The 72089-nt window shown below is 46.9% G+C and overlaps 1 protein-coding gene across 1 annotated transcript; it reads left to right on the forward strand.

Annotated features, from left to right (window-relative positions):
* The first annotated feature begins 5863 nt into the window (after positions 1-5863).
* Positions 5864-45430, forward strand: MREG (melanoregulin). Its single transcript, XM_054044414.1, has 5 exons — positions 5864-6213; positions 16686-16842; positions 40005-40095; positions 43113-43276; positions 43641-45430. Exons 1-5 carry the CDS (start codon positions 6125-6127, stop codon positions 43773-43775), a joined length of 636 nt encoding a protein of 211 aa, XP_053900389.1. The 5' UTR covers positions 5864-6124; the 3' UTR covers positions 43776-45430.
* Positions 45431-72089: the final 26659 nt, after the last annotated feature.

Consider the following 72089-nt stretch of genomic DNA (forward strand, 5'->3'; position numbering starts at 1 on the left):
CCATGTGTTTTAAAGAATCACCTGGCTTCATTTATACATCTTCTGGGGTCTGCCCTGGTAGTCCTCCACACAGAGCCAAGGTCATCTAATCACCATGTCTAGCTGAACTGAAGGGCCTGTTTTCCATTCTCACCTTCTGCAGGGCCTGTCTGCTGCCTGTGAGACAATATCACCCCTCCTTCTAGACTCTCTCTTTCCTAAGACTTCCAAGACGGTGTATTCTTCTCAGGGCCGGCTCTAGGCACCAGCGCTCCAAGCATGTGCTTGGGGCGGCACTTTCCAAGAGGCGGCACTCTGCCCCCCCCCCCCTTTTTTTTTGCTTGGGACGGCAAAAAGCCGGAACCCGGCCCTGGCCAGAGCCCTGCCGCTGAGGAGCCAGAACATCATCCCCTGGAGCCGAGCCCGGGCTGAGGTGGCGAGAGGGGCTCCCGGAGTGTGTGAGGAGCCGGGGAGGGAGGGAAGTGGGGCCCAGGATGCAGGGAGGGAGGAGGGGTCCTACTGCCACCACCGCTGCTGCTCTGAGTCTCCCCAGGGCGGCGCGGCATTTCCCCGCCCGAGTGGGCTGGGTAGGGCACCGCCGGGCTGGGCAGGGGGCGCGGATCCTGGCTCGCGCACTGATGGGGCAAGTGGCTGGGCAGCCCGAGCTGCCAGGGAGCTGCCCCCGGACCCAGCCCGCTACGCACCTCCCCCACCTCAGCCCTGAGCTCTTGTCCCAGGCCCCCACAGTGCCAGGGGCGGGGAGAGGCAGAGCCCGGCTCTGAGCGGGGCATACTGCCCCGCCAGGGAACCCCCGCAGCTCAGGCACCTGGGAGTCAGTGTCCGTCCTCTCGGCTTTGCCTGCATGGGGCTGGGGAAGCAGCTGTCAGTGCCTGAAGCTCGCAGCCTCTTCACTTGTACCTCCCTCCTTCGCTCCTTTGCTGCACCCCTTCCCCTTGTACTCTCCCTTCACCTGCACCTCCCCCTACACCTCTTCTTCCGCAACCCTCCTGATACCCCCTCTTCTCCTCCACGAGTACATCACACCCCGCTTTGATCCCCACTGAAAGTGTAAACGGGGCTTGCTGTGGTGAACGAGGCGGTCACGTTTTTGGGGGGGAGCCCAGGGCTGGGGTGGCAGGGGGTGCGGGTGGGGGAGGGTACTGGTGCGGGGGGGGGGAGAGCCCAGGGCTGGGGTGGGGGGCAGACACAAATTTTTTTGCTTGGGGCAGCAAAAAACCTAGAGCCGGCCCTGATTCTTCTGATTCACCTCCTCCTTCTTCCACTATTTCTCCATTGCCTCCTTTGGGGACTCTTCCTCCACTGCTCTCCCACTCCCTGCAGGAATCCCTAAGGCTTCTGTTCCTGAGCCGGTCCGCTGCACCTTTTACACTTCATACCTCATCTGCTCCCACTGCTTTAACTATGACTTCTCTGTGGACAGTTCACAAGTCTGCATCTCCATCGTTACACAGTTCAGTTGTATGTCTCTGATAATCTCCCTGACATCTCACTCTGGATGTAACACCACCAACTCAACTGAGCATCGAACCTAAGCCTTCCCCCTGCTCCCTGGCATGTAAGCTAGCAACCTTGCTGTAGCATGGTCCAATGGATAGGGCCCCAGACTGAGAGTCAGAAGACTTGGACTCTGCCATTGACTTGGTGTGTGATCTTGGGAAAGCTTCTGAACATCTGTTTCCCCATCTGTAAAACGAGGCTAGAGGTACACAGCTCTCTTTGTAAATCAGGCTGAGATTCGTGAATCATATAACTGAGCATTAATACGTGTGCATCAAATTCCAGCGAGCTGTTACATCTGAATTTCTTTAGATGCACGAAAGCAATGTTTAGCAGCGGTGTTTTCTGTTGATTCCTTCCTTTCATCTCTTTCTTTTGGTGGAAACTGACAGAATTTTTTATGATTCTCTAACAGATAGAAATGTCTATGATTCTATAATTTGATTATCTTGTCATTACTATGAGTCATGAATTGGCACTGAAGAGTTAAAAAAACCCACACAAACACTTTGCAACGATCTGGACAATGACATGTAGAGATATGACTTGACATGTAAAATAACTATAATCAGCATGATTTATTGATTATACCCCTGTATATGACAGGAACTAAGTTTGTTGTTCATTAAAATACTGACTCAAACTGATCAACCAAATATATCCAGGGGAAAAATAATCCAAAGCACATATACTCATTTGGTGAGGGATGCATAGAAAGCAACTCCTGATGATAACAGGCAGTATATTAGACATGAGTTTGCAGGGTGATATGGGTAGAAAAAAGGCCAGTGGAAATTTGAGCCCAAATGGAGGAAATCAAACCTGTAGTGACTGATCATGGGAAATATAGTTTTTCAGTGCTAGAGCAGCAGAGAGGAGGGGCGGTCCAATGTTTAGGGCACTAACTTAGGACTCAAGATACCTGGAGTCAACTCCCTGCTCTGCCACAGACTTCTTGGGTAACCTTGGGCAAGTCACTTAGCCTTCTCTGTACCTCGGTTCCCCACCTGTACAATGGGGATAATAGCGCTGCTTTACCTTACAGGGTTGTTGTTAACATATTTATCCTCATGACTGGGAGGTGCTCAGATACTACAGTAATAAGGTCATATATGTAGTATAGATAGTTCAAATCCAGCACAGGGAGTGACCAATGTAGGATGGCTTTTGGGTGGCCTGTGTCAAATGACTTGGTGTACTCAGTGCAGCTCTCTGTGCTCAGGTGTCTGTACCACAAAATCCAATATATGGCCTGTGTCATGCAGATCAGACTAGATGGTAATAATGGTCCCTTCTGCCCTTAAAATCTATGAATAAATATTGCACTAATCGGCAGCCTTAATGGCACTCACCATTGAGGCTGAGAACAGGATGGATATGGATGTGGAGCTACTATCCTACCCCTAGAGGTTGTCCTACCAGGTCCAGTTTGGAGCACATTGGAGGAGCACTGGGGGAAATCTTGCATTGCCACAACCTATGTTGCACCTCTTCTGAATGGACAGCTTCAGTTTCCTGGATTGTAAACCTTTCTCCAGCATTAAATTTACCATACTACATTTTAAGTGGTGGTTATGAACTAACAAATCCTAGAATAATAATAATAATCATAATAAATAAATTAGTGGCAAATCCTCTTTTTCCTCCCCTTTTCATTGTGCTCACGTAGTGTCTGAAAAATATATTAGATATGATATCTGCTCGCATAAGCAAAACTTAAATAGTATCAGGCAGATATAGTACTAAAGCTAAATGAGTGTTCATGCTGCATACAGCCAACTGCACTTAGTTCAATTGCTTTTGGGTTTTTTAGGTCTGACATTTGAGGATATGCTCTGAAATACAATCAATCTGCTCCACAACGAGCTTTGTCAATTAAATTAAGAGCCAAAGATCAACTTAATTCATTTTTTTTACAAGCCTTCTCTCTTCCATGCTGACTCGTGAAGAGCATATCCGTGGTAAGAAAGGAAGAAAATAAGAGTAAGTGACCGATCATTTAGAGCCTAACCCAAAGCCCACTGAAGACAATGAAAAGCCCTCCATTGCTTTCAATGGGCTTAAGATCAGGCCTTTAGTGCTTAGACTCAGCAGTCAAAGGTCCACAGGCATGGTTGCAAAGGAAGAAACCAGAATCAAGGAGTGGCACCGTTCTGCAGCTGCTCTCCCCTCTCCTCTCCAAAAGCCAAAGCAGAGGAGGATGCCGGCTGGACGCTGTGCTCAGACAAGCCTGGGGCGAGAGCCTCATAATTAGGTCCACAGCAAAACAATTGTCTTTCAGTTTGATGCCATGCATTCAGCACAGCAGCACTTCCGTAACTTGGGTGGCACGTCTCCTGCATTATCCAGACATGGGTTGCTCTGTCGGGTTGACGCTCCTCCCTTCCAGTTTAAGAGTGAAATCCTGGCCTCACTGAACTCAACGACAAAGCTCCAATTAACTTAAATGGGGCCAGGGCTTCTCTGTAAATATTTTCACACATCAGTGTAATTCCTCCACGCACACAGGTCCAGTTTTATAACAATGAATGGCACACAACACAGCTCACCTCAGAAAGGAAGAGAGAAAATAAGGTAACTGTTAATCATTAGTTAACTCATTAGCTATTGAGCTGTCCATGCTCACCTCCAATTGGCCAATGATACCAGCTCCATTGATGACGACTTGTTCAACTGTCAAACAAGTACGCTCGCCACACTGCCCAACACGAGGCACTCCCTGGAAACAGCCACTACACCACCTCATTATCCTCCTGCCAACCCCTCCTCACAACTCTCCTTTGCTGTGATGCTTGACAACAGTTAGCTGTGTGGGTGCGCTGAGACCACCGCCTATCAGACTAACATCGTTGCTGTGTTTTCTTGTACTCCTGTTTGTCTTCCTCTATCCAATTATTGTCTCGTCTTACGTCTCCAGCTGCTGTATAGTTCTGACTCCCAGCTCAGGCAGACATACACGCACTAGCTCTGCTTGACCCAGCGCGCTAAAGATAGCAGTATGACCAGCTCGGCATGGGCAGATGCTTGGGCTAACCACCCAAGTACATACGTAGGATGTTGGATGGAATTGTACTCAGGCGGCCAGCCCGAGACACCACCCATGCCACGGTGGTCACACTGCTGTTTCTAGCCTGCTACCTTGATCAGAGCTAGCTCATGAATGTCTGCATGAGCTGGGAATTATACCCTTAGATTGTAATCTCCTTAGCGCAGGGACCATCTTTTTGCTGTGTTCGTACAGTGCTTAGCACGATGGGGTCTTGATCCATGACTAGGGTGTCTAGGAGCTATGGTAACACACATATAAATAATAATGCTGCTGCTATGAATTAATACTGAAATGATAATAGTAAATAGTACAGAGCATTTTAGCAGAAAGGCTGAGAGAGCAAAGTGATTTTCACAAACATGAATTAAGGATCATAAGCCCATTTCCCTGTAAGGTAATCCAGTATTATCCCATTTTACTCAAGCAAATAAATTAAGGGCCCTTATCTTATTCTTATCTACATTGAACTCTTACTCACATGAGTAACACAATTCACTTCAGTGGGATTACTCAAGTGAGCAAGACCCAGATCCTCCATGGGAGTTGGGCAGCTAAACTCCTTTCAGGATCCAGGCCAAAGTGCTCCCCAAATGTGAACGAGGGTTGTGTAAACCAGACCCTTAACTTATGAGGAATCCAACCCGAGCCTCCTGAGTTTAAATCTTCCTCGGCACTCCCTCTCTCCTTGCATACCTAGATATTGTCATGCTCAGCGACCCTATACATACAGCGCTGGGGTGCTCCAACATGCTGCCCGGCACCCTGTCTGTTAACAGGGAACAGAGATGCAGAGGTTTGATTCTTTTCATTATAAACCTTTTCTGCCGCTTCTTGTCTTCTCACCTGCTGTTTGTCCATTCTGTACCGGCCTCCATGGGGCTCCTCGGGTGCTTAAATCTAGGGGTATCCTTAAGTGCTGTCCTGCATAGGGGCGGCGGGCTCCTCGGGTGCTTAAATCTAGGGGTATCCTTAAGTGCTGTCCTGCATAGGGGCGGCCTCACCTTCCCAGCCCGCTGATGCTGCCAACACTGGGGAGGGGGTGTCGCTGCTCACATGTGCCAGGCTAAGCGGCGCGGACTGATTTCCCCTGGCTCCTAGCTGGTTTTCTCTCCTCCCGCTGGACTCGTTTATCGCTCGGCGAGACGGCGGCCACTGATTGCACCGAGCTGGTTATGGCCTCGCTCTCTGGCTGGCTCCGGGGCTGACACCCCAGCGTGCGCTGGCTGGGCTGGGACATAAAGGGGCAGGCGGGCAGGCGCTGGGGAAGGGGGGCTGGGGGTTCCCGCTCTCGTGATGCGCAGGTGATGCAAGGAGCCGGCTGGGTTTTCCCACCCCGCGTCCCCGCCCTGCGGGCGAGCGGCTGGAGCTCCCCGGGGGGCGGAGGCGGCACCGGCCCATGCGCAGCGGGCCCGGGGCCGGGGAAGCCCGGGACCGGGCAGATGCGCTTGCTATGGTAGCGCGGCCAGGCGCTAGCCCAGCCTGCGCAGAGCGGCGCTGGGCCGGGAGGGCGCCCGGGGGCTGCGCGGGGCCGGAGGCCGCCTAGGGTCGCGTCCCGCGGGGCAGAGCAGCGGCGGCTCCATGGGGCTGCGGGACTGGCTGGGCGCGCTGTGCTGCTGCTGCCGCTGCCCGGGGAATGCTGCACGGGCAGAGAAGGAGCCGCTGGTCAGGTAAGGGCGCCCCCCGGGGTGAGGGGTCCCCCGGGAACCGGGCCCCAGCCCCGAGTCTTTGGGCTGCCCCCGCTGCCCGAGCTCTATGTCCAAAGCCGGCTCCGGAGTGGCGTATCCGCTCCCCCGCCTCGTCTCTCCTCTCCTCGGCTGGGGATTGCTCCCTGGCTTCCCCGGGCAGGGCACCTGCCACGGCTCAAGCCGAGGAGATCGGCGGCTGCTCCGGCGGAGCAGACTCCGCAGGAGCTCGGTAGGCAGAGGGTCGGAGGAAGGCGGGTTTGTTTAGGTTCTTGGCTGTTTACCTAAGTCAGTGGCAGTGAACAGACTTGACTGAGATCTAGGACAAAGATTTTAAAAATCTCCCCACCCGGTTTAGTCACTGGAAGCGTTGGTTCCCGAGGATTGTGGGGCTGATTTGTGTGTAAAGCGGAGGAATCACCGATTGGAAAGAGCAGGAAGTTTTTATGAGTCTTCAGAATTAAAATGTTTGGTGGCATTTAGCTCTAGTCGTCCCGGGGATGGGGTAGGGACTGGAACACCACAACATGGAAAGGTGATAATCTTAACTCCGCAAACCCTACGGTTGATGAAGTGGGTTTTAGCCCACGAAAGCTTATGCCCAAATACCTTTGTTAGTCTCTAGGGTGCCACAAGGACTCCTTGTTGTTTTTGCTGATACAGACTAATACGGCTACCGCTCTGAAACCAGTTTACAAACTGACACTGGCATCACCTTCCCTCCGTCCACTGGCACATGATATGATTTAGTATTTTTCTTGCATCAGATAATTTTAATGGTGGTGAGTGGGAATTACCAAGTTCATTTTATAACAACGACCATTGCTTAATCAAGTACTTAGAAATGTGAGTGAATGCGGATGCTTGAAGGTATGATGTCCATTTATTGTCAATTTAAGTTCTACACTATAGAGAATATGCTGCAAAATCATTCCCACTGGAAATCTGGAATAAAAGCAGGTATCTGTATGTGTCCTACTTTAAACAGGATCCCTATTAGGTAGAATTACTTAATTCTGTTAGAATTCCCAGAGGGAGTCAAGAAGTATATGAATAAGGGTGATCCAGTTGATATAATGTACTTGGATTTTCAGAAAGCTTTTGACAAGGCTCTTAAGGAAACTAAGCAGTCATGGGACAAGGGGGAAGGTCCTGTCATGGATCAATAACTGGTTAAAAGATGGGGGTGGGGGAAGGGTAGAAATAAATGGTCCATTTTCAGAATGAAGAGACGTGACAGAACTGTATTGGGACTTGTGCTGTGCAATATATTCATTAATGTTCTGGAAAAATCCATGGTGTTCCCACACCTTGAATACTGTGTCGAGTTTGATCACCCCATGTCAAAAAGGATATACTGGAAAAGGTTTAGAGAAGGGCAACACAAATGATCAAGGGTATGGAACGGCTTCTGTATGAGGAGAGTCTAAAAAGATTAAACCTGTTCAACTTAGACGAGAGACCACCAAGGGGGGTTACAATAGAGGTCTATAAAGTCACATGTGGTGTGGAACAGAAGTTTTTTACCGTTTCACAAAAATTGTACAAAATACAAAAGCAAGGGTCACTTGATGAAATTAATAGGCAGCAGGTTTAATATGAACAAGAGGAAGTAGTTTTTCACGCAAGTAATGTGTGGCACTTGTTGCTGGGGGATGTTGTGATGGTCAAAAATAGAACTGGATAAGTTCATGCAGGGTAGGTCCATCAGCAGCTATTAGCCAACATGGTCAGGGACACAACCCCATTCTCAAGGTGACCCTAAACCTCTGATTGCCAGAAGCCAGGAGTGGAAGACTGGGGTGGATCACTCCATAAGTGCCCTGTTCTGTGCATTCCCCTTGAAGCTCTGGTAAGGGCCACTGTCAAAAATGGACAAGTTGGACCCTGGTCTGACCCAGTATGGCAGCTTTTATGATCTAAATAGCCAGAGTATTAAGAGGGCACATCATGAGTTTATTGGTCTCAATAAAAGCAGTAGCGGCAACTAAAACTACTATGTAAAACTTCATATAAAAGGAGCTAGTCTCCTTCTGAAATTCCTATCCCTAGTCACTAAGGCTATTCTTCCTAAAAAAAAATTTTTTAAAAGGGACTCAGACTTTGTCTGAGGGGATTATGATCTTTCATGAATACAGTATCTTTAAAATTAAATGTCCTGAAACTGACTCAAAGCTTGGTATTTCATTTCAAATGTTCTAAATATTCATGTTATGCAATCCATTTTATTAGTGGCTTCCCCAAGCATTAGTAATACAACCTGCTCCGCTCTTGTCAACTCTACCCAAATGCTGCTTCTCTAGGAGCACCATTTGGTGTTTGAGTTTTAACACTGACATCCAGCTTTTTATCAGGTCAGGGAGCGACACCTCTTAAACAGCCCACTGTAAAGGTTTGGTCAGTGGAGTAAATCATTCTTAGCATGTGGATTAATTCAATTGATTGAACCCTTATGGTATTTGTTCATCCAACAACTGACACATGCATTCCAGCCATGTTCTATGAATCCGTTACAATTTAACTGGCAATATTGATGGACATGAGCAGTAATCAGCTCTTCTCTATGTATTTACAGTGTTTTTTTTCCATAATACGTATAGAATAGGAGAGGTGCTTGTATTACACTTAGAAGAGCTTGTGTTGCAGTTTGTATAGTGGTAACCACTAAACACAGCATCTGTCAACACTCGCCATGCAGGTATTCCCTCCCTGTTCTAAAGACCTGATCCTGTAATTCCTGCATATCGAACTCCTGTAGATTAGGCGATGAGCTGTGGTGTCTTCTACCATTGTGTGGTAAAGGCTAGCTCTCTGGAGACCGTTGTATATGCTAGGTCTTAAAATATTTTAATGCAATATATTTAAATGAATCTACATCTGTGTCTAAGGTAGATTCTATGGTGATGAACACATCAGAAATATCCATTTTATGTATTTGTGTCCATTTCTATTTAAAATCTTACACTAGGTAGGAGAGACAGAGACTTTGAACAAAAGGGGGCTCCATTCTTGCTTTCTTAAGATTTGGGTGCTAATGGCTGTACCCCTTGCCTGTAAATACTCTGGGTCCACTTTTCTAGTTCACTAGAACCTTAAGGCCTCAATCCTACACAAGATTTACTCCTGTACTTTAGGCACTGTGAGTCGTCCCACTGACTTCAGTGTGACTGATCACTATGTAGTTAAGCATGTGCAGTAAGGCCTATGATCTTGTGCACCCATTGTACCATTGATGTCCAGGGGATTGTTCACACATACCAGTCAGCATAAAGCTGGCAGAATCTGGCCTTGCATTAATATGTGAGACAAGAATTCTACAGCATTCCCTTGGTGATCTTTATTTTCACACTATCTATACTAATCTCTGTGATTTTCCCCCCTCCCCCCGCCCCAAAAAATTTAATTTAAAAATAACGACAATTTTTTTTTCAGTTTTATAAAAGCATCAGAGGTATATTGCACCTTCAATGTCTTCTTTTTTGTAAATGGTGCATGACTTAATGCTTCAGCTCTTGTCTGAAAATGGCGAAAACCATTTCTCCCTCAGTCGTCTAAATTAGGACTTTGATCCTGCAAAGCACATGCCTGACTTTGAGCGCTGTGAAGAGTCTCCTTGAAGTGCGTGCAAAGTGCAGCATTTGAATAAAATTGTTCAGGATTGGGGCGCTTGAGGTACAACTCATGGAGACTGCTGCGACTGCATCGTGTGTAAGTCTCTGCAGGATCCGGGTTATGCTGTTTCTAGGTCCATGTCACACACATGGACCCCTCTTTACCACTGGGCCGGTGAGTCAGAACCCAGGGTTCTGGGCAGGTTGGTCAGAATTGCCCCTCAGGTACTCCATCTACTCGAGTGGCAGTCACACCTCATGACTAGTGTAAACATATGCAGTTTCTGCAGGCATATTTCAGAGGCTTATATAAACTATGCTGTGAAGGGAGAGGAGGCACTTCAGTCTCCAGGGCTGTCAAAGCAGCACCCAAGTGATCTAGAGGCACTTCAGCTGCAGGAGGCCCACGCAGTCGGGCTCTCTGTGGATGAACTGTGCAAGCATGGAGAGTCGGAAATCCTTGACCCACCCTGGAGCAGGGTGGCAGCCTGGTGACTGGAGTAGCAGTTGCTTGCAGCCCCCTCTCCTTCCTACCCTCCTCCTAACATCACTTGGGCTATTAGAGCCTGATCCAAAGCCCCCTGGAGTCAAAGGAAGCTATGTGGGCAAAATCTTTGCATGGACGTCACTAACTCTGGCTCGCCAGGCCTTTGCATAGGATAACAAATTCAATAGTCTTGCCCCTGCCACACATCTGTGTCCTCCTATGCACCAGTCTACTCAGGCCTAATGCAGAGACCACCTCCCTAGAGGGGGAGAACCCCTCTATTTTTAATGAGCAAGTGCAAGACTTCACTGGCATGGACATCACAAACGAAGGTGGGGAGCAGTAAGGATTTAACTGTTCTGAGTTCTTGCTTTTAAATACGCTACCTAAATAATAACACAGATAGACGTTTAATCCTGACCTTGGTGCACACCGCTACAGGAAATTCCCATTCACTTAATGAGAGTTAAGCCCCTGCATGGAGAGAGGAATAGCCCCGTATTGTTTCATTGTCTGGCAAAGCCTTGTGAGCCTTCAGTCTGTGAGCTGATTGCATGGAACACCTTTCTTTAGTAACACATTACAGTGATGATCCTGTTAGTTAAAGCTGGGTTTTCACAGGAAATCCTATAGAAGCACTGTCTGTCTGACAGCCACCTTGTATCATGAGGCCCTCCTTGCTATTCGTGTCACCACAACCCAGTAGCCATTATTTGAAAGAGTTGCACTTTTGTTTAAACTGAGGATCTTGTAGCCATCTTTTTATTGTTTGGCGTTTCAGCTCCTGTAACTGGGTTTTAGAAGATTATTCTGGCAGTTCTAATTCCCGGACAAGTGAGTTTTGAATGAAAATCATTAAAACTTCCCCAAGCCCCAGCTTCCAACCAAATTAAAATAACCTATTACTCAACTGGTGTTAGAGAGAGAGAGAGACTTGTTTCCCAATATAGTCAGGTCTTGCTCTAGACAATAGTGAAATCTAGCATAGGAAAGCTTTCAGTCCTAGATGAATTGCTGAGCATTTAATGTAACCTTTGTAAATGGCAGACTGCGATTAAAAATTAGTTTGGTAGCCTCTTCCATCAAACACAAGAAACGCATGGTAATCTGTCTTGCTCTGAAGGTGAGCTCTCTGGAAGGAGGGCCTTCTCAGGAGGCAGCTGAACAGAGAGAATTGACGCTCTTCGTGTAGATGATAATACAGTCTCAAATATTGAAAGCTCCTTGGAGCAGTGACCTGTTTATGAAACAGTAACACTCAGCAATTGCTGGATAGAGACCAGGCCGGGCAATGTGCCAAATGCTCTCAACTCAGCTTTTGTACCTGGGAGAGTGCGGTGGTGGTGATCTAGTGCTGGCTTTTCCCCATCTCTTCCTTCTAAATGTCACGTAGGAAGATACATCACTATAGGAATAATCATTGTTGGGGTCTCTGCGAGTTATGTGGTGTCCCATGTGCTTTCGGGAGTGGAGAATGCATGAAATTTTTTTTTTTTTTTTAAGACCAGTGTCTGGGATTGTCTTAGCATTTGGAACACAAGGTTTCCGAACCCACTAGGATGGGATCAGCCCTGTAGTCTTCTACAGGAGACAAAATGAGGACTAAATGCTGTGGGCTGATAAGCGGGAACAATTCCACTGAAGGCAATATGGTTGTGGCTGCTTTATTCCAGCCGTGAATCTCTTCCTATGGGAGACTTCGTAATGATACCTTAGAAGCTGAGAACCTGTCTGGCCTGCATGAACACTTAAAACAACTCCTCCTGGCTCTAGCAGGCATTTGCCCCAGCATCCCAACAATATCCCTCCTTATACAGTCTTGTGTAGTGTGCTACATGGTGAGATGCTACTGCCCTCCACCCCAGAGGTGGCTGCATTTCAGTGACGCTGTGTGGAGCACTTCCCGGGCTGGAGAAAAGCATTGCTGCTATAAATGTCTGAATAACAAAATATTTGAGGTTCACACCCGGCTTTGTTTCGACCCGACTAACTGAACTTTAAGTGACCGTGATTTAGATCTTGTACTTGTCTGAAGATGGTCCAAAAAGATTTTTGTGGCATGGGGCAGTATGAACGTGCAGAATTTCCTGAGTTGTTAATCTTACATCAGCCCAGTGAGTAAAACTTTGCTCACACTTAAGATCAAATCAGGGTGTATCCTTGAAATGCAGCTTGAAAACATATTAAAATGTAGCAAGCATGCTGATTTTATTGATGACACCTTGGTCCTGTTGAAATTAAGAGCAAAACTCCAATTAATCTTAATGGGAGCAGGGTTGCACCTTATATGAAGTGTTTGGGATATAAAGTGGTGAAGTCCAGAAAGATTTAATTTGGAAATGGCTTTACTGAACACATGCCAGCACTAGAAATAATGGTGTTGTGCCATCCTTGCCTCTGAAGTTTCTTTCCTTGGCTTGTTCGTTAATTAGAGTTTTGCAAGAGATTAAGCAACAGGTAATGCAAGGAAAAACAGTTTCCTGGCCTAGTAGAAGCCTAAATAACCTTCCTGTGTGGATATTTATGGTAAAGTATAAAAATGATTCTTCACAAGCTAGCGCTCCTATAAGTATATTAGGGGTCTTATTCACAGGTAAAATGCCTAGAGGTTGTTAATGGCTGTACTGAATAAAAAAATTTTAAAGCACTAAATTTAAGGGAGCAAATAGTATAAATATTAAGTCCAGTCAGCTTGTCCCTCACAAGAAGTGAGAAGATTTACTCCTCTCCTTTCAGAATCCCCAACTGATTTTATTATTTCTTTAAATTTAAGGGGTAATTTGAAAATACCTACAAAAAAGATCTAGTCACCTTGATTAAGAAAACTGAATTAGTGTTACAACATCATAACGACCATCCAGTAGGATTACACAACCCTCGCTGGACAGCGCACACAAGTAAATTAACCAGTCCAATTGCCAGCCAGTAAATCAAAACAGAAAAAGTTCTTTGTATCACTGTAGCACCAAGGGACCCCACCTACATGGGGACCCCCACTGTGCTAGCCACTGAGCAATCACCTAGAAAGAGACAGTCCCTGCCCCAAAGAGCTTGCAATCTAAATAGACCAGCCAAAGGCAGTGTTGTTATCCCCATTTTACAGATCGGGAACTGAGGCACAGAGACCAAATGACTTGCCTGGGATCATAGAGCAGGTCTGTGACAGAGCCAGGAGTGCAGCCCAGTCCTAGGTGAATGCTCCAAACACAAATCCATCCTCCCCTAATACTACTGAGTACCAGTGTCCTTACTGGTCAGGTACATGCAGGCATATGCTCTGCTGCCTTATCCAGGGTTTGTGTTTATCTAGTGTCTTCAACACCTAGGCTTTGAGAGGTAACACTGTGTCCCTAGCCAGAATAAAGTACCATTGCATTCCAATGACTTTCCCTTATCGGAGGAATGAAGACTCTGTTCTGCTGACCCAGGATCTGTTGGGGGGTAGGGGGTTAGGAGAGGCATCCTCTTCCATCCTGCCCCCTCCCAAACTCTGTGGGATCCCCTTGAGGCAATCTGCATGTGGATGGACTCCTGTGGGGGAGGGGGCATTCCCCATAATGTCACCCCATCTCTGGAAAACTGGGGATTTTTGTAGCCTAAGTTAATTATGTCCCTTTCTGCATTAAGCTGAGCACTTTCCTGTTCTGCCCTTTCAAATCCTATCGGGAGACAGGTGATGAGGCCAAGGCCTCTCAGGTCTTCAGCAAACTGTGCTGCCATGTGGGATGGGGAAGGATCTAGGCCTCTCTACAGATACCCCTGCTCTCCTTAAAGGCCCTGTGATCCCTTGGGGTGTTTCCCTTCAAGAAGTGTCTGCTGGTTGAGACAATGACCCCCTTGCTTGCGCTGTGGGCAAGCAAACTTCCTGCTGATGGCAGGGTACCTTGGGAACTTTGTGAGTTTGGGCTTGTGGAATTATCAGAGTGTCTCTTGCCTGTGATAGGCTTTTCTGGGGGAAGGGTGTAATTTGGCCCTTAGCCGCTGCTATAATATGTATGGAGCATGCAGGCCATGAATAACGCATGTGAGAAGTTAATTTCTTACACTATGTGCCTAGATATATGATCTTTTATATGCACAACTGGAATTTGTTTGATTTGGGGACTGAAATTTCCTGGCATTTAACAGGCGGCGTACTCTGGCTGTTTGCTAGTGTGAAAAATATTGATGCCATTCCATCCTCCACTCCAAGCATTAGATGAAAGCAAGCAATATAAGTAAGCATGCACTGTAAAAGGTGTGACGAGAGCAGGCACAACAAGGTAAAAAAGCTCAAATGACACTATCCTCCACTTGTGCCTTTTGCATTTAAGTAGACTGCAGGAGCTACAATACCTGGAGACAACCGGAGTTAAGGATGGAAGGCCAGGCTTCTGGAATTTCCTTGTGTTTTGGCAGTGGCCTGAGGTGAAACGTGACATAAACATAGATGTTTGGATGTGTGTAAATGGTGGGTTCCACTAAATCTCCCTATAGTCCCAACCTACCATTGAATTTCTTAAGTAGCTAACTCCGAGCTCAAGTTGAGAAATTTACAGTCCCTGCCTTGATGAAGTCAGGAGCTGGGTGGGGCAGGAGATCAGAGCCCCGTCTTTGAAGATGACAGGTTGGATCCTTGGCTGTGCTGTGACACAGTCCCATGGTGAAATCGACAAAGGGTGGGGACCCACCGCCAGCCCTAAAAGGGGGAGGGGGAGCTGCTGACCGCTATGTCGGCTTGTTCTGCAAATCTGCCACGGGACTAAGAGGAGGTCTTTTGTCCCCTGAAACCCTTGTTCCTTTTCCCAGTGACAGCTGCAGGATTTACCAGCCCCTTCTGCATCACCAGTGGAAGTGGCAACAGCTGCCACGGCCAGACTCCCTCTCCTGATTGATAGTTGTGAAACCTGCCACTGGTTATTGGCCTCCTGAAATATTGGTGTCTTATCTGAAGGTGGCCTCTCTGACGTCAGCCTGTCAAAGAACAAAGGCAGGTTAAGAGGCCCCTGAAGTCTTTACATTCATGCCATGGATTGAGTGGTTACATGGGAACTGGCAGCCAACATAAAACACAAATGTGGTGGTCATACTAAGAACTATACATATAATCCCCTTAATGTCGTGGGCTTTGTAATGATCTGGGTGAGCAGAGAAATCTTAGTGACACTCATGGAAGCCATAGGCTCTGGGAGCTGGTAGAGAGCAGACTTAATTTCTGCTTCTTTTCTTTCGTTAAATATTCAATGCTCATTGCAAACGTGCTGGAGGCTTGAAATCCGCAATAGCCAACACTTCAACTCTCCTGCCCCAGGGAGCGAATGGTTCAGCTAAGAGCAATTGCTGTAGTGTCAGCATTCAGAGCATCTGACTGGGCACCAGAACAATGTTTACTTGTGATCAGTGGCTGCTGGCATTGAAGTGTCTGGACAAGGCTGTTTAGTGGAGTAGTAGTGAATGGGTTTTGGTTTGGAGGGGAAACCCCTTTTCCCATATAAGGATGAGATTCCCTTTCCAAGCCAATGTAAAAGGGAAACTGGGATGTTGGAGGGAGCAAGGAAAGATAAATTATATCTCAGGCCTTGACATTTTCCCCTATTTCTGATTCAGAAATAGAGAGAGTGGTTCTGGGAGTCACAAAACTATCTTTTCACCCCCTATGTAAGTCTGGGACTTACAGTGCTGCTTTAAGAATTTGTAAAGGGATGTTTAATCTGCTTTTTGGGTGCAGTAGGTTTGGGTAATTTCCCAAGATAAAGGGAGGCCCCCCAGTACTCCAGCAATTACTGCAGCAACAACACGCATTGGAGTGGACTGCTGGCAAACTCAGTCAGCATATAGCTGACCTGAAAGTTCCAGAGCTGTCACCGATGCACACCAGAACCGGTTGACTGGAAGAAGGCAGCTGTACCAATGCTGAATGGAATTAATGCGGTGGGGTCTTAAAATAGTGTATTTAGAAGGATAAGTCCACTTTTCATGTTGTGCCTTTCCAAAGCAAGGCATTCAGCTGGGGCCTAGCGGTTGTTGTGTAGATGATGGTGGTAGCTATCAGGTGTTTGAATGACCTGTTGTATTGTGCAAAAGGAAGTTGGTTTGAAAGGTACCACGTGAATGCTTAAGATGAAAGGGTTTCCTGTCTCGTTCAGAGTACAGCACCTTTAACAGAGCAACACCACTAGTAATGCCTAGCATGAGAGCCGCGAGTACTAGACTAAGTGCTAGTGCCAGGCTGGCGCACCTGCTTTTCTGTTTCGGGGCAAAAGTGTTATCAGCTGAGCCCTACAGACACCACTTACTGAATACACCTGACTATGGAACTTGACTGCAGTTCTCCAAACTCCGTCACTTACAACTGCATCTCAATATTTTCCCCCTTTCAGTAATAACCCTTATGCCTCATTTGGAGCCACCTTGGCGAGGGACGAGGAGAAGAACCTGTGGAGCACCCCTCACGACATATCCCACACTGAAGCCGATGATGACAGGATACTGTATAATCTGATTGTTGTCAGGAACCAGCTGGAGAAAGATTCTGAGGTAAGGCTAAAGGACTGTTGTTCACGGATACACAGAGTCATTGAATAAACCTTGCCACAATTACAACCCAGCCCCGAACTGCTGAACAGCCGAGAACAGATGTAATCACAAATCCTGGTGGTTGGTCATATTAGAGATAAACTTAACCAAATGGTAAGTCTGGTCATTCTCTGGCTACCTTTCAGGTCTGCATGGAGCATTATTGCTATGATAGCTTAGCTGAGTAGCAGAATCAAAGAAGAGGAGGTTATATATGCTGATGTTAAATATAGTTGAGGCAGAGCAGATGTTTCTCTTCCTTTAATGAAAGGAAGTGTCCAAAGGACTACATCAGAGTTGCTGATGCTTGTATATAGACTCATAGACTTTAAGGTCAGAAGGGACCATTATGATCATCTGGTCTGACCCCCTGCATGCTGCAGGCCACAAGACCCTTCCCTGGACTCTGCCGTTGAAGTCCCCAATCCTGTGTTTTAGTGACTTCAATCGGCAGAGACCCTCCTGCTAGCGATCCCTGCCCCATGCTGCGGAGGAAGGCGAAAAACCTCCAGAGGCTCAGCCAATCTACCCTGGAGGAAAATTCCTTCCCAACCCCAAATATGGCGATCAGTAATACCTCGAGCATGTAGGCAAGAGTCTCTAGCCTGACCCTTGTTGGCCATTATACTATTTACGTACCATTGCTTGGTTTTCCTCGGCTACTATGTTTTACCATTAAACCATTCCCTCCATAAATTTATCTAACTTAATCTTAAAACCAGACAGGTCCGTCGCCCCCACCGTTTCCCTCGGAAGGCCGTTCCAATATTTCACCCCTCTGACGGTCAGAAACCTTCGTCTAATTTCAAGCCTGAACTTCCCCACGGCCAGTTTATATCCATTCGTTCTCGTGTCCACATTCGTACTAAGCTGGAATAATTCCTCTCCCTCCCTTGTATTTATCCCTCTGATATATTTAAAGATAGCAATCATATCCCCCCTCAGCCTTCGCTTTGTCAGACTAAACAACCCAAACTCCTCTAGTCTCTTTTCATACAACAGGTTTTCCATTCCTCTGATCATCCTAGTCGCCCTTCTCTGCACCCGTTCCAGTTTGAGTTCATCTTTTTTAAACATGGGAGACCAGAACTGCACACAGTACTCCAAATGAGGTCTCACCAGCGCCTTATACAATGGAAGCAGGACCTCCTTATCTCTACTAGATATACCTCGCCTAATACATCCCAAGACCGCATTGGCTTTTTTCACCGCCACGTCACATTGTCGACTCATAGTCATCCTGCGGTCTACAAGGACCCCTAGGTCCTTCTCCTCTTCCGTTACTTCTAACCAATGCGTCCCCATCTTGTAACTAAAATTGTTATTAGTCATCCCCAAGTGCATCACCTTACACTTTTCACTATTAAATTTCATCCTATTTCTGATACTCCAATTCACAAGCTCATTTAAGTCTCCCTGAAGAATATCCCTATCCTCCTCCGAATTTGCAACTCCTCCCACCTTCGTATCATCCGCAAACTTTATCAGCCCACTCTTGCAATCGGTTCCGAGGTCAGTTATAAATAGATTAAATAAAATGGGTCCCAAAACCGAACCTTGAGGCACTCCACTAGTAACCTCCCTCCAACCCGACAGTTCACCCTTTAATACGACCCGCTGCATTCTCCCCAATAACCAATTCCTTATCCACCTCTGGATTTTCATATCGATCCCCATGTTTTCCAGTTTAACCAATAATTCCTCATGGGGTACAGTATCAAACGCTTTACTGAAATCCAGGTATATTAGGTCCACCGCATTTCCCTTATCTAGTAAGTCCGTTACTTTCTCAAAGAAGGAGATCAGATTCGTTTGGCACGATCTGCCCTTCGTAAAACCATGCTGTAATTTATCGCAATTGCCATTAAGCTCAAGGTCCTCAACTAGTTTCTCTTTCAGAATCTTCTCCAGCACCTTGCACACTAATATCTAGGTTGGGTTGGAGGTTGTGTGTACCATATGGTAAGTATTACTCTGGAGAAAGAGAATTCTACTTATTTTTCCCCCTGTATTAAATTTGGTAAGAGGTGAAGTAGGGAAGCCTTTCTATTCCCTGGTCAAAGAGTGGTCTCTGCGATACATTTCCTATACCAGCACGCGCACTTAAGGCTCTTTCAGACATCTATTAAATTAAACCACTACACAGACCAAGTAACTTCTCTTTCTTGTCTATGCAGACATTCAGAGAGTTCCCCGCCCCAAAGAGCTTACTGTGTGTTTCTACAGTTTCTAGTACAGTGGGATCTCCATCATGGCGGGGTTCTCTAAGATGTTACTATGGGTAGGTCTACAGTGGGGGTGGGGAAAGAGCTGTGATGCCAAATCTTAGCACGTGGGTCAACTGATTTGGGCTCGTGGGGCTCATGCTATGCGGCTAGAAATAGCAGCAGTGCAGATGTTCAGGCTCAGGCTGGAGACTCTCTCCGCTCACTGGGTCCCAAGTCCAAATGTCTAAACTGCTGTTTCTAGCATAGGCGCCAATTTCCCCTCTTTTTCCCGTGGGTGCTCGACCCTCCCTCGGCCCTGCCCCCATTCCACCCCTTCCATGAGGCCCCACCCAACTCCGCCGCCTCCCTGCTCCTATTCAACCCCTTCCCCAAATCACCGCCCCTGCCCTGCCTCTTCTCCGCCTCCTCCCCTGAGCGTGCCGTATTGCTGCTCCTCCCCCACCCCCCGGAGCATGCTAATGCTGCCAAACAGCTGTTTGGTGGTGGCCAGGCGGGAAGCACTGGGAGTTAGGTGGAGGAGCGGGGACGCAGCGCGCTCAGGGAGGTGGGGCGGTGGGGTGAGGGGAGCTTGGCTGACAGTGGGTGCAGAGCACCCACTAATTTTTTCCTGTGGGTGTTCCAGCCCTAGAGCACCCACAGTCGGCACCTATGGTTTCTAGGCCTGTAGCATAAGCCTGAGTCAGTTGACCCAGATGCTGAGACACTCTGCTGTGGGAATTCTCCCCCTCCCCCCCCTCCCCCCCCCCCGAATAGGCTTACCCAATACCTTTGACATAAGCTGTCCCCCAACCTGAACTATGATTCTCCAGAGAGCAATACTTCTGGAGGGTTACAGGGTTTAACTTCCTGTTTGATTATTCACATTGCTATTATTCGATGCTTCTATGCCTTATTTGCATATGTTGGCCTTTGCCTGTTCAATGCTGCTTTCACTATTCCCTTCCCTCCTGTTACCACCACACCACAAACTTGACTTTTCCACAAGAATGTTCCTATCCTCGTGCTGAATCTTGTGCAGTAGTTTGTCAAGTCAAATATTTGTATAATCAGAATATGGTAACGATCAAGTATAGAAGAACTTGTGCAGCTGGTTAGGATGGGGGGAGGGGAAATTGTCATTATTATATTAACTATATTTTATAGGCCTGATTTATTTCCCTAATGGACTTCGTGTGTGTGACATTAGTGACCTGGGGCATGGATTGAAACAGGCTGTACAAAATATTCTTTTAAGATGAAATTGACACATCCCTTTTGGACAGCTATTACAACTGTGAAATGTTTGCAGTAAAATTTGAGAGCATATAATTTCATTATGATCCCATGAAAATGCAGACTTTTTAAAATAAAATTGGGTAAATGTAATGACTTTTTTTCTTTTCTAGGAATTAGGACTGCTTTTAAGTGAAAATGAGCCAGGTTTTTTTAATGATTCCTTATATTTTTGACATTTAGTTGAAATGAGAGAATATCATTTTTGACTGTATTGTCATTAAGTGGGCTTTTGGGGTTATTAGTGTTAGATGTTTTGGAGGGCTGGGGGAAATTCATACTGGGGCTGAATTATGGGAAACAAAATTCTCATGACTACACATGACCCTTATTGAAATAGAAACCACAACTTCTCTAATGCTCTTAGGTTCATGACCACTTGTTTCTTAATTGAAACTAATGGGGATCTTTTCATTGACTTCAATGGGTCACAGTTTGGATCAGTCCCTAAATGATTGTTCGGGAATGTGGGTACTTTAAGCTAATATGATATAAAGGAATGTAGCTGAGTTAGTGGCTTGTGACTTGTGTCCTCACTTGTTAAATATTTAATATATTCTGGATTAGAGCAGTCCTTTAATCTGATGATTGTGAGCTAGAACTAATTCCTGATGAATGACTATGAAAACCATTAGTAGTTATGTAACAGCATCATAAATGGGTGTGGTGCTTAAAATGTCAGGTCCCAGTCTGGAAGAACTTTGAGCCTAAATGAGACTAAACACAATAAGGGAAGACATGTTTATTGGCACGTACATCGTGCACCCCAGCCAGTCTATCTAAGGTATTTATATGGCCCCCCCGTGACTATAATGACTCTCAGTCTTTAATGTATTGATCCTTACAACACCCCCTGTGAGGTAGGACAGAGCTGTTATCCCCGTTGTACAGATGGGAAACTGAGGCACAGAGACTAAGGTGTCACAGGAAGCCAATGGCGGAGCAGGGAATTCCCTACCTGAGCACCTCACTGACTGGACCGCCCTTCCTCTAGTGAAAGACTCACATTTACTACAACAGATGTTGGATCAGGCTGCTTGTTAGTCTCTTGTAATACTTTGAGTATCTGGAGTGGTGGTCATGTGTTGGAAAGCTGGAGGCCTTCGCTCTAGGAGATAAACCAACCCCTGGGGAACTAGTTTTGTTGTCTTTCAATCACCAAGTGGAGTTAAGAATTGGATGTCAGATTCAACTCCTTCAACTTTACTTTTATTAATATTTTGACCTTAACATTACTTACTCTGAGGTTTTGTGAGCTGAAATCTTAATAGGTCTTTAATCTGGAGTTTTGTAACGGACATGGTTTTAAAATTTCTTTTGTAGCCTTACTTTGTTAAAGAGGAAGAACATTAATATCAAGGGTTGAAGGACAAACAGTGTTTCCTGGTCTATATGTAGGAAAGGAAAGAATTTGTAACATGAATCAGCATGAAGCCTGGTTCTCTCTCTTATCGCGACTTGTCATTGCCAACACAAAACCAGCTGGAATTCAGTGTTGTTGGAGGAGCTTCTTTTCTACAAACTAACTAAGCCCATTTGGTGCTAACGTGAAACTCCCTATTCAGTTGGTCAGAGCTATAGTGGTGTTAATGGTTTATATAATGCAGCGTTGCTTGAACTCCTCATTCCTACTGTTGCCTCTATGCCAAGTGGTAGCAGATTTGGGAGCCTTGCAGGTATCTAGATAGTTTTTAAATGTAACTTACTTATTTACAGTATATGCCAGCCCTTGAACAGCGGTGGTCACAAACAGCACACTGTGAAATCTGCGCTTCAGAAATCTCCGCTCAAACAATTCTCAGGAAGCAACTCTGCCCCAAGGATTGACTCTTGTTACAGAGATTATGGCAGAGGAAACTGTCTTGCTGTTTGCAACCGCTCCTCTAAAGAGAATGACTGACACAGGACAATTATTCAGACCTGCTAAGAACTTGAGACTGGGTGTAACAGCACCATATGGTGACACCTACCTAACAATATGATCACTTTTTTTCTTCTTTCTAAATACAAAGTTACACTGATGTCCCTGGGAGCTTTACTGACTGCTGAGTCTACCCCTTTGACTATATTCATCTTTTGAATCTGTGTTCATCACACTTTGTTTTTAATCTTTATTTATGCAAACAACAACAGAAATCCTGACTGAATTCCTGTGAGGAATGCAGGCACCTTCATCAATCCCAAGGCCAGAAAGGACCATTGTGATCTAGTTTGACCTACTGTACAACACAGGCCATAGAACTTCCCCAAGATAATTCCTAGAGCAGATCTTTTCTAAAACATCCACTCTGGATTTAAAAATGGTCAGTGATGGAGAATTCACCATGATCCCTTTTAAACTGTTCCAGTGGTTAATTACAGCCCTGTTAGGTCATTCCCAGAAGTGCATCCTTACTAAAGCAACAAGTCAGCTTCCTGGAATGTGATGTACCAAGATCGAATAATCGTTATGGAAGATCAGATATGGTGAGCTTAATCTGTGAATCGCAATATGAGTCACACAAGGAGGTGTCTTTTAAAGATGGGGAAACTGAGTCACGGGGAAGTGACATGTTTTGCCCAGCATTGTGCAGATTAGTGGCAGAGCCAGGAATAGAATTCAAAGATGTGTATGCTACAGAGACTGTACTGGCACGGGTTGATCCTGGAGCCTCTGCCTGTTGAGCGTTATCTCTGGGCCACTAAAAGTCCAGTGGGGCTCAGGCGGGCAGGCAGGCTGCCTGCCGTGTCCCCACGTCACTCCTGGAAGCGTCTGGCTGCTAGCATGTCTCTGCAGCTCCTGAGAGGGGGAAGGGGGTAGCTCCGCGCACTGCCCCCGCCCCCAGCACTGCCCCCGCAGCTCCCATTGGTTCGTTCCCAGCCAATGGGAGCTGTGGGGGTGGTGCTTTCAGGCATGGGCAGCTCCCTGGGCCACAGAGATGTGCCAGCAGTCAGATGCTTCCGGGAGTGGCGTCGGGCCACGGCTGAGCCCCGCTGTCCTGCCGGCCAGGAGCCATCTGTGATAAGCGCCTCCCAGCTGGAGCCTACAACTCACACACCACACCCCAGCCTGGAGCCCCCTCCTGCACTAAACTCCCTCCCAGAGTTTGCACCCCTCACTCCTGCACCCCAACCACCTGCCCCAGCTTCAGCCAGTGCACACCCCACTGTTGAGAATGTGACACTGATTTGTGACCATCCCTGAAGGATTTTGGATCTATAAACCACAAACGACACTAATCAAAAGTGAAACTCATGAACTATCCAGTGGCTTCTATGAGATTAGGTGCCGTGTCACCATATGACCTCTGCACCCAAACTCCCTCCCTGAGCTTGCACCCCAACCCCCTGCCCCAGGCTCAGCCTGCAGCCCCCTCCCACACTCTGAACTCCTCAGCCCCATCCCAGAGCCTGCACCCCAACCCCCTCCCCCAGCCCGGTGAAAGTGAGTGAGAATGGGGGGAGCAAGCGATGGAGGGAGGGGGGAATGGCGGGAATGGGGCCTCAGAGAAGGGGCGGGGTAGATCCTGGGTTGATCTTGTGCATCAAAAAGTGATCTTGTGGTGACCACTGGTGTAGATGCAGCCTACACAGACAGCAGGGGGGTCTTCCGTCAGTACAGGAATACCACCTCCTTGAACGAAGCCATCTTCTGTTGATGTAGCTGTATGTATGCTGGGAGTTAGTCTGCGTCGCTATGCTGGTCTGGGGTGTGGGTTTTTCACACTCCTGACTGACATAGCTAAGCGGATATAACGTCTCTGTAGATTGGGCGTAAGTTTCTTGAGTCCCAGTCCAAAGCCTCTGTGATGTTCACCTGGCGCTGTTTTGCAAACTTGGGTTCGCTCATGTGGGTTAAAACAGCAGTGAAGACACAGCAACTTAGGTTAGCAGCTTGAGTCAAAGCCTATAGGAGAATCTGGGGTTGAACTCAAGCTGCTAATCTGTCTTGGAATTGCCATGTCTTCCCTGCTATTGTAAAAGGAGTTACGAACACACTTTTTTTTGCAGTGTAGACGTACTCTCTAAGTCCTGTATCTTAATATGCCTCTTCCTTGTTTTCATAGTTTCACTTCAGATGACCTGTTCTGTCAGTTTATTTCCAATGACATTTATATAACTTAGAACAAAAACGGTGCGTATGGTAACAATTGGAAACACCCTTGTTGTTGGAGTCTCTGCGGCTGCTTCTGATTCCAGCTCCTTCTGACAGACCAGAAAAACTTGGCTTGAGAACTCAACATTCCTGTGCTCTGTGCAGTAATCACATCTTACCCCAGGGAGCATTTTACAATTAGGCCAAACAGCTTCACCCTCTTCTAATGAGAGCTCAGTCCTATGAGAGAAGCAAAGGTTTGAATTGCAACATATAATGGCCTGTGAATGCTAAGCATAATCTTCTTTGGGGAGCTGTTCAATTCTAACTCTCCAGATGAGTGAATACGGCTCTACTCTTCAGCCGCAGTCTTAGCAGAATAGTTCCCACAGAGAGCTTATGGAAGCTGCAAAAGAGATGATGCTGTCTCTGTTAGGAATAAACAAGGTTTGCATGCTGGACTATGTGTGATCTCTCCCATGATCTGATTGTCACTGAGACTTCAGGTTTTGTGTTCTGCTGGTGTCAAATCAGTGTTTAATGAGAGGAGAATTCTCTTGTATTTCTAGGTTCTGATTCAGCAAAGCACTTAAACATGTGCTTATGTACCAATAACTTAACTGGATGTGCTTATGTTCTGTGCAGAACTGGTACCCACGTGTCCTTGTCTTCCTTAAAGACCTACTAGTACAAGTGTTTAGGGAAAGGGCCATATTCCACCATAGAGTTATTGGGCCAAATTCACATGCTTGGTATCCACATGGAACTCTGTTTTGCACTGAAAAATCAATGTGGTGGCTTTTTTTTTTTTTTTTTTTTTACAGGCGCAGAGCTAATGTGCATTAGCTATCCCACCTGAACAGGGTTTCTCTCGTTGACATAGTTACTGCCTCTTGGGGAGGTGGATTAACTATGGCGACGGGAGAAGCTCTCCCATGGGTGTAGCAGCATCTTCACTGAAGCGGTGCAGCTGCACGGTATGTGAAGGCAAGCACTTGGTGGTGATAGCGGAAGTTCTGAATAACAGCAGGGTAAATTTATGGCCCATAATGACTTGATAAAAGAAGTACTTATAAACAGAGGAGTCTGTAGTCTCTTTGTTTGAGCCCACCTTTGGGATATAAATAAATTCTAAGGTTGTGACTTGTTTGAAACAAATTTTGGTTCCGTTCGAGCCTTGCTACTTTGCACTCTGCTCATCAGTAACCTTGTAATTCAGGCACCAAAAGGGTTGTCTTAGTTCACTTGCCTGTAAAGTGTTTTCACTGCCAGTCTTTAAATCAAGAGTGGATGTCTTTCCAGAGGCCATGCTGTACCTCAGTCAGTTATGGTCTTGATGCCTGAACCACTGAGAGAAATTCTGTAGCCTGTGTTATGCAGGAGGTCAGGCTAGCTGATGTAATGGTCACCGCTGGCCTTAGAAGCTATGACTCTCAATGCACAGTGCTGTAAATCTTCATTCCTTTGCCGTTGTGTACTACAGATAACTTGTAGTGCTCCACAGTGTACCTGTAAATAAATAAAACTGAGGTACATGTGCTAAAGTTCATTTTGTGATGGATTATCTTGCAAATTAATGAGTAATTTGTAATTAATCTCCTTGCAGTTATGGGGCAGTGTGATCTAGTGGACAGGGCCTGGGACTGGGAGTCTGGGACAGGAGTCACATTTCCAGATATGCCACTGAACTGCTGTTTGAGGGTGGGTTGGTCACGTCAGTGACCCGTGTCTCCATTTCCCCACCATTAAAATAGGGGTGACGATAACTTGGCTTCCTTTGTGAAGTGCTCTGAGATCTGACTCAGAGCACAGTGATCTTGTTTATTAAGTTACTGGAGAAAGCAACTGAAATGCAGAATTCAAGAGAGCTCTGCACTTAGTTCTGGCAAAAGTGGGGATTGAGAGGTATGCAGAGAAGCCGGAAGGTGGGATTAAGTTGGAAATGGTCGGCATGTTGGGACAGAGCACCTCTTTCCTGTTATATTGTGTTAAAACATGTCTTGCGTAGCATAGTCATCCAAGCTAGATGAGGTTTACCATATGCCTGTAAAAGATTCAGGAACAGGATCTTTCATTTGTACAACTCTAAGGGCTTGTCTCCACAAGGGACATCCAGAAAATTAATCCAAGTTAGCTAAAGGTGTGAATGTAAAGTGGATTAGTTAAACTGTATTAAATCCCCATGTGGACACACTTGTTCAGAATTAAAGTGGCTTTAATTTGGTTTGCCTTAATTCACTTTGGGAGTGAATTAAAATAAAAGGAATTAAAGACTCTTTTTAATTCTGAGTGAGGATATTCACATGGGGTTTAATGCAGTTTAACTAATCCACTTTACATTCACGCATTTTAGTTCATTTGGATTAACTTTCCTGGAAGTGGAGACAAGCCCATATACACTGCAAGATGAAAGGACAAAGTTACCCTTTAAATGGCTCCAATATTGATGATTTGTAAGTGTAGTTCCTTGAGTGCTGTTGTTGCACAGATGTGACATGAGCCAGCTCTCCCCCATTTAGCCTTTCTCCAGTTGACTAATGTGGATACTTCCAGCCAAAGAACTTTCACTCAGTGGGGAATCTGCCTGCTCTCTACACCAGCAAACCCTTTTAAAAATAGACAGGGCCTAAATTTCTGCTCTTTAGTAATAATCCCTAGCTCCTATCCAGCGCTCTTCATCCATAGATCTCAAAGCATTTTTCAAAGGAGGTCAGTATCATTATCCCCATTTTACAGATGGGGAAGGTGAGGCGCATGGAGATGAAGTGACTTGCCCAAGATAACCTAGCAGGTCAGTGGCATAACATGAAATAGAACTCAGGTCTCCTGAGTGATCTATCCACTAAGCAACACTGCCTTCAATCAAGATCATAAAACTAAGTTGTGCCAATAAATCAAACCTGCAAAACAGGCCCTGTAACTGTCCCAGAAATATACCCTCAAACTTCCCCCAAACCCTGCTTTTTGCAGCATATCTGGAAATTAATCTAATTTGGGATTATTTAGGGTCAAGGCATAGGGAGATTTTTTTTTTCCAGAATATGGACATGGATCCAAATTTTGTATCTGATCATGTCTCCAATGGGCTGAACCACATCACTAGCTCAGAACAACCCCTGAAGGCTGGAGCAGTACAGGTCTGGATTTGTATTTTGAAGCTTGAGCCCATGTCTGATAATCTTTAGGCTGTTTGACCTAATGTCCTATGTACAACTCCTGAGAACAGCACTGCAAATTAACTTCAAGGGAATAAAGATGGAGGATTGCTTTGGCAGCATGAAGAAAACCCCCTACTAATTAATAAGTTTCCATATCAGGAGGGGGTATTTGATAGCATTTGTCTATATTCTTTCGCACAACTTTTTGTTCAACTTCCAGTTCTGTGCCAGTCTGGCTCATACTGAATGCCTAGGATTTCCCCACTTCAGTCTGGCATTTAGGTGCTTAGTACATTGCACTGATGATTCCATGGAACTTTTCCAAGTAAATATTTGAACAGCTGAGTGTTCGGATCAACAAGGCAGGCTGGTGTGTGTGTGTGTGTGTGTGTCTGCTAACACAGAACTCACACTTTCTCACATGGCTATGTGTGATACATGGAATTAGTCATCACTTCCCTTTGTGAGCTTTCATTGGTCTGAGACTGAGATTTCCAGGAAAGCATTACCAATCTGATATTGGAACAGTTGCCGTTCAGAGGCAGCAGCATTAAACAATCCGCAGAAGGGTGTGTGTGTGGGGAGGTTTATAAACTGATTCAGATCACAGCCATCATCTGTCCCCTGCGCCACGCTGGGGAGCAGGATCTGTATGAACTGAATCCAACACAGATGGCTATGGATGATAGGTTGGGAAGAGCTGAGTTGGCCAACTTGACAACTACTTGAATGTGACGTTTTTTGCAGTTGCCCTGGCGTATCCCCCTGTCCGCTGTCTGGGTGTCCTTTGCTACAGCCTAGTGGTAGATTCTTGTGACACTTCAGCATGCTGCTACATCTCTCTATCTGGTCCCAGGGCTGCTGACAACCCTTTGGGCAACTCCTATGAAGGAACAAGTAAAGTCTGAACAAACTGGATTGGCATGTTTGCGCAGCATCACAAAACTGCTTGTTCCTTCACTGAAGATCATTGCCAGTGGTGTAGGGATGGCAGAGGTGGAGGAAGCTACATGCTTGTAGTTTGGCCACCACTAGAGCACTAAGATAGCACAGAAAATTCATGCAAGAAGCCATGGTTACTTCTTGGGGTCCTGCGGTCTTTAGAACTGTGTTTCTGTGGAAATTCTTATGCTCTCCACTGGTTCCTGTATCTGCTGCTCCTTAGTCTTGCATCAAGGCATTTCTCTAGTTTTCACTGGCATAGAAGGTACCACTATATGCATGATGGAAAGGAGAAAATTATTTTGCATTTGGAGAACCAAGACTCTGAGAATAGGTAAGATCTGCCCACGATCACGTTGGAAATCTGGGTGAAGCCAGGAATAGACTGCAGATGAGTGCTTTGATAAATCCATCCTCCCTCTTTTGTGGTGATGTCATTTCTCTGGTTGAAGCACACTTACCACAAGTATGTACCTGTGTAGCCGAATGTTATCTGTAAGAACAGATTGTTTAATAAATGGATTTATTGATCTCCATTATCCAACTCTGTCATTAAAGATGACCCACAAAGGGGGGAAATACTTTTTACTTCTCTAGGATTGATAAAATGTCTGCAGGGGCTTTTAAAAAATTTCCCCTGCTTATTACTTTAAACATTCAGGTTCCACCCACCTTGGAAGACTGACTGGAGAACTAGTAAAATGACAACGTACTAATCACAAGTAAGAGCTCTGCAGCCAAGAGTGAGGATTTTTAGATTGCTTTAATATGTTTGGGTTTCATTTGCTAACACCTTTTTAACATCAATGTCCAATTAACATTTGGGAGAAAGGACATCTGTGTTAAAGATAACCATTGATGAATATTCCATTAAGGTACAAGAGCTCTCAGCTCTGACACATCTAGGGTCAGGCCTGGTTTGGTTGATTCTACGCAAGTCAACATTCCTGATATTTCTGACTGTTCGTCTGTACCGTTTTTTCTCTCCCTGTGAGGTGGTAAGTCATTCAAGGGATCAGATCCTCAGCTGGTAAATTGCCATAAAGCCACTGAAGTCAAGGCCACATGTCTGGATGCTCAATTTTCTCATTCAATAAGAATTTGGAAGCAAATTCTCCCTCTTCGCCTCCCCCCCCCCCCCCAAGTGAGACTATTTTCATTAATATGAAAGGGAGGTTTATAAACTGATTCAGATAATCTGTCCCCTGTGCCTTTCTGAAGGGCTGTAGTATTATGTGAGTGGCAGAACAAGAAGGGTTTGCTTGCTGCCATTTGTGAGGTTGCCTATACCATTTTGTAGGAATACTACTACTCAGCCTGAGCGGTACAAGGATCAGTTAGTCAATGTTTCTGCAGTATGTTGAACTAAGTAATAGAAACAGAGGCACAGAGATGAAGTTACTTGTGCAGTGTGGCACAGCTGGATGAGAACTCTCGACTTGGGAGAGCCGTGCAAAGCGTGTTCAGCTTGGGCTTGAGAATCTTCTCCCCTTTTCAGGGGTTTCTGGTGCACTCGGACCATGCTCCTCCAAAGCTTTGCAGAAGTTCAGACATGCTCCTTTCAGAGCCTGTCCTCCTTTGAAGCTTCCCCAGCTATCGTGGGGACAGCTGCAGTTGTGTATGGTGACCGCAGCCTGTTGGTGGGGACTCTGAGTCAGAAAGTTACGGGGAGTAACAGCTTAAAAGGTTGGCTTTACCTAAACCCTCCTTGGAGTTTAGATGCACAGAACTCCTTGTGAGTGGCAGAAGGGTGGAATAGGAAAGGGGACACAGTGCTAGTGACTCGTTTCTGGTTCTCTTCAAAAAGCTTTGTTAGGCCGAGCTAGGACCTCTTGCTTCTTTTGCACTATTATTTTTATTATGGTAGCACCTACAGAACTCAGTCAAGACCTGATTTCCCCTGTTGTACTAGACAATGTTCAGGAACATCCTAAGACAGTCCCTGTACCAAAGAGCTTCCAATCTGAATAGACAAGAAGTAAAAGGGGAACCAGAGGCACAAAGAAGTGAGTGACTTGCTCAAGATCACGTAGCAAGTTAAAGGCAGAGCCAAGAATAGAAGCAAGCTCTCCGGACTCCCAGTCCAGTGCCCCACCCACAAGACCACGCTGCCTCTCTGCTAACTCGTGCTCTGGTACACCACTTCCTCTTCTTCCCCTTGTAGTAGCAAGTGCTGCTGCGTCCTGCCCCGAACAGCTGTACAAAGCCCCTAAAGCCACCAGCTGCGGTGTTCTAACCTAGCCAAGGGCCTTCTCCTTCCCACCTGTCACCTCCTCCCTACACCTCATTTTCAACCCTGGGAGCTGTGACTGCTATTACACAAGAGTCCTAGGTTGTGGCAGGAGCTGTGACGTGTTTCCATACCGATGTCATGGTTACCAGTCAAGTGTGTGTTTTCCATTCCTTGGCTCTCGCTTGAGGCTGTACAGCAGTGATGGGAATCCATCACTCTGTTAATAGTCTGCTGCTGTGTTCAACAGGTGCAAACATTAAAATGGCCCAACATTTAGGGAAGGGGGGTCAATTTATTTAATTTTAATAGAAGCAAAACCAACTTAACTTCCTAAAGGAAAGAAGCTGCTTTCTGCAAGATGGTTGGCAAAACAGGAAGTGCCCGTAGTGAGCGTTTTCCCAGGGTCTCTTCTCACTGTCATGCTTTTGTGCGTTGTTTACAAAAACTCTTCAGTCTTGTTTCAGCCCTTTGTATGCCTTCTTTATATTCAAAAAGGGATGGGACATTTATATAGATAAAAAGAATACCCAGCGTTAAAATAGTTAATGCTAACAAAAATGTTAGATGGGAGTTAAACCATATGCTTATCAGGAGTGTCACAGACAACCTGCAGTACATAGCAATTCCGACTAGACTGTAGGCACATGCACCCTCTAATTCATCAACGAGGGAGGTTTGATGGCTTCAAAGGTTGTAATAAGATGCGTCACCTTTCACTTTTAGGTCACTAGTTCTATCCAGCCCATATTAATATTAATTGCCTCTGTTAACCATCAAACAGTCAGAGGCTAATTTGACATAAGTTGGTTGTTGGCCTGCTCTCTGTGGACAGTCACTAAAATTGCCCTCGCCTTTGGCACCTCTGAACGCCCAGTCCACGGAAGAAGCCAAGGAGTGATCCTCAGGGTAGGTTCATCATGAGATGGCATTGTTCGATTCTGAGACGTTAAAGGCATTAGAACATCTGGTCTGACCTTAATAACACAGGCCAGAGAGTTTGACCCAGATATCCCAGCACTGAGCCCAATAATTTGTGTTTGTCCAAAGTCTATCCTCCAGAAAGGCAGCCAGAGATGGAGAATCCACCCCTACCTAGCTGCACCACAGTTAGTGTTGAGCAGCAGTTTCTGCGTAAAGGTGAGATGAAGCTATTACCCAGGCAGTGGGGGAGCAGGGGAGGAGAGTTTGCTGTTGCTGCCTGTGTTATAGCCTTTAAATGTTAATGGAATAATTCAGTAACTAAAGATTTTAAAAGAAAGTGGCAGCCTAGTTTCTAAACAAAACAGACAATGGAACCAATTCTGCTGTTCCGCTGGGGTAAATCAGGAGCAGCTCCTTTGACACTAATGAAATTGCTCTGGGTTTACATTAGAGAGCAGTTTGGCCCAGTAATTCTAAGTGTAATTAAAGAAAGACCTGAATGAACATTGCTTTGCTGCAGATGGGTTCTAGCAAGGTTCCTGTTAACATAAAATTCAGGTGGAGAGCGAGATCAGGGGTTTCTGGGGTGATTAGTATACAGTAGTGGTTTTCAACCTTTTTACATTTGCGGATGCCTAAACAATTTCGAATGGAGGTGCAGACCCCTTTGGAAATCCTAGACATAGTTTGCAGACCCCCAGAGGTCCATGGACTGGTATAAAATAATATGGTACAAACACTTTCCACTCATCCAGGGCTCCTAATAATAGAAACTAGTTGGATTCACCTCAAATGAGCAAATCATTTGTATATTTAAAATTTATTTGTCTAAAGAGGAGGTCAGAGATTCACTGCTTATTTTTTGCATAGATCTTTCCTTCCTTCCTTCCTTCCTTCCTTCCTTCCTTTCTTGTTAATACTTTGGGTCATGAGGACATTGGGAGGATTCCAAGGGATCTCTGCCAAAAAAGGGCCGAGACAGTATGTGCCTCGCACTGGAAAGGCTGAGGTTTGGGGGTTGTTTTTGCTCTCCAGGTTGCAGTCAACTTCCCCTCGAGCTCTCACTTACAAACTGCAGTCTCTTTCAGTTAAAAAACAATCTCTTTCCCTTCTCACTGAGACAGAGTTCACATCATAGTGTCCAGGCTGCGTCACAAAAGAAAGGACTTCCAGGTTGTTACTGTATTCTCTCCTTTTCAGAACTTAAATGGCGTATCGGGTCATGTGCAAAACTGGAACAATGAGGCCATTTTCAGGCTCCAAGGGAGGAGGTGGGGAAGGGAAACACCTTTGGTTTTCTTTGCAGATCAGTGAATAGCACCAGTACTTTCTTGGCTAAGAATGAAGGATTTCTTCCTACTCCCAGGCTGGGGAAAAAACCAGCATAAGCTGCTGTGTGCTAATATGAATTTCCTCTGCTCTCCTGACATAGTCATGAATTTATCTTCACATCAGTGATCTCTCACTCAAAATAATCTCAGAGGAGTTCCTTTGATTATATTTGAGCAATAGGGGGAAACAGATCATTCACTTGGAGCGCTGCAGTCTTTTCTTGGCTGGCTGCATACAGAAGAACAGAAATGTTCTGTCTGTAACCAGAGAAGCTGGGGTCCAACATTTTCAAACCTGATGCCTAAAGTCTGGATCCTAATCAGAGTTAGTTGCTCAAAGAGGGGCCTGATCTGTACTGGACACCCTCAAGTCAGCACCTCTAAAAACCAGGAGACTTCTAATTAGGAGTCTAACCTTAGCACCTGGGTTGACATTATTTTTGGCATAAGTATCTAATCCTATTTGTTACAAACAAATGCGAATACTTGAGTCACCTCAGTGGTTTGTAGGTACAAAAGAACGTTTCATTAACGCAACGTCTGAAAGTGACTTTCTTTAAAGGCTGCTTTGCTAGCGTACCACAAGGGCTGGACCCGGTTCTCAATTAAAGCAATGGAAATTTCCCCCACTGATTTGAATTACTGGATCAGGGCCTAAACTGATGTGTGCTCCTTTGAGAGAGAAATCTTGCCCAGGATGCTGCATATCTGGGAAACGAGATTCTGATCTTATGGGTCTGATAGACAGCCAGAGATCAGCCAGTACTACTCGGTGAACTCATCTGATTTCGCAGTGCGATTGTGACATGCAAACAGGATTTTTAACCATCATTCAAATACAAGAATTCAGACTAGACTTGGGTCAGGAAAACACTTGAAATTGAAAATCACTCGGAGCCCACCTTGGAGAACGATTGTATGACAGCAGGTGCTAGGGTTACACACGCGTTGGTATTGGACACTGCATTACAGAGGCAAATTCTGACCTGGGGCACTGCAGATACTGCCTATGTATGATTTCAGCAGAAGATGTAGGAGTGAAAACTGAGTGTGTGTTTTATGGCTTGGCTTCTTTATATCTTTCAGACCAATGAGGCAGGCAATAGGAGGGGTTAGTGCCTCTGTTCTTATCTAGGATCCTGCTTCCTAGATGTGGGTCATCTTGTGCTGTCTCTTCTTCCCCGAGACCTGGTCACCGTTCCAGCGTGCTTTGTTCCCTAGTCAGAGTCCTTGAATCTGTTCTAAGTTCACTTCCTTTGATACTGCCCGCAGGCTACCGAGGCTCTTGCTAGATGGTGGTTGCTAGTCCTCTCACATACTATAGCTGTCCAGTTCCAGGAGTGGGGAGCTTGCAGCTCTGCTCTCATGTCCCCAGCTTCATACTCGCAGGGCCGGATGTGTGACTGAGGAGCACTTAGTGCAGCGGGGTGGGCCAGTGTGTACACTTTTGCACTCCCTGATCTTAGAGCCACTCTTTACCAGGCCAGTCCCTAGGGAGAAGTGAGATCAGCCTACAAACGGGGGCTGCCACAATCATGGGGATGGTTCTCTTGGTCTGGGTGTCCTAGTCCCAGTTCTAAACCCAGGCGTAATAGTAACTGCAGGGCTGTTTCTGTTCTTGGCCCCTTTTCTGGCTCGTGTGCCCATGGGTCAGTGCTGTGCTGGCGTTCAGCTTTAGTCACACATGGGCATCGTGACAAGGAGAAAGGGCAGGTGACTACCAAGTAATGAGCAGAGAGAATGCACCTGCTTGACTCTGTGCTGGAAACTGAGGCTGATATGTTCAAAATCAGCTCAGGGATTTCACTCCTAATTCCATGAACTTCAGTGGAAGAGGTGTGGCTAAATCCCCCTACGTAGCTAAGCTGAAAATCTCTGCCTGAAACTCTTGTGCATTAACAAGGTAAGATCTGGATTTCCCAGTCCTGTAAACCTAGTTCATCACAGATGCAAGGAGTCAGCAGCTCACACCCACCTGCCTCTGTGACGTGGCAGGGCGAGGGAGTTCATTAATGAGTCAGGAGAAAATGAGTGAGATGTTCTTGTCTTCATCCTTTCTTGCCGGAGCCTCAATTTGATGGCCCACGCCCCACCCTGCTGTAAATATGACTGGTACCCAAATGTCTTGAATCATCCGTGGAAGAACATGGTGTCCTTCTGCTCAGTGCACCTAAGGCCATTTCCCATTTCAGTACAGAGGTGCACGCAGTAATTACACACAGCGCCCTAAGTATGAATGTGCTAGACGTGCAATATGGAAACATCACATCCAGTTTGTCTCCTAGTAACACGCAGGTGTTGTCATGAGTCATTTGAGGTAGAGCTGGTATTGAGGGCTATTGTGCCAGGCAAACTTCACTTCCATTATAAGACCCTGTTTACAGTTGCCTTTAGCTTTGCCAAACTGTAATAGTTCAGGCTGAAATTTCCTTTTGTCAGGTGTCTGCCTGAGGCTTTTTTCCAGAGGGGTGTGAGTGAGGGAGTTGTTCAGCTGACTCCAATTTCTTCACCGAGAAGCTCAAGCATGCCCAAGCTTTGCAGCAGGGACTTGATATTTGGCAGGAAGGTTGTCCTGGTGCCAGGGATGTGGCTTGGCCAGATTTTCACAAGCAGGGTTATACGCTTCTGAAAATCTCCGTTCCCACAAGCTCAGAAAACGGTGGTGACCTCTCTGAAGAGTCTGTCTTCACTGAGCGCACTCCATCACCTCCCAGCAGAGCTGCTATGTGCCAGCTAGACTAGGCATGTGCCATCCCCGCTGTTGTGACTGAGCGTGCTGCATTCAAGAGCTGCTGGGCCGAGCAGGACTCTCCCTGCCACATCTCCTCCTCATTGCGGGGGCCACTGGGGCCTCTGGATCCAAACTGAGAGCATGAAGATTCTGTGTTCAGTGCTGCAGGTGCCGAGGCAGTGAGGAGGAGCCGTCAGTCTGAGTGGAATTCAGAGGTGTGAGAGCCATGGGTCTGGCAAAGGTCTCGGGGGTGGGGGCAGTGAAAGCAATCTGAGGATGAGTTGGGGGCAGAAGGATCCGTAACCCCCAGAGCACACACCCTTCCAGAACTGGGACTAGAACCCAGACTTCCTGAGTCTCAACAGTCCTGTGCAGACTAGTAAATAGCTGTGAGACCCAGAGACAAAGAGAGTCTCATCCCCTTGTATGGGCTGCTCCACACAGAAAATAACAGCCTCCTACTGCTATCAGTTACTCTTTTAGCTCAGTGCTGTGGATCTAAACATCTCAACCTTGCTGATGACTCGGGGGGAGGGAGAGGGGCACAGAAGGAGGTGTCAATATGGTTCCATAGAATGGAATTTCTGCTTTTCTGTTTCTCTTAAAAACTCACTTTTCTGTGGTTTTGCTACAGGACTCTTGGGGGTGGAGTGGGCTGGAGAACTAGGGATGCAATGTCCTCGCGAGCAATAAAATTGAGTAATTGAGAGCACATGGGATTTTTGGATATTTTTGGTTTTAATTCCAAACTTTTAAAAAACACTTGAAAGGAGCATGTGTATGTGAAAGATTATAACATGTCTGACCCTATCAATTGAGAGCAGAGACTGAGCCTGCTCCACTTGTCCAAACCTTCTGCTAACTATGATATTTCTGGGTAAAAAGCAAACAGAACTCCCCACCCCCATCTGCACTCAAACTTGATCAAAATACCCAATTGGTTTTAATTCACACCTTTCCCCCCCCCCAGCTCCTTATTTCAGTGCAAGTTTGTGGGGTGGATTCCCTTTAAAAATCCCAACGTATTAAATCGAAATAGGACAGAATGTGATGTTTTTGGTTTTGTTTTTTTTAACCCAAAATTAAAACCAATGTTATTTTGGAGCAAATTTGAGCAAAAGCAGCCTTTAGGAAAAAACAAAAACAAATATTTAAAGTGGTTTTTAATGCCTGTTTAAAATTTAAAAAAGAGAAAATGGGACCTGATCCCAATATCTGCTGGTCACCTTTAAAAGCTAAATTAGCATTTCACTATTAGTGATTATCTATTAAAAATGACAAGTTTCTCTTGCACACTTTCTGTGTAATTGTAGGAAAATTATCAACATAATGCATTTTACTGGCAGATCACTCTCCCTTTTTAATTGATCCAGACGTGCTCTATAATTTTAGTTAATGGCTCTTAAATTTCTGGAAATTAAAACATATATAAAAATTACTTTGATTAAAATGGCATAATAAGATGTATACGAATGTGCAGGGAAAGGTACATTGTATACAGCTGTCTGTAAGTCTTTATTACAATGGCGAAATGGGATTACAAAGTCAGGCATACAATGCAGCTTTGATTGGCTGTTGGTAACATCTGTCTCCTCCATAATGGCTATTAAACATATGGATCTGATCTCACATATGTAATTAACTGGTTTTGAGTGTAATGAAATGTCCAAGTGTTCTCCTCCCCCCCCCCCCCCCCCACAGTTCTTTTGTAGATGGCTTTGTGCCTTTTTAAGTGAGGCGTCTGTTTTGTTTTTAGAGGGGGAAAGAAGCTGAACCATCACTGCTTAAACTTTCCAAAAGTCTTCACCCTGTGAGCAGAGGTCAGACTTGGAAATATACAGCCCAAAAGATGAAAGTTATGAGTAACTGGAACAAAGTGATTGATCACCTAGGTTTACTAGTATCAGAGGGGTAGCCGTGTTAGTCTGAATCTGTAAAAAGGAACAGAGGGTCCTGTGGCACCTGAAAAATGGACTAACGTTCAGGTATCCATTTAACATGTTTATATTAGTAATCAGGCGTAGCAAAGGACAGAGTGTATTTTGGATGACTAGTTACTATGTTAAATGGATACCTTAATGTATAACGGGTCCAACTCAACCTCAAATATACAACTGCATACTTGGATTGGAGTATGCACTGTGGGAGTGCCGGGCCACATGCACTGTGGGAGTGCCGTGATTACTAGGGGAATCTTACTTTTGTTGCATTCCCCATCTGGTGTGTGCACAGTTTTGATGTTGTATAAATAAGTGTTGGCATTTAATCTCTGTAATGTCAATTGAAACACTAATGCACAAATAGCTATACTAATGTCACTCTTACAGTTCCAGGGTCAAAATTTACTCAGGTGTGGGATACCAGATTAAAAGATTAGTACAAAATGACACTAAAAACCTGGATACTTTGTATTCCGCAGCACAACAAATTGCATAGTAACTGTAAATTGAATGGAAATCGCATATGCAAACCTAGTTGTTCAGTCATTTTTAACTGTTAATGTTGCCCATTAGCTTGAAGACTACTCCTCAGTACCAATAAGTCCTGGCTTGTAAAAAATCAGCCATTTCTGAGTTAAGCATGGACAAAACAAAGATCTTGCTTTTTTGGCTAGTTAAATAATAGTGGCCCAGGTTTTCTAAAGGGCTCAATTTCTATTGTTCTCTGAGCCCTGGTCTACACTGGGGGGAGATTGATCTAAGTTACACAACTTCAGCTACGTGAATAATGTAGCTGAAGTCGACGTTCTTAGATTGACTTACTGTGGTGTCTTCACCGTGATGAGTTGACTTCTGCCACTCCCCCGTCGACTTTGCCTGCGCCTCTCACAGCGCTGGAGTACAGGAATCAATGGGAGAGGGCTCGGGGGTCGATTTATCATGTCTAGACTAGATGTGATAAATCGATCCCCACTGGATTGATCGCTGCCCGACGATCCAGCAGGCAGTGTAGACATACCCTAAGCACTTCTGAAAATCTTCATTTAGATGCCTAAATGGGAGCTGAGCTCTTCTGCAAATCTGGCCCTGGCCTAATTGAAATGTCACTGGGTTATGCTCAAACTTTAACAACAAAATCACAAATCCTGTGGGTTGTGATCAGACACGGAAAATTGTAACCCAAAGGTGCCGTTTCTTTGGCAGTTAGAAGCCTGGGAAAATCAGAAGTTGCAATGGAAAGTCTGGTATCCGTAGACAAGAGATCATCACAGGAACAACTTTTTCTGTCTCCAAATTCCAGGAAAAGCTCTTTGATGGGAGGATATATCTAGGGCTTCAGACCAACTGAGTGGGAGTGGAAATGAATCAGTTCCTTCCAGCACACCTTGTTTTGCATCCTGGGATAGCATTGCAGAATCCAGCAGAGGGCTGGGCTCTGTTTCTAGATTATTCCCCACTTTCTCTCCTCTGCCCCAAATGAGGAGTTCATTTTCAGCTATTGGACCCATAAATCATTGGCAAAGTTTTCAAAAATTATAGACTAAATTCTGCAATACAGTACAACTTGAAGACCATGGAGTTTCTTGGGGATTATACCAGTGTAACTGAGGACAGAATACATTCACGAGGACACCCAAGTTTAACTCGTTGAGTAGAGCTTGTCCATGTTTTGAGAGAGCAACCTAACTTCCACTGAAATAAATGGGAGTTAGGTCAGTGACTTCACTGGGAAAAGAACTGGGTCCAACTGAGACTGGCTGAAATGTTCTGGCCCGTTTGTTTTTGATGGGGGGGAAAAATGGCCTTTTCTGGGGGTGGAGGAATGGAAGTGTTCTGGTTCTTTGACAGAAATAGAAGCGTTTTGTGGTTTTTAGCTTTCTGTTCTTGATTTAAAAAAAAATCTTGCTTCAGCATTTTTTCACTGACAATACTTCGCACTTTTCAACCAGCTGTAGGTCCAATGCTATGGAAAGATGAGCCCATATTTTAAAATGCAGTTACACTGGGCCTTGTGATTAGAACTTAATTATGTTGATGCTTAAGCCAAACTCATGTCCATTCTCCCATAGCTGTGGCAAGAAGGTTAAAATAGGAAAAACTGATTTTAGTTGGTAAAGTAAGCAGCTCTGGCTCTAAATCCACACTGGGAACAGACCTGTGGAGTGAGCCGTTACTGTCATAGACCTATGAATGTGGTTGGGTCGCCAGGAGTACAAATCGCTGGAAAAGAGCCATGTGGGACGAGCTGTGCAGAGTGAAGAAGGCTGAATCTGTTCTCCCCTTGCCTTGCAGGAATGGCAAAAACTGAACTACGACATCTATACCTTGCGGCAAATCCGAAGGGAAGTGAGAAGCAGATGGAAGCGTATTTTGGAAGAATTAGGTAAACCTGAGGTCGTGGCTATTTTATTTGCAGCAGGACAGCTGTTCAGCAAAGGCTGTTACTGGCGCCTTCATATCTTGGGGTAATCTCTTCCTCCCCCACCGTTTCTTTTGTTTTGCATAGATGCAAAATGACGTAGCCACCAAGGCTTCACTGAAGAGGGGTGCAGTTGGAAAGAGGTAGCGCAGAGGGACACTGGGTCCTTTCCCTCCCACCACGCAAAGGAGTGCTGGGCTGTGGCTCTCTGCAGCTGCTCATGGGCGGGCGGGCTTGGAGGAGGGGTCTGGCCACTGGCTCTGTAAACTCTGGGTGGGTCCACTAGTCAAAAAGTTGCCTTTGTGGTTACACGGAGTGGCGGTAGGTGCTCCACGAGATAAGAAAGGGGGTGACCCAGGGCAGGTGCAAGGATGTTTCATGCCCTAGGTGAGCTCCCCCCCCCCCCCCCCGAGTCCTGTGGCAGCTCTCCGCCTCCCCCTCCGCCCTGTGGCGCCCCCCCCCCGCCCGGGGAGCTGTGCGGCAGCTCCCCGCCCCAGCTCACCTCTGCTCCGCTTCCTCCCCAAGCACGCTGTAGCTGCTCCACTTCTCCTGCCTCCCAGGCTTGCGACGCCAATCAGCTCTTTGGCGTCTGGGAGGGAGAGAAGCAGAGCGGGGCGGCGTGCTCAGGGGAGGAGGCAGAGCAGAGGTGAGCTGGGGCAGGGAGTTCCCCTGTGTGCTGCCCCCTCCCTTACTTGTTGCAGGAGGCCCTCCCCGCGCCCCCCCAGCCCCAGCTCCCTCCTCCTAAAGATCTGGTCGCCGCCGAAGGACCCGAAATGCCACCCCCCAAATGCTAGCGCCCTAGGTCGCCTAATGGGTTGCACCGGCCCTGGGTATCCCCTCTACCCTGCCACAACATGCATGGTGTTCATCTATTTAACGCCTGCATCGTGATCCAGTATATAGTATACTCCCATTTATCCAAACCCCTATTATCCGAACCGCTGCGTTCTCCAGATCCATTTGCTGTCTCCCAGGCATCTCAGGGCCAGGACTGGGGGGAGGAGGATGAGGATGAGCCCCCATCTTTGAGCTGCAGAGGGCTCCTGGTGACACCCAATACCTGGAGGTGCAGGGGAGGGCCGAGGATCTGCAGGCCTAGCAGAGTCCTGGCCAGGGGTCTCTGCTCTGCCCCACACCTTGTGGCTGCAGGAGTCCGATGTCGCCGGCCTAGTGGCAGTGCAGGGAACCTCTGCAGTCCGGCTGTCATGGGAGTGAGGGATCAGGGCAGAGACTCTGGCCAGGACTGCAGAGGAGAAGAATGAGCTGCCAGCCCTGGGGGAGGCCACCCTGCTGCTGAATGGCTGGCTGGGTCCAGCCTCCTTGATTAACCACATTCTGATTATCCAAATAAAATCCCTGTCCCCAGGCTATTTGGACAATGGGGTTGGGGATTATCCTGTCTTTTTAAGAGCAAGGCAGCTCAGAATGAAAGAGCACTGATCTCGTTAAAACTACATTTTCCCCAAAGCTTTTTCTGATGAAAGTGATGTGAAATTATCCATTTTTCCTCCTCTGGTTAATACTAGCAGATCTGAAGAACCGTAAAGAAATTTTAAATAGGGTTTAAATGAATCAAACTACTTGGCAATACCCTTTTCTTTCCACTGCTTTGCCTACTTGTCCTGGAAAGAGTTAAATCCACCTTGTGATCCAAACACATCTGGCTGGTCCTCTGGAGGAAACTGCAATGATATGTATGGCTAGAGTCCCCATGGCCTTGTGTAGTTATTGACACCTGGGCAAGATCGATGCAAAATTTCGGCAGATCAGGAAGGCAGTGATTTGCACTTCTCACGTGGAAGTCTCTCTCTGGCACAGGGGAACTGGATCCCTCACGTGTCAGTTCCTGGGCTTTTTGCTTTTGCAAAGACGTGACCACTAAGAGCAAAGGAATTTTGTTTTCCCAAACGTGATGATAGAGGGAATCTTAGGCACTGAAACTGTGAATCATTGTTAACCTTTATCAACCAGACTTGGTTAGCTTCTACACACCGCTTATTACAGATCCATAATGCACTGAGCTCCTTAGATATAAAGTACTACACTAGCACAAAATCCTTTTCAAACACTAACACCTCTGTGATGTATAAGAAATCCTCTACCTATCTTCCCCTGGGCTGGGGAAACATGAGACACAAATCAAGTAATTTGATGGGCCTACGCAGGAAGACAGTAGCAAAACTAGATATAAACCACCAGATCTCCAGACTCCCAGTCCCATGTTTTAACCACAAGCCCATACAGACCAACTTTATCAGTAGAACCTTTGACGCTGTAATCCCAGACTTCCTGGGGCCAGGGTTATGGGTAGATCACAGAGATTACATGCCAAGTAGCTTTCTTCCCACAGATGCTACTCTTATTTAAAAAAAAAAAAAAAAAAAAAAAAGCTGACGGTTTCAGTCCCAAACAACTACCTGCACTTTTTACTCTTGCAGTGTTGCTTTTTCCCTTCAGTTGGTTGGCTTTTTTAAAAAAAATTTTGGCCTGAAAGGTGCTGAATATGTTCAGTTCTATCGGCAACATTGGGGCTTGCTGGATCACGAAAAGAGCAGGGCACCCACCTACACTGAACGTACTCACTGTCTACGCACACGGAGCAGTCAAAGACTGAATCGGCACAAGTAAAGGCCCCTTAATCAGAAAAGCACAATGCACGTGTTGCAGTTTCAAATGTTCTCTCACTGGTGGCCTCCCGTTCACCCTACAGCAAGGGTACACAGTGAAGTCTGCTCAGAGGAAATGCTAGTTCATTTTATCCAAGTGTGATTTATTTTTCCTGTCATGGGGTATAAAATAACACTAAAAGGCAAACACACAAGGCAGAGGGGGAATAGCGAACCTCCAAATATATACCGAGCTGTCTACCAGGAGAGAGCTGGATTGGGTTGGTTGGTTCTTTGCAGTAATGTTATTGCCCACTTACATCCTGCCATGTTTTGTGCCTTTCATTTAAACTGGACTGATCATCTCTGTTGTAGGGTTTCAGAAGGAAGCAGACTCCCTGTTATCGGTGACTAAACTGAGCATCGTCAGCGATTCTCAGAACATGAGCAAAGCCCGGGAGATCCTGTTAAAGCTCTCTGAGGAGACAAACATTTTCCCCAAAAGCTGGGAGCTCTGCGAGCGATACCTCTTTGTGGTGGTAGGTAGATAAATGTTCCTATTTTCTCTAACCCGCTCTGTCTCTGCTAATAAGGTCACAAAAGTGGCATGAGTAGTGAAATGCACAGGACCAAAGCCCCGTGTACCTCAGTCTCCCAGATAGGACTGTTCAGTCCAAGATTGCACTGGTGGCTGGCTTGGGCACAAATGGAAACATGTCTGCACTGTAGACCATGACCCTGATTCAGCCGGGAGTTACTCCAGTTTTATGCCATTATTTCTCTTGGAGCCAGGACACTGGCATGACACCATGAAGGATGAGGCCTTATGTCTTTTCAAGCGTGTCTGAAGAGGGCATTTTTGAATGGATACCAGCAATTCTGACGACTCCATTATTTTGACAGGATCGTCTTATTGCACTGGACGCTGCCGATGAATTCTTTAAGATGGCCAGCATCGCCTATCCAAAGAGACCCAGTGCTGTGAAAGTGGAAGACCATCAGAAAGAAATGCAGCACGTCCTTGCTCCATTGCCCTGAAGAGACTGCTTGGGCAGGAGGTGTGCTGGGTTTCCATTCCCTCATGGGAGTTGGTTCACCCGCTGAGGTTAGCCGAAGCGACGTGATTTCTTTCCTTCGGAGGACAAGCGCAAAGTGCCCAAGTAAAATGACTTTATTGTGAGCAAGAAGCGCAAGGGTGGAACAATCAAAAAGATCCATGGGGGCTAAGAGTGGGCCTTGGTGCAGGGATGTCTCCCGGTGGAAAGGAGCAAGTGCTGTTATGAACCTGAGTTCTGCGGGTGGAAGAATATACGAGCCCAATCTCTGAGCAAGGACATGGGGGTGTGTTTGGGGAGGAGGGGAACCCACTGTACAAAGTGTTGTAAAGGCTGGGATGCCTTTAGTTAGAGCAGCATATAAAGTTCTGTATTTCCGGCGGCTCCCAGTGGCATCTCATAACTGGATGTTCCCTACATTGTCCTTTGTAGTCAGGAGAACCTCTGAGGGAGGCTACTTTTTTTTTTTTTTTTAAACCGCCTTTGACTAGAAACATATTAAACCTCTCTCCATGGTGGTGACTAAAATGGACTGTATTGTGCATTATGTAAATGAGACTTTATCTTCCCCCATTCCCTCAGCAGCCAAGCTAAGACATGTGGGGGCTGATCACTCTCGGCAGTGGGAAGGTTCAATAGGCAGCGAGCGGGTGAATAAGTTTGTGAGTGGATTTAGTTGCGCGTGTCAAGGACTGCACTTGTCCAATGATAAGATTTCGACACGGGTATGATTTCTCATTTCTTCAGCAGCTCTACACAAAGAGAACATTCCTTTCCTTCTTATTTATTCAGCCCTGTAGCTACTCTTGCAGGTGTGGTGGCAGAAAATCAACTCCTATTCCTTCGGCTGGCATCTCCCCTCCCGAGATTGAAAACTGCTTGTTCAGCACTGAGCTCTGTAACCCAAGCATGAAGCCAGTGCTGAGATGAAGGATCCTTATTCCAAGCTTAGCTCCCAGTGAGATTCTGTTCTAAAGACTTGTTTTGCAAAGCACGTGTGATGCTGGGTTATTGAAACCTTTTCATTGGATCTCTGTAAACAAATCGGCCACGACCTTCCAAAGTGACTAGTGATTTTGGGATGCCTCCGTTGTTTGATACTCAACTTGACTCTTTAGAGGAAACTGGTTTTCAGGGTGTGCTAAGCACTAACCTGTGAAGAGCAGGCCCCTTTAAGGTACCTCTGGTTGGGCACCCAAAATCACTAGCTGCTTTTGGAAAACCTTGGTCGTCATAACTGCATTATTTTAAACGGGGGGAAAAAAGATGAGCGTATTGTGCAAGAAAGAGCGTGCTGTTACAAAGCTTGTGACATGAGATTTTTTTAATAATGACCCCTACTATGTCATCTTGCTCTTTTATCTGGTAATAAGCAATAATTTTAAAACACTGGATGTTAAGAATAAGTAGGAGTTCTTGTTCATCAGTGGTTAATAGAACTGCTGCAGAGGGGCCAGCTGAAAGAGTTGGTTTCATTGGAGGCTTCCCAGGAAATAATATAATGAGAGAACTTTTATTTATACCTACAGTGTTCAAATATATATGAATTGTAAATGTTTGTCAATCTTCCTGGAAAATTTTTGTCAGTTCTGTACATTGATGAAACCTTACTTTAATAAACACAAAGTTCTGTGACAATCAGGCAAAGTTCTCATTTGAGGGGGTGTCTGCCTCCACGGGGACCTGCTCAGTGACTCTTTCTCAACCAAAAAAAAGTGCAGTTTCACTACTGCTTGAGTGGCTGGGGGAATGCAGAGCATCTACTTCATGCATCTGTATCGGATGCTCGGGGGGTGTCTATGCTAGAAATGCACCAACTGTGCCGCTGTAAAGCAGACACTTGCTACAGAGACAGAAGGAGTAGTTCTGTCACTGCAGGAAGTCCGCCTCTCTGAAAGGCAGTAGCTAGGTCAATCAAAGAATTTGTCACTTTGCTGCTTACACCATGGCTTAGGTCAGCTTAATTACTCAGCACTGGGAGTGACCGTTTTCACAGCCCTGAGCGATGTAGTTAAGCCAGCCTAACTTTGTGTCCCTTGTGCAGTTCAGCAGGCGTTCCCCCCCACCCCCATAAGGAGTACCGCTGAGATTTTCAAAGGAGCCTGTGAGGATTAGGCACCCCAGCCACCTTGGATGTCAACACCTCACTTGCTCAAACTCCTCTGAGAATCTTGCCCTTATGGGGGAGGGGGTGCAGTTTAAAGGCACAAACAGCAGCTAGGGGCTAGATTCACAAAAGGATTTAAGCATCTGACTGCCACTTTAGGAGTCTAAATCCCAGAATCAGGCCCCTCTGGGATTCAGAAAGCCCCTGCTCAGCTGCTGTTGAATCCTATAGGTGCCTGAACTTGCCCAGCACCTATATTTTTGCAGTAAAAGTTCCCTAGGTGCCAATGTTTCTGCTTCTGGGCATGTGCACTGCAGCCACACTTGAGTGTCCAGACACTGAAGCCCCAGAGCAATGGACGAATGAGGGAAGCTCAGCGTTCCTCCACTTAACTCGCCTGCGGGGCCCGATCCAGTAAGTGTGCTCAGAGCTCACCCACTGCATTGGGGCCCTGTGGATTCATAGACATGCAGGACCAGAAGGATCTCAAAAAGTCCTCAAACCTGTGCTGAAGTAGGACCAAGTAAACCTAGAGCATCCCCGACAGGTGTTCGTCCAACCTGTTCTGAAAAACCTTCAATGGGGATTCTGAAGCCTATTCCAGAACTTGACTACTCTTATAGTTAGTTTTTTTTTCCCTAATATCTAACCTAATTTTCTTTTGCTGCAGATTAAGCCCATTACTACTTGTCTATCTTCAGTGCACACAGAGAACAACTGATCACCATCCACATTACAACAGCCCTTTAATGTATGTAAAGGTTATCAGCCCCGCCCCCATGCCTTCTCTTCTCAAGGCTAAATGTGCCCAGTTTCTTTAACCTTTCCTCAGAGGTCAGTTTTTCTAAACCTTTTATCATTTTTTTTTTTTTTTTTTTTTTTTTTTTTTATTGCTCTCCTTTGGCCTCTCTCCAATTTATCCTCATCTTTCCTAAAGTGTCGCACCCAGAACTGGACACAGCACTCCAGCTGAGGTCTCACCAGTGTTAAGTAGAGCATGACGGTTACCTCCCATGTCTTACATACAACACTCCTGTTAATACATGTCAGAATAATATTAGCCTTTTTCTTTGGGTGTGTGTGTGTGTGTGTAACTCTATCCCATTGCTAACTCAGATTCAATTTGTGATCCACTATAACTCTCCCAGATCCCTTTCAGCAGTACTGCCACCTAGCCAGTTATTCCCCCTTTTGTAGTTGTGCATTTGAGTTTTTTCCTTCCTAAGTGTAGTACTTTGCACTTGTCTCTACTGAATTTCATCTGGTTGATTTTTTTTTTTTCTTTTTTTTCTTCAGACCAATTCTCTAGTTTGTCAAGATTGTCCTGAATTCTAATTCTGTTCTCCAAAGTGCTAGCAGTCATTTCCAGTCTGTGGTCATCCACAGATTTTATAAGCATGCTGTCCACTCCATTATCCAAGTCATTAATGAAAATATTGATGAGTACTGCACCAGGAGAGACCCCCTTGGCATCCCACTAGACACCCTCCCAGTTACAGTGAGTCATTGATAACTACTGAGTTTGGTCTTTCAGCCAGCTGTGCGCTCACCTAATAGTAATTTCGTCTAGACCATATTTCCCTAGTTTGCTTAGGAGAATGCCATATTGGACTGTGTCAAAAGCTGTACCAAAACCATGTCCACTGCTTCTCCCCATTCACTAGGCCAGTAACTCTGTCAAAGAAGGAAATTAGATTGGTCTGGCATGATTTGTTCTTGACAAATCCATGTTGGCTATTCCTTTTCACCCTATTCTCTTTTTGGTGCTTACAAATGGATTGTTTAATAATTGGTTCCAGTATCTTTCCTGGTATCAAAGTTAGGCTGACTGGTCTATAATTCCCTGGGTTCTATTTGTTCCCCTTTTTAAGGATAGGTGGTGGTTGCCGGTGTAGGTGATATTACACAGAACTGGGGGTGATTGTGTGTGGGTGAGGACTTCCCTCACAATTTTTAGCTCAGTGGTTAGGATAGTTCCCTGGGATGTGGAAGACCTCTGGATCAGTTCTTGCTCCACCTGAAGGAAGGGATCTGCTATCACCCAGTGCCTTTGCCACTGAGCTTTGGGATATTCTGATGTGGGCTCCCTCATCCTCTCCCATTTGAAGCTGTTCCCATAATGGGGAAAAAAATCATCAGTGCAGGGGGACTGGATCCTGGGTCTCCCACCTCTCAGGTGAGTGCACTAACTACCAGGCTACTGTGTCATTCTCATGACTTGCTCCTTCTCTGGCTCAATGACTCTTTCATGATTTAGCCACAGTGCAATAGTTTCAACTGGAGTGTCTCCAGGAGCCCTACATCAAAATATCCCATAGGCCTGAGAGGTGGCAGATCTCAGTTCAAATCCCTTCTCCCCCTCACACAGAGGGGGCACTTGAACTGGGATGAGTACCCTAATAGCTGGGCAAGTTATGATTTAGCCTGGTCCTCCTTCTCCAGGCTAAACCAGTACCAGTATATCAAGAGGATTTGCAGCTGAGAATCCCAAGCAGCGAGTGTAACCTCCCTGGAGCTGGGCGCTGAACTCTCTGCGAGGGCTGGGCTTAGGACACACCCTCTCCTGGGCATCTTCCATTGGCTAGCTTAGGTGAGGAGCAGCCTAGCCTGCTGGCTTTTCTGAATCCCTTTCTGCCATGCCTCTCCCTTTCCATTTGCTGTACAGTTAGCCAAGGTGCCAAACTCAGGCTTCATGAATCAGTGATTTTTCTAGGCACCTAAAAGGTAGGACTGGTGACACTGAGCATCACCACACCGAAGTTTCTTTAGGAATCCAGCCCTAGGGGTCTAACCGCCATTGATTTTTTTTCAATAGGAGTTAGGAGCCTAACTGCCATTTGTGCCTCTGAAAATCTTCTCTATTTCTTATTGCATGTTGATCAGTGCTTTAGAGCTTTCCCCTCTGAAAGTACCATTTGATTATGGGGGGATCAAATAGTTCTAGAAATTGGATGGCAGAAAGAGCATGAGGTGGAGGAACGTGCAGGGGTTATTAAACCCTTCAAATGCTAGACATGATGGAACTGGTGACTTTATTTCCATTTTGCAACAGGATTGGAAGACACCAAATGGCATCACTTCAGATGGTTTCTTTAGTTCTTTTGGATTATATGTGATTATATGTAGTGGGCAGGGGATGCTTAGTGCTGTTCCTTTCACCAGTAAAGCCTGCTGTCTACATTTCTCTTTATGAATTGTTGTTGGCTGTAGCCAATGCCTGCCAGCTATAGCTACGCTACAAATGAAATGGGGTATGTCAAAAGAGGTACAGGACAAAAGCAATCTAAAAGAGGCAATAGCCAGGAATAAAGAGTGGTGGGAGTCTAGCTGCATAGATAAGCAGCTATAACAGGTGACAGTTTTGTGGAGACAGCCACATGAGCACGGACAGGGGTAGCAAAAATTTCAGCTTAGTAGAGTGAGTGCTCTCAGGTCTCCAATGGGAAGAAATATTGCCAGGTGAAGGTCCAGTTTTATCCTAGTGCACTAGTATGTACTATCCACAACAGTGTTTGAATAGTGAAAGCTCTGCATGTTCACCATCAAAAATAGGTTATCGAGGAGAACCACTCAAGTTGCAAGGTATAGTATGTGAAAGAGAATGTGTAAACACCACAAGGCTGAAGAATGTCTAAATGTCTTTTAAACCCAGAAGCCATCAGGGCTTCTTTTCAGAGTTACCAGGAACTTAGATGGATCCATATGGTACTGTAATATCAGTGCCAATGCCATCTCCAGTGCTATTAAGCCTGAAGCTTTCAATTAAGTATCTGAAATTGCTCTTCACTTACAGATAGGGAAATAGAGATGATAATTAAACTTCTAAATATTCCTGGTCATTCCTAGGTAAGTTGGAATCTTTCAGATTTTAGATTTTCTTTTAGATTCATCTGATGTAAACTTCCTGCATGTACAGGAGAGAGAGAAACGCAGTTCTCAGAGAAAACTAACAAGAGTTCATCCGTGACGAACGCTGCTGCAGAAGAGATGCAGGGACTCTCTTAAAACCGAGCAGGAATAAAGAATGGGGGGGGAAAATTAGAACAACATACTAGCCAGAATAAACTTATTCTGAGCTCCAGTGTTGGAGGGGCCAGCTTGTATTTTCTCATGCTTTGAGTCTCCAATTTGATCCATAGTGTGAAACTGAGGTGGTGAGTCATTTCCGAGCAGAGTTTTTGCAAAATCGGTTGTGCATACAACTAAATCGGCATACTCCGATGAGCGCTGTTCTGCTGTAGACTCATTGTATCAAAGGCCTTCGAAGAAGCGGGATACTCCACAACCTGACCCAGCGGAACTCATTAGGGGTGCAAAACATCCCTGGGCAGAGGGGGCTGAAAGTGGTGAATGGCCGAATTTGAAGGTGTATGTGAGTGGTTCTTGAGCAGTGCCCAGGCCTTGTGCTGGCCCTCTGAACAGGAATGAGTTTTACTGGTCAAGCACCTTGATTGCACAGTTCACTACCAATCAGCTGGCATGTTTGTGTCCCGCCCTAGCCTCTGAACAGCCCCCTCTCTTAAAACCTAGATTGCTAGAAAGCTGACTGACCACTAGATGCCACTGTCGTCTCATCCACGCTATGCTGTGCTGGTGGAATCCGAAGGCAATAGAATTGTTCAGACCCCTTGTTGCACGCACAGGCTCTCCTTCAGTGTGCGCAAGCTGACTTTCTGTTACCGACTGATTTCATTTTTAATATTTTCTCTCCGCTGGCAGTTTCTAGATGGGCTCACCCCATTCCCCTTCCCTTGCAAAGGACAGCAGGGCCCCGTTGCTACAGCTCCATCCTAAATACCTTTCCTTGTCAGTGATACACGAACAAATTCTGGGGGTTGTAGCTTGCTCCCTTTCCTAATTTTAGGGAGAGATTGGCTTTTTTTTTCTTCTTGTTTTACCCTCTTACCACCAATCCTTTTTTCTCATCATTTGGGCTGTTTTTAAATACTGTGTCTCTGGGTGTATTTGGCCCTTGAATAGGAAAATAACATCTCACGTTGGCTTTGAATCCAGCTGCTACTTAAACAGGAGGGGAAAAAAATGTTTTCCCCACCCCTTCAAATAAATAATGGTAGGTTCCAATTGGGTCATTTTTCTTTTCCAAGCAGCACTGGTAAGAAGTAGACACAATCTCCACGCTCTGGTACAGCAACCTGGGTTGAGTTTTCAGTTGGTATAAATCGGTGGAACTCCACCGAGTTCCTCTGATTTATACCAGCTGACAAGCAGGCCATCAGTCTATTACCAACCCCTCTCCGCCTGGTAACTTGCGCTATCTTGAGCACTAAATCAGACCTGTCCAAAGTCTGTGTCTGTTGTTGGACAACTGAGTTGGTTTGACAATGTGGAAGCAGTGCATTATCTCAAAGTGAGTATAATGGAGACATTAGGGTGTATTCCTTTGCAAATTTAATGTTAGACCTCACCCCTGCTCCATTTAGACCAACGAATTGAGAAAGAAAGGAGCTGGAGTATGTGTGGTGAAGTGGGGAAAGAATCTTTGTCACAATATGAAATGGGAGCTCAGCTGCTACAAAGTAGTTCAGAGTATTTTTACTGATGGCGTGGCTTGAACGTGCACATGTGAATCACAAGTTCAAGAATGTGAAAAGGCTTATTTTGTTTTCTCTAGATCAGGCGCTGTAATTCATTGGCTTCCTGCTGTAATACAAAATAGCCAGAAGGTGGCAGTATAGGTGTTCTCTTAAGGGGAATAAAATGGTGGGGGGTGGGGGAGGAAGGTGATGGCCTGTAAAAGTGCGACTTGCACTTTTATTTGCAATGGAGCAACATAAGCACCATCTGAAATTAATTCTAAGGAATTATGGGAATGGACCATGTAGGAGAAAATGTTTTTTTCTTTTTATAAGTGCTATAAAAATGAAAATATCATTTTTGAATGAGTCAGTTTCTAGTATTAGGGACTACAGCAGGTTGTGTACTTCTCACTCTCTGGGGGAGAAGATTGTATTTTTCTAATATAATGAAGACTGGTAGACTGAGTCAATTGCAAAATAGGTCTCACTCAGATCAATGCTTGTGAAGAACAGTGACCTTGCTTTGATACCACTCGCCATCATTCTTTTCATGCATTTCCTATGTACGTTTATCCGCAGGGTTTCTTTGCGAGACATTTGGAAAGTGAAAGTCTTAGGCCTTGTCTACACTACGAGAGTAGTTCGATTTTACTTAAATCGAATTTTTGGAATCGATATTGCAAAGTCGAACGTGTGTGTCCACACTAAGGACAGTAATTCGACTTTGTGAGTCCACACTAACAGGGAAAGCGTCGACATTGGAAGTGGTGCACTGTGGTCAGCTATCCCACAGTTCCCGGAGTCCCCGCTGCCCATTGGAATTCTGGGTGGAGCCGCAAATGCCTTCTGGGTAAAAAAAAATGTGTCCAGGGTGCTTTTGGGTAACTGTCGTCACCCGTCCATCACTCCCGCCCTCCCTCCCTGAAAGCGCCGGCGGGAAATCAGTTCGCGCACTTTTCTAGTCAGTGACAGCGCGGACGCCACAGCACTGCGAGCATGGAGCCTGCTGCAACCATCACTGCAGTTGTGGCCGCTCTCAACGCCTCGCAACTTATCATACACCTTTCCCTGAGGCAGATGCAGAAAAGTCAGGCGAGGAGGCTACGTCAACGCGGTGATGGCCTGAAGTCTGAGAGTAGCACAGACCTCTCAGAAAGCAGGGGACCCAGCGCCGAGAACATCACGGTGGCAATGGGTCATGTTGATGCCGTCGAAAGGAGATTCTGGGCACGGGAAACAAGCACTGAGTGGTGGGACCGCATAGTGCTGCAGGTCTGGGATGAATCCCAGTGGCTGCAAAACTTTCGCATGCGGAAGGGAACTTTCCTGGAACTTTGTGAGTTGCTGTCCCCTGCCCTGAAGCGCAATGACACCCGGATGCGAGCAGCCCTGACTGTCCAGAAGCGAGTGGCCATAGCCCTGTGGAAGCTTGCAACGCCAGACAGCTACCGGTCAGTCGCGAACCAGTTTGGGGTGGGCAAATCTACCGTGGGGGTTGTTGTGATGCAAGTAGCCAAGGCAATCGTTGATGTACTGCTGCCAAAGGTAGTCACCCTGGGAAACGTGGAGGCGATCATAGATGGCTTCGCAGCGATGGGATTCCCAAACTGCGGTGGGGCCATAGATGGAACTCACATCCCTATCCTGGCACCGGAACACCAGGCCAGCCAGTACATTAACAGAAAGGGCTACTTTTCCATGGTGCTGCAAGCACTGGTGGACCACAGGGGACGTTTTACCAACATCTACGTGGGATGGCCGGGCAAGGTTCATGACGCTCGTGTTTTCAGGAACTCTGGTCTGTTTAGACGGCTGCAGCAAGGTATTTACTTCCCGGACCACAAAATAACTCTTGGGGATGTGGAGATGCCTATAGTCATCTTCGGGGACCCAGCCTACCCGCTAATGCCCTGGCTCATGAAGCCCTATACTGGCGCCCTGGACACTGAAAAAGAACTCTTCAACTACCGGCTGAGCAAGTGCAGAATGGTGGTGGAGTGTGCTTTTGGCCGTCTCAAGGGGAGATGGAGAAGCTTACTGACTCGCTGTGATCTCAGCGAAACCAATATCCCCATTGTTATTGCAGCTTGCTGTGTGCTCCACAATCTCTGTGAGAGCAAGGGGGAGACTGAGGAAAATAGCCTGGCTGCTGATTACTCACAGCCAGACAGCCGGGCGATTAGAAGAGACCAGCGGGAAGCGCTGTGCATCCGGAAGGCTTTGAAAGCAAAGTTCCTGAGTGAGCAGGGTAACCTGTGACTTTAAAGTTTGTGTATTGAGAAGCTAAACCTGCCCCCGTTTCTTTGCCCAGTTAATGTTGACTATCCTATCCAGTTACATACCCCCTTCACCCCACTTCCAACACACGTTTCAAAATAAAAATAGTTCTACTTTGTTAAAGCACACCGTTTTCTTTAATACTGTATTCGCGGGAATTTTTTAAAACTGGGACGCAGACTGTGGTGCGGAGCGGGTGTACTGTAGTGGCGCGAATGCAGCTTCTAAACTCAAGGATTGACAGGCTCCGCTGCGGTGGGATGGTTGTTTCAACGGAGCCTGTCACCCCTCCTGATAGGGACTGTGTGTATGGGGGGGTCTATGTGACTTTGTGGCAGGGGGAGGACGGTTACAGATCCCCTGCTGTGTGGCTCTGTGATCCTGCCTAAGGACCGCCGCTTAAGATCTGTAACTGCCCTCCCCTGCCACAAAGTCACAGAGCAACCCACCCCCCACCACATAACATGAAAACAACCTCCCAGACTAACCAGGGTAACTAGTCACTGCATCACTGCACTATGTATGTGCCCTGCTGCTGTGCCTGCCCCCGACTATATACCCTGCCAAAGGTGACTGTCCTGTCGAATTACCAACCCCCTATCCCCCCCTCCTCCAAAAGAACATGATGGAAACAGTAGTTAACAGAAACGTATTTTTTATTATCAACCAAACATGGAACTGGGAAAGTGAAACTTGGACAGGGGCTTGTGTCAGGCGGGAAGGAAAGAACTTGTCAAATTTTGGGGAATGAGAGCCTTCTGCTGCTCGAGCTCTCTGCAGGGGTGGAGTGAGAGTTAGCAGGGACTCTGCCGCCTCTCCTTCTGTGCACTTTGGGTGAGGGGAGTATGGGACTTGGTGGCGGGGGAGGGCGGTTAGAGATGGACTGCAGCGGGGCTCTGTCCTCCTGCCTCCGTTCCTGCAGAACATCCACAAGGCGTGGAGCGTGTCCGTTTGCTCCCTCATTAGTCCAAGCAGGGTTTGAGTCGCCTGCTGGTCTTCCTGACGCCACCTCTCCTCCCGATCCATGTTGGCTTGGTGCATTCGGGTCAAGTTCTCCCGCCACTGGGTCTGCTGTGCTGCCTGGGCTCTGGAGCAGGCTATAAGCTCCGAGAACATGTCCTCCCGTGTCCTCTTCTTCTTATGCCTAATCCGCGCTAGCCTCTGGGAGTGTGATGACAGGCTAGGTTGTGAGACAGTCGCAGATGGGGCTGTGGGAATGGGAAAAAGGGAGTGAATTCCTCAGAAAGATAAATGTAGTTGTGAACAAAGAACATAGTCTTTCTCTGTTAACAAGACCATGCACAGCACCTATCACATGCGCACTCAGCACAAGGTCGAATTCTCGGCCTTCGCATTCAGTGCCTGGGGTCTTCTACAGCACATTTGAGAAGCCTCTCAGGAGAACGGAATTTCTGTTGCAGGCAGACATGGTAAGCCGTAGACTTGTGGCAGCTTAAAACTTTAATATTAGCAATGGCCTCATTTCACATTGAAATCAATGTCGGTCCCTGCTGCCAGCAATTCGGCAAGCAGGAAGTCTGCTCCTGTCCCACACCCTCGCGGCTGTCCCCGGGAACGATCCCTTTCGGCTGCCCCTCTCCCGCCTCCACCGTGTGGCTGCAAACCAGCGGTTACAGTTCTGTAAAGGAACGGCAAAGCAGTCCCAACACTAACATTCCCCTACCTCATTCAAAGCAGGTCATCATGAGCGACATCACCCTCATGAGGATCTCTGACAGCGAGAAAGAGAGAATGCTCCGGGAAAGCCTGCAAAGACCAGGGCCGTATGCCGCCATGCTGTGCAGAGCAATGATTCCAGAGTACTTGATAGTCTCGTGGCGTGGCAACGTGTCCTACTACGGAGGACCCAATAAGGCCGCTCTCCCCAAGAACCTAATGCAGCGGATTTCCAATTACCTCCAGGAGAGCTTCCTCGAGATGTCACAGGAGGATTTCTGCTCCATCCCCGGACATATAGACCGCATTTTACTGTAGCTGCTGTAGCAGTGACTAACCAGTAGAGCGGCTTGGGCAGGACAATCATGCAAAACCGGACATTGCTAGATTTTTTTTCAATAGTTGCACTGCCCATGACTGAATCGTTAAGCTAATCAAACTAATCATGAGAAACCCATTTTTTAAATTGTTAATATTCCTGTTCTGTTACAAATAAATGTTTAGATTTTTACAACACTTACTGGCTGATCCTTCCCCAGATTCTGTGTCCGGGGTAACGGCTGGGGAGGGTTGGTAGGGGATCTCTGTAAGGGTGATGAAGAGATCCTGGCTGTCGGGGAAATCAGCGTTGTGAGCGCTGTCGACTGCCTCGTCCTCCTCATCTCCTTCCTCATCTTCCCCGTCCGCTAACATGTCCGAGGATCCAGCCGTGGACACTATCCCATCCTCAGAGTCCACGGTCACTGGTGGGGTAGTGGTGGCGGCCGCACCGAGGATGGAATGCAGTGCCTCGTAGAAACGGGATGTCTGGGGATGGGATCCGGAGCGTCCGTTTGCCTCTTTGGTCTTCTGGTAGCCTTGTCTCAGCTCCTTGATTTTCACGCGGCACTGCGTTACATCCCGGCTGTATCCTCTCTCTGCCATGTCTTTAGAGATCTTCTCGTAGATCTTTGCATTCCGTCTTTTGGATCGCAGCTCGGAAAGCACGGACTCATCGCCCCACACAGCGATGAGATCCAAGACTTCCCGATCAGTCCATGCTGGGGCCCTCTTTCTATTCTGAGATTGCACGGCCATCACTGCTGGAGAGCTCTGCATCGTTGCCAGTGCTGCTGAGCTCGCCACGATGTCCAGACAGGAAATGAGATTCAAACTGGCCAGACAGGAAAAGGAATTCAAATTCAAATTTTCCCGGGGCTTTTCCTGTGTGGCAGTTCAGAGCATCCGAGCTCGTACTGCTGTCCAGAGCGTCAACAGAGTGGTGCACTGTGGGATAGCTCCCGGAGCTATTAGCGTCGATTTCCATCCACACCTAGCCTAATTCGACATGGCCATGTCGAATTTAGCGCTACTCCCCTCGTCGGGGAGGAGTACAGAAGTCGAATTAAAGAGACCTCTATGTCGAACTAAATACCTTCGCGGTGTGGACGGGTGCAGGGTTAATTCGATGTAACGGCGCTAACTTCGACATAAACGCCTAGTGTAGACCAGGCCTTATAAACACATTCATGTCAGAAGTATGGCAGCAGCCATATTGAAAGCAAATTGCCCTTCTGTCTTTAAAAGATCGGTAACCAAAAGAGCTGACTTATTTATTTAGATTTAAAATAACAAAACCCTATCCAAGGCTCTAGGGACCCTAACCTCAATATTGACATAAATGGATTTAGATGATCAAACACCATGACTAAAGAATAGTCAAAGAGAGAATCAAAGTGTCTAGTTTGAGAATGAGCCACAGGATGAAATATTTTCATGTAAGGTGTGCATTAAACAACTTTGAATGACAAATACATTTCGAAATATCAAAGTCTGTTTTCAGATAATTCAGAAAGGTGGGGGTGGGGAATAAATTCACTGATGAAATGATTTACCACCACTAATTCACTATGCTCTAGCGAGACAGTCTAACATCTACGGAAGTCATTGGGATGCTTTCCACTGGGTTGGATCATACAGCTATACAAAAGAAAATGGATAATGGTCTCAAGTTGCCGTGGGGGAGGTTCAGGTTGGATATTAGGAAAAACTTTTTCACTAGGAGGTGGGTGAAGCACTGGAATGGGTTACCTAGGGAGGTGGTGGAATCTCCTTCCTTAGAGGTTTTTAAAGTCAGGCTTGACAAAGCTCTGGCTGGAATGATTTAGTTGGGGATTGGTCCTGCTTTGAGCAGGGGGTTGGACTAGATACCTCCTGAGGTCCCTTCCAACCCTGATCTTCTATGATGAAATCCTGCACCCATTAAAGTCAATGCCAAAACTCCCTAGAACTGGCCTGAGCCCTGATTCTGCAAAGACCCATGCAGTTGTTTAGCTTTTACATATTGTAAGAAGCAGTGGTGACCTGCAGCCATACACGTTAGGCACCGTATGTATCATTGGCGCTGGCAAGGAGGAGCAGCGCTGGCTGCTCCACTGCCTGCTCTGGTTTGGCCCTGCAGCTTTCTGTTGGTGGTGGTGTGACCTGGTGCATGGGAATCACAGCGCCACTCAGGTTTGGCCTCACGGCCCCTCCGTCATGACCAGGAGGAACCGCAAGGCCAAAACTGAGTGAGTGCACCGACTCGCAATGCCATTGACTCAGTTTTGGCCCCTCTACCATCATGATGGAGGGGCCAGAGGGCCAAATCTGAGTGGGCTTCTCCTTGCTGCTGCCATGTGGCCAGCTCCTGCACTAGTTTCCCCCCAGGGGCCTGCCTGGTCTCACCCTGCTTCCAGCAGCCCAAGTCCCCTCTCAGGGAGGGGGAGAGACACTGCACCAGGGCGAGCTGGCCTGGAAGGCGAAGGCTGAGCGTGGTACAGACTCTGTAGGTGAGGTGCTGGGGCCAGTGGCTGCAGTGGGGATGGCTCCACATGGATTAGACAGTGTGTACCCAGGGGTGCCCTGCTAAGAAGTCACATTGATTTCAATGAGACTATTCACAGTGCACAAAGTTCCGCATGTGCATAAGTCTTTGCAGGATGAGGAACTAACTCCGTTTCCTCTGACTCTGCCCTGAACTACTCCCTCCCATCCCTTGCTTATATCCTGCCACCAAAACCACCCCTTCTCTCATGGCTGAGACACAAGTGTCAGCAAGTGTCTCAAGGCCCATGGCCTCTCCCAACCACTGTATCTCCTCCCACAAAGTCTCTAAGGGTACATCTACACTACAGGGGGGAGTCGATTTAAGATACGCAAATTCAGCTACGTGAATAGCATAGCTGAATTCGACGTATCGCAGCCGACTTACCCCGTTGTGAGGACGGCGGCAAAATCGACTTCTGCGGCTTTCTGTCGGCGGCGCTTACTACCACCTCCGCTGGTGGAGTAAGAGCGCCGATTCGGGGATCGATTGTCGCGTCCCAACAGGATGCGATAAATCGATCCCCGAGAGGTCGATTTCTACCCGCCGATTCAGGCGGGTAGTATAGACCTAGCCTAAGTGGATGCAGCAGCTGCTCCTGGAATGAGGATCCCTCTGGGGAGCAGGGTGACTGGTGTCTGAGATTCCCAGGTTTTCTCTAGACATAGAATAAGATGTAAGGATGTAGCCATGTGACTAATAGTCAGCAAATCTTCACTTTTGCAACTAGGAAAGGCACAGGTTTAACTAATCACTACGGGCTCAATCCATTGTCCATCAAAATCAATGGAAACACCCACTGAAGTCAACGCTAGTTTTTCCACTGAAGTCCCTGGGCGATTGAGCCTGAATCTGGAATTTAGAAGGGGAATATTTCCCAGGACACACTGACAGGGATCAAGGTGGGGAGAAGTTCTTTTTCTGGTAGGTATCATCCAGAAGGATCACTATCTCACTGTCCTGTGTTTGCAATGGATGGGGGTTGGTGACAATGTCTTTCTCAGGGTATGTCTACACTACGAAATTAGTTCGAATTTATAGAAGCCGGTTTTATTGAAATCGGTTGTATACAGCCGATTGTGTATGTCCACACAATAAAATGCTCTAGGTGCTCTAGTCGGCAGACCGCGTCCACAGTACGAGGCTAGCGTCGACTTCCGGAGCATTGCACTATGGGTAGCTATCCCACAGCTATCCCACAGTTCCCGCAGTCTCCGCCGCCCCTTGGAATTCTGGGTTGAGATCCCAATGCCCGGATGATGCAAAACAGTGTCGCGGGCGGTTCTGGGTACATGTCGTCAGGCCCCTCCCTCCCCCGTCACAGCAACGGCAGACAATAGATTCGCGCCTTTTTATCTGGGTTACCTGGGTTACCTGTGCAGACAACATGGAGCCCGCTCAGCACAGCTGAGCTCACCGTCACCATATATCCTCTTGGTGCCGGCAGACGTGGGACTGCATTGCTACACAGCAGCAGCTGCTAACTGCCTTTTGGCGGTAGACGGTGCAGTAGACTGGTAGCCTTCATCGGCGATCTGGGTGCTGGCAGCCGTGGGGCTTGCCTTTTGGCAGTAAATGGTGTATTATGACTGTTAGCCGGCCTATTACAAGTCGGGTCATCGCACATTAGCAGAGTCTTCCCTGAGCAGCAGCTCGTGCAATAGGCCTGAAGACCATCGTCATACACCGCCCCGTATTTGCTGCCAAGCACCCAGAAAGATGCCGAGGGCTATCAGTCACGCTGCACCGTCGTCTTAAGATGTAAAAAATAGATTTTCTCTGTATTCATTTGCTTCCCCCTCCCTCCGTCAAATCAACGGCCTGCTAAACCCAGGGTTTTCAGTTTAATCTTTGGGGGGGACCAGTCTGTGACAGTTGTTTGTGTCTCTCCCTGATGCACAGCCACCGTTCTTTATTTTAATTCCCTGTGCCTGTACGCCATGTCGTCACTCGGCCCCCCTCCCTCCTTCCCCTAGGCCGTCAGATACTACGTTTGCGCCACAGCTCGAGCCGCGAAGCGGTTCACGCCTTTTCTTTGAATTCTGGGTTGAGATCCCAATGCCCGGATGATGCAAAACAGTGTCGCGGGCGGTTCTGGGTACATGTCGTCAGGCCCCTCCCTCCCCCGTCACAGCAACGGCAGACAATAGATTCGCGCCTTTTTACCTGGGTTACCTGTGCAGACAACATGGAGCCCGCTCAGCACAGCTGAGCTCACCGTCACCATATGTCCTCTGGGTGCCGGCAGACGTGGGACTGCATTGCTACACAGCAGCAGCTGCTAACTGCCTTTTGGCAGTAGACGGTGTAGCATGAGTGATAGCCGTGGGGCTGGCAGCCGTAGGGCTGCATTGCACCAGCCCCTTCCAGGCGATGGTATATTATGACTGGTACCCGTCGTCGTCGTACTGGAGTGGCTGTCAATCATGGCCACCTGGGCAGACATGCTACTGTCTCGATGATGACGGTTACCAGTCATAATGTACTATTTTCTGCCAATTGCCCAATATTGTCTGCTAAGCACCCAGAAGAGGCCGAGGGCGATGCTGGGTGCTGGCGGACGTGGGGCTGGCAGACATGGGGCTGCATTGCTACACAGCAGCAGCCCCTTGCCTTTTGGCAGATGATGGTATATTATGATTGGTACCCATCATCATCGTACTGGTATGGCTGTCACTCATGCTGCAGCGTCGGCTGCCACCTTAAGATGTAAAAAATAGATTTATTCTGTGTTCATTTGCTTCCCCTTCCTCCGTGAAATCAACGGCCTGCTAAGCCCAGGGTTTCCAGTTTAATCTTTGGGGGGACCATTCTGTGTGACAGTTGTTTGTGTTTCTCCCTGTTCCTGTACCTGTACGCCATGTCGTCACTTGGCCCTCCCTCCCTCCCTCCCTCCTTCTCCTGGTCCATCAGATACTACTTTCGCGCCTTTTTTCTGACCAGGCGCCATAGCTAGCACTGGGATCATGGAGCCCGCTCAGATCACCGCGGCAATTATGAGCACTATGAACACCACGCGCATTGTCCTGGAGTATATGCAGAGCCAGAACATGCCAAGGCGAAACCCGGACCAGGCGAGGAGGCGATTGCAGCACGGCGACGAGAGTGATGAGGAAATTGACATGGCCATAGACCTCTCACAAGGCACAGGCCCCAGCAATGTGGAAATCATGGTGTCACTGGGGCAGGTTGATACCGTGGAACGCCGATTCTGGGCCCGGGAAACAAGCACAGACTGGTGGGATCGTATCGTGCTGCAGGTATGGGACGATTCCCAGTGGCTGCGAAACTTTCGCATGCGTAAGGCCACTTTCATGGAACTTTGTGACTTGCTTTCCCCTGCCCTGAAGCGCCAGAATACCAAGATGAGAGCAGCCCTCACAGTTGAGAAGCGAGTGGCGATAGCCCTGTGGAAGCTTGCAACGCCAGACAGCTACCGGTCAGTCGGGAATCAATTTGGAGTGGGCAAATCTACGGTGGGGGCTGCTGTGATCCAATTTGCCAGGGCAATGAAAGACCTGGTGATAGCAAGGGTAGTGACTCTGGGCAACGTGCAGTCAATAGTGGATGGTTTTGCTGAAATGGGATTCCCAAACTGTGGCGGGGCCATAGACGGAACCCATATCCCTATCTTGTCACCGGAGCACCAAGCCACCGACTACGTAAACCGCAAGGGGTACTTTTCAATGCTGCTGCAAGCCCTGGTGGATCACAAGGGACGTTTCACCAACATCAACGTGGGATGGCCGGGAAAGGTACATGATGCTCGCGTCTTCAGGAACTCTGCTCTGTTTCGAAAGCTGGAGGAAGGGACTTTCTTCCCGGACCAGAAAGTGACCATTGGGGATGTTGAAATGCCTATCGTGATCCTTGGGGACCCAGCCTACCCCTTAATGCCATGGCTCATGAAGCCGTACACAGGCAGCCTGGACAGGAGTCAGGACCTGTTCAACTACAGGCTGAGCAAGTGCCGAATGGTGGTGGAATGTGCATTTGGACGTTTAAAAGCGCGCTGGCGCAGCTTACTGACTCGCTCAGACCTCAGCGAAAAGAATATCCCTATTGTTATTGCTGCTTGCTGTGCGCTCCACAATATCTGTGAGAGTAAGGGGGAGACCTTTATGGCGGGGTGGGAGGTTGAGGCAACTCGCCTGGCCGCTGATTACGCGCAGCCAGACACCAGGGCGGTTAGAGGAGCACAGCAGGGCGCGGTGCGCATCAGAGAAGCTTTGAAAACGAGTTTTGTGACTGGCCAGGCTACTGTGTGAAACTTCTGTTTGTTTCTCCTTGATGAACCCTCCAACCCCCCCCCCCCCGACCCGGTTCACTCTACTTCCCTGTAAACCAACCACCCCACCCCACCCTCCCCTCCCCCTTGCAGAGGCAATAAAGTCATTGTTTTTTCACATTCATGCATTCTTTATTAGTTCCTTACAGAGGTAGGGGGATAATTGCCAAGGTAGCCTGGGATGGGTGGGGGAGGAGGGATGGAAAAGGACACACTGCATTTTAAAACTTTAACTCTTATTGAAGGCCAGCCTTCTGATGCTTTGGCGATCATCTGGGGTGGAGTGACTGGGTGGACGGAGGCCCCCCCACCGTGTTCTTGGGCGTCTGGGTGAGGAGGCTATGGAACTTGGGGAGGAGGGCTGTTGGTTACACAGGGGCTGTAGCGGCGGTCTCTGCTCCTGCTGCCTTTCCTGCAACTCAACCATACGCTCGAGCATATCACTTTGATGCTCCAGCAGACGGAGCATTGCCTCTTGCCGTCTGTCTGCAAGCTGACGCCACCTATCGTCTTCAGCCCGCCACTTGCTCTGTTCTTCCCGCGATTCAGCCCGCCACCTCTCCTCTCGTTCATATTGGGCTTTTCTCATCTCCGTCATTGACTGCCTCCACGCATTCTGCTGTGCTCTATCAGCCTGGGCGGACATCTGCAGCTCCGTGAACATCTCGTCCCTCGTCTTACGTTTTCTCTTTCTAATGTTCACGAGCCTCTGCGAAGGAGAAACATTTGCAGCTGGTGGAGGAGAAGGGAGAGGTGGTTAAAAAAGACACATTTTAGGGAACAATGGGTACACTCTTTCATTACAAGGTCGCATATTTCGGCTTGCAGGCAGCCATCGTAGGCCACAGTGTTTTGGCTTTTTTAACCTTCTTAACATGCGGGAAAGGTTGCAAACAGCAGCGCATTTCCCATATCAAGGATGAATTGGGTTGTCCATTTAAAATGGGGTTTCAATGTAAAAGGAGGGGGCTGCGGTTTCCCGGTTAACATGCGGCACAAACACAAGTAAACCACCCCCCCACACACACACACACACGATTCTCTGGGATGATCACTTCACCCCTCCCCCCCACCGCGTGGTTAACAGCGGGGAACATTTCTGGTCAGAAGAGCAGGAACGGGCGCCTCTGAATGTCCCCCTTAATAAAATCACCCCATTTCAACCAGGAGAGCTTTCTGGAGATGTCCCTGGAGGATTTCCGCTCCATCCCCATACACGTTAACAGACTTGCTTGCTTTTTTTTTTGTAATGTTTACAAATATTTACAAAGTTACACTCACCAGAGGTCTCCTGTGTGCCCTGAGGGTCTTGGGTGAGTTCGGGGGTTACTGGTTCCAGGTCCAGGGTCACAAACATATCCTGGCTGTTGGGGAAACCGGTTTCTCCGCTTCCTTGCTGCTGTGAGCTACCTACAGTACCTCCATCGTCATCTTCCTCGTTCCCCGAACCGTCTTCCCTGTGTGTTTCTCCAGTGAGAGAGTCATAGCACACGGTTGGGGTAGTGGTGGCTGCACCCCCTAGGATCGCATGCAGCTCCGCGTAGTAGTGGCAAGTTTGCGGCTCTGCCCCGGACCTTCCGTTTGCTTCTCTGGCTTTGTGGTAGGCTTGCCTTAGCTCCTTAATTTTCACGCGGCACTGCTGTGTGTCCCTGTTATGGCCTCGGTCCTTCATGGCCTTGGAGATCTTTTCTAATACTTTTCCATTTCTTTTACTGCTACGGAGTTCAGCTATCACTGCTTCATCTCCCCATATGGCGAGCAGATCTCGTACCTCCCGTTCGGTCCATGCTGGAGCTCTTTTGCGATCCTGGGAGGACTCCATGACGGTTACCTGTGCTGATGAGCTCTGCGTGGTCACCTGTGCTCTCCACGCTGGGCAAACAGGAAATGAAATTCAAACCTTCGCGGGTCTTTTCCTGTCTACCTGGTCAGTGCATCTGAGTTGAGAGCGCTGTCCAGCGCGGTCACAATGAAGCACTGTGGGATAGCTCCCGGAGGCCAATAACATCGAATTCCGTCCACACTACCCCAATTCCGACCCGCAAAGGCCGGTTTTATCGCTAATCCCCTCGTCGGAGGTGGTGTAAAGAAACCGGTTTAAAGGGCCCTTTAATTCGAAAGAAAGGGCCTCGTTGTGTGGACGTGTCCAGGCTTAATTCGGTTTAACGCTGCTAAAGTCGACCTAAACCCGTAGTGTAGACCAGGCCTCAGTGTTGCTTTCTGTGATTCTCTTTTTCTACAGGACCATTTATTGCACATTTATGATTAAATACCATTGATATCTTAACATAAGGCACAGAATGTTCTTTAAAGAAAATCAGCAGACAAGACAGGGAAAGCTAGGGAGGTGGTGAAGCACTGGAATGAGTTACCTAGGGAGGTGGTGGAATCTCCATCCTTAGAGGTTTTTAAGGCCCGGCTTGACAAAGCCCTGGCTGGGATGATTTAGTTGGGGTTGGTCCTGCTCTGAGCAGGGGGTTGGACTAGATGACCTCCTGAGGTCCCTTCCAACTCTGATATTCTATGATTCTGTGCATTTCTGGGATGTGTTCTTGATGCAATAAGATCCTGCGAGGTGACAAGCACCTGGAAACTGCTGGTCCTTCAGGACTTTTTGGTCTCAATGGAACTGAGGATGCTCAACGCCTTCCAACACAGTTAAGCACCTCCCATTACCCTAAAAGAGAGTAGAATAAGCTAGGGAATGAAACCTTCTTCCTTTAGCCTTTCTTCCAACTTATTCAGGTACCAAACTCCCTCTCTGTTTTGTGAAAAGTAATGGGTCATGTCCTTGGTTGGTGTACGTTGACTTATCTTTATTGAAATCAATAGTGCTGTGCTGATTTGCACCCACTCAGCATCTAGCTCCAAATCTGGTATTTACATAGGTCTAGAGCTTTAAAAGTATTTAGCCACCTAATTCCCACTGATTTTAATGGGACGGGATCTGGGCCACAGTATCTTTCCTCCTGAATGATCCCCAGGATGGTTTCCATCCTTTAACTACATACATTTAAATTCATCGAACACTGAAGTGCAGAGACCTCTACAATGGCAACTATGTAACGGTTCTCAGTAGGTCTACGCTAAGTGAAAGTGAAGTGCATCTGCTTTGATCCTCAGCGGTAAGAATTCAACAAATCAGGTGGAGGGAGCACAGGTGCTCTTAGGGTACGCCTACACTACCCGCCGGATCGGCGGGTAGTGATCGATCTATTGGTGATCAATTTATCACATCTCGTCTAGACGCGATACATCGATCCCCGAATGCACTCCCCATCGACTCCGGACATTCACTGCTGCAAGAGGTGGAAGCGGAGTCGACGGGGGAGTGGTGGCCGTCGATTCTGCGCAGCGAGGACGCGAAGTAAGTCGATCTAAGATATGTAGACTTCAGCTACGCTATTCTCGTAGCTGAAGTTGCGTATCTTAGATCGATTCCCCCCCCCCCCCCCACTGTAGACCAGGCTTAAGCTGTCAACATTTTAGTTCTGTGGAAATCTTTACAGCAGTTAAGAGAATTTTTAAATGTCTTTCCTGCTGCTTGGAAAGGCAGGAATGTTTATACTGACTGTTCATCTCTACAGCTGCTTCACCTGGCCTATTTCAGCAGGTCACCCTAACAAAACAAATGGGACGAGGGGCTGTCCATCATCGTATCAAATCCACTCATGGGAGAGGACCAATTTTAGGCCATACAGTTTTTGGCTTGAATTTAGTTTAGTTCTTCTTTAACATTATCGCTGTTCATAAAGAGAAGAACAATCCCATGCCAGCTTGAAGTTAATTAGAAATCTGATAAACAGAATTTTGAAGAAAAAAAAATTGACCGAAAAGGGACGTATTTTTCATGGAAAGTGTTCCCATTTTTCAATCAGGTCTAGGTAATAATGATCAAGTTTAGTGAGTACACTAGAACTTAAGCTCTTGCTAGAAGTGCCATGAGGTCTTCAATACCTATGAGTGGTCAGTGTTATACAGGGGAAAACAGATATTTTCAGGTATAAGACTGAGGGCCTGATCCAGTTTGCAGTGAAATCAGTGGGGGCCTTTCCATTGATTTAATGGCAGTGGGATCAGGCCTTAGGAGAACAACAAAACAAGAAAGGCATGAGGTCTCCTCCCTCAAGCAGATAGGGTGCCTCCTTTGTCCTGAGCTCAGCTTTGGCAATACAAATGGCTGCGGAACTGTACCCGCAGTGAGAATGAGGATAAATTTAAAGGTGCAGAACAAAAGGTGCCGTAGCTTCATGTTCCACAGTCAGGCCCATGGGGTTTACATCTTGGAAAAACCAATTAACTTAACTAGGCTGCTGCGGTTTTTAGACTCACTTCTCAGAATGGGACTTAGTCGTCTAAGTCACTTATACCATGCAACGCTGAGGGAAGCCAGGCCTAGATACTTTTAAAAACCTGGGCCTTGGTGAGGACTAGCTGGACCAGCAACACCCTCTTTGCTTTACTCCATTGTTTCCCTCTGTTTATGAAAAGAACCCTGGACATCCAGAAACCAAAATACCCTCAGGTTGTGAACCTGAACTACAAATGGCAGGCAACCTCCCTCAATCAAAGGAGCGGCTATGATTTCTGCCATTCCGTAGGGTTGCTGCTCCCAGGCTATGATACCAGCTCTTCCATAGGCTTTTCTGCCCCGAGTCTCAGCCAGCTAGCGTTCATGCCTCGCAAATCCTCCATTCCCCCTCTTGGTCTGACAGACCTGGGATTTATTGAGTCTCACAAAACAATTCAAGGCTTATCTATTGTCTCCGGGGTTCTTTGGGGACAGCGGGCTTGAGTGGGGTCTTAGGGTGTTATTTGTACTGGGTTGGGTGAGCTTTTTGTGTGGCTTTTGATCCATTTATAATTGTGTGTGTGATTTATTATGTGTCTCAGGCATCTAGTGCCCACATGGAATTGTTGAGGGCAAGGAAGGAGGGTCTTGTGGTTAAAGAATGGAACAGGGACTCTGCAGACCTGGATTCAACTCCTAGCTCAAGACCCCATGTGATCTTAACCAGCTTCTGTGGATGGCATTTTCAAGTGCTCCCTACCCACAGTTGGGGGCAGATTTCCAAAAGCGCTTAGCACTCGGCCACTTATCGGTTGAAAATCTGGCCCTTAATCTCTCTGTGCCTCAGTTCTCCATTGGTAAAATGGGCCTTATAATTCACAGTGAGGCTGCAAAGATAAAGTCATGAATGTCTGTGCCCCACAGAGATAGTACAGGGATGGGGGCCAGCTGAATATCTCAATCGCCTGGGCATCTAGCAGGAGGGTCTCATGTTTGTCATTCCCATAATTGGGAATGGAGTCAATATGAGACTGCATAGGGATCAGAGGAAGTTGGCTAGGACCCTGTGCATGGTACTAATGGGTAGATGTATGGTGCTCTCTGCCTTTGCATTGGTCGTCCCCTGTTGAACTGCACGTTATTCGCTTATAAGAGAAATGACCCTATGAAACCCATTTATTCCTGTTTGTTTTCAACCTGTGTTCTCTTGGTAGGATGACCAGATGTCCCGATTTTATAGGGACAGTCCCGATATTTGGGGCTTTGTCTTATATAGGCGCCTATCACCCCCCACCCCCGTCCCGATTTTTCACACTTGCTGTCTGGTCACCCTATCTCTTGGGGAGGAATTTTATCCTTTACCTGGCTGGTTCCCAGTCCCCAGTGGTGGAGGGGAGCTATTTACAGTCGTAGCTGCTGCACTCCCACAGGTCGACTGGTGAAGAACAGAAAATCCTGCCTCATCTCTTGTCTCTGCTGCACCTCGTTTGTACGTCAGATGCAGAAAGCTAGGGGCCAGACTTGACATCGGGTCCGAGGCAGGGGAAAGGAAGCACTATGCTGGAAAACCAGACCCCATGGCCAGAACAAGGAGACTACCTTAAAATGGATAAGCCAGTTAACAAATCAGACAGGTGGGGTCAACATCTGGAGCTACACCAATTTGCACCAGGCGAGGCCCCAGGCTTTGCTATTCAGGTGGGAGAGAAAGCAGAGCCAACTGCAAAGAGAAACACACATGGGATGGTATTTGAAAGCCATTTATCGAAATAACTGTTCAGTCCCCGCCCCTAGCCTCCCTTATCTCGGGCATATCTGATTCCGACCAGGCAGACATGCCTGATGTACCGTTCTGGGGGCACTTGCTTGAGTTCTCCTGCAGCCCTTTTCCTGCCTCTCATTTCCAAATCATGAGAGAATTTAGTCCTTGTTCCCTCCAGTTCATCACCTGACTGGTAATTACAGTGGCCCTGCTTTTCCCATCAAACGTCTACGCAAATAGGGGAGAGAGGGAAAACCTGGCAGCTTCTTGTGACCTGCTTGAGAGAGAGAGACACACACACACACACACACAAAATATCAGACTACACATAGTGTACGACCCCAGGAAATGAAGGCATCCCATACCAACCCAGCCTGAAGCCTATCACAATGAAATAAAGGAGCTTTCTGTCCATGCACTCATGTGTGTCTGAGGAGTCGATATGCGGGTAAGTGTTGGGTTTATGCATTATGAGGGGATGTTTTTTGGGAGCTCAAGGGGACACACTCCAGCTGTCTGCACTGAGCAAGAGAGCGGAGCCAGCTCCTTCAAGCCACTGCTCTGGTTACTCAGTGTTTTCCTCGTCTCTGCACACCACGTCTCATAAATCCCTTTGCTGTTCAAATCTGGAGCAGAGCTGGAGGGTTTAAACAAATTTGTTCAGCGGTGCTCCCTGCTTCCATGCTAACAAGGATCACTTGAAACAAACTGGGAGCTGCCCTGATTCTGTGCATGCAAATCACAGAAGGGACATCACAGACAAGCTTTCAAAGGGAGGGTTTGTTTAGGGAGCGCATGTTTCAGCTGGCTCCATAGATACCGAATATGCAATTACTAGGCAACCTTGAGACAGGCGGGAGGGACCACAGGCCCTGGGTTACCACAAGGTGAATACCGTACATGGGTTGCCTTGGTTGGCAGTTGGGCGAGATGAAATTGCAGAGTGAGGTCTGTTTTGTGTTCGTTCTGGCCTATCCAACGACCAGGTTTACACTGTTGATTTCACACAGACAGAAGCATTGCTGTTAGCACCAGTTCATTCGCCGTACATCTATCAGTAAAGACTCAGTGGTGGATGAAAGCCTGACAAAGCAGAGAAGATTACACAGAACCCATGTAAAAGCCCCCCCATTAATCCCAATACTTCTGGAGTACATATACCAACAGTATCACCCTTGCACCCTATCTCCTGTGTCCCAAAAAGCAGTTTGGAGGCTTCAGGTTTCTGATGTGTCAGGGTGACGCTTTGATCCATCTCTGTTAATGCACGGACAGAGAATTCTTGATTTTACAAAGAGCCTTGAATATGCATCAGTGAAAAAGAAGAGATATTTCATCAGAGCTGGATCCTAATTTGATTCACTACTACAAATTCAATCATTATAAATAGTTCCAATGTTTAACACACTGGGAGGATACCAGGTCTTCCTGAATGTGCTTTACTAGTAACTGTTCATCGAGTAAGTTATCCAGAGAAATTACAGCCCATGGGTTAGCCATAAACTGAGTTCTTTGATTAGTAGTTGCGTGATTGGTCTCCAAAGTCACATAGTATTGTTTATGTTCCCTGACTGGATGATTTAAGTTCAATCAGTGGAGTTTGACTATTACACGGACAGGAGCGCATCTGGGAAAGCGCGAAGGGCTGTATTTGTGGCCTTATGTCCTTTACTGAGGTGGTTCACAGGACAATTGTCCCCAGATGCTGTTGTCTCTGCGTCCGTGTCTAACCACCCTTTAGACACCTTGCTCCATGATTTGGGGCTGGGGTAGATTCAAAACCTTTCCATTCCTACAAATCCCCACTCCTGCCTCCCTCTCCTTCTCATGCTGAGTGAATGACAACTCAGTTTGCTAAAGCCCGGCCTACATTAAGGAGGTTTGCACCTGTGTAGCTACACTGGTGTACACACTGTGCTGTTGTAACCCCCACTTTGTACCCTTGCCGTATATCTACATTAGGGGTTGGCACCAGTATAAGTGGTTACCCTGGTACAAATGTCTGTAATGTACACAGGGCCTAAAGTTTAAATCTCTGGCTCTCACAGAGCTAGTCAATTCCTGCCTCCTAAGAGCTAACCCTCTTGCTTCCAAACGAACACTGTCAGTGGAGGGGTGTGTGTGTGTGTGGGACATGCCAGCACTTCTAGTCACTACTTGTACTGGAATGACTGACAGAGCCTCTATGAATATTCAGGTTTCAGAGTAGCAGCCGTGTTAGTCTGTATCCGCAAAAAGAAGAACAGGAGTACTTGTGGCACCTTAGAGACTAACAAATTTATTAGAGCATAAGCTTTTGTGGACTACAGCCCACTTCTTCAGTATGGCTGATGTGATTAGGTCCTATAGGACAAGGGGAGATAGAATCAATGTTTGTAATGGCTCAGCCATTCCCAGTCCTTATTCAAACCGGAGTTGATTGTGTCTAGTTTGCATATCAATTCTAGCTCAGCAGTCTCTCGTCCTATAGGACCTAATCACATCAGCCATACCATCAGGGGCTCGTTCACCTGCACATCTACCAATGTGATATATGCCATCATGTGCCAGCAATGCCCCTCTGCCATGTACATTGGCCAAACCGGACAGTCTCTACGCAAAAGAATTAATGGACACAAATCTGACATCAGGAATCAAAATACTCAAAAACCAGTGGGAGAACACTTTAACCTGTCTGGTCATTCAGTGACAGACCTGCGGGTGGCTATATTACAACAGAAAAACTTCAAAAACAGACTCCAACGAGAGACTGCTGAGCTAGAATTGATATGCAAACTTGACACAATCAACTCCGGTTTGAATAAGGACTGGGAATGGCTGAGCCATTACAAACATTGATTCTATCTCCCCTTGTAAGTATGCTCACACTTCTTATCAAACTGTCTGTACTGGGCTATCTTGATTATCACTTCAAAAGTTTTTTTTCTCTTAATTAATTGGCCTCTCAGAGTTGGTAAGACAACTCCCACCTGTTTATGCTCTCTGTATGTGTGTATATATATCTCCTCAATATATGTTCCATTCTATATGCATCCGAAGAAGTGGGCTGTAGTCCACGAAAGCTTATGCTCTAATAAATTTGTTAGTCTCTAAGGTGCCACAAGTACTCCTGTTCTTCTTTTTATGAATATTCACAAACACACACACATGGTCATCTAAATGGACAACTGAAACAAAAGGGACACCATAGAATCATAGAATATCAGGGTTGGAAGGGACCTCAGGAGGTCATCTTGTCCAACCCCCTGCTCAAAGCAGGACCAATTCCCAACTAAACCAGTATGGTTGAATCAAACTGCAGGCTGGATTTAGTGAGCACACTCATGAATAGAGTTCTCTGTTACCATATAACAACATTGTCACTGCTCAGGTGAAATGGGGGCCTCTGCTCCGATCGGACTGCTCAGTACTGTATGTACTTTGCTGAAAGCTGCATGTAGCTAGCTAGGCCTGGCTGTAGCCGTTTGAGGTATTTGCAACGTATCAAGGCAGTTCCAAGTGGTAATGAAGATG

The sequence above is a fragment of the Malaclemys terrapin genome, chromosome 11 (assembly GCF_027887155.1).
Source record: "Malaclemys terrapin pileata isolate rMalTer1 chromosome 11, rMalTer1.hap1, whole genome shotgun sequence".
Lineage (NCBI taxonomy): Eukaryota > Metazoa > Chordata > Testudines > Emydidae > Malaclemys > Malaclemys terrapin.

What these genes read in the sequence shown, in the direction of transcription:
- MREG (XM_054044414.1), top strand. Translation starts at nt 6,125, where the DNA reads ATGGGGCTGCGGGACTGGCTGGGCGCGCTGTGCTGCTGCTGCCGCTGC. An exon ending in GAGAAGGAGCCGCTGGTCAG is followed by an intron (nt 6,214 to 16,685) that starts GTAAGGGCGCCC and finishes TCCCCCTTTCAG; the next exon opens with TAATAACCCTTATGCCTCAT. An exon ending in AGCTGGAGAAAGATTCTGAG is followed by an intron (nt 16,843 to 40,004) that starts GTAAGGCTAAAG and finishes CTTGCCTTGCAG; the next exon opens with GAATGGCAAAAACTGAACTA.